This window comes from Salvelinus fontinalis, chromosome 15, assembly GCF_029448725.1.
Source record: "Salvelinus fontinalis isolate EN_2023a chromosome 15, ASM2944872v1, whole genome shotgun sequence".
Classification (NCBI taxonomy): domain Eukaryota; kingdom Metazoa; phylum Chordata; class Actinopteri; order Salmoniformes; family Salmonidae; genus Salvelinus; species Salvelinus fontinalis.
In genome coordinates, this window is record NC_074679.1 from 3,285,758 (window position 1) to 3,357,846 (window position 72,089).

General features: G+C 43.8%; 2 protein-coding genes across 6 annotated transcripts in view; both read left to right on the forward strand.

Annotated features, from left to right (window-relative positions):
• smoc1 (SPARC related modular calcium binding 1) overlaps positions 1-5,841 on the forward strand; it is a 272,407-nt gene extending 266,566 nt beyond the window's left edge. For all 5 annotated transcript variants that reach the window (XM_055862443.1, XM_055862442.1, XM_055862444.1 and 2 more), the window contains one exon: positions 1,138-5,841. In XM_055862443.1, the coding sequence (XP_055718418.1) occupies positions 1,138-1,154 (17 nt within the window). In that variant the 3' untranslated portion in view covers positions 1,155-5,841. The remainder of the gene's footprint in view (positions 1-1,137) is intronic.
• Positions 5,842-25,913: 20,072 nt separating this feature from the next.
• LOC129811218 (solute carrier family 2, facilitated glucose transporter member 1) lies at positions 25,914-59,909 on the forward strand. The gene is made up of 10 exons (XM_055862378.1): positions 25,914-25,928; positions 26,252-26,350; positions 32,701-32,861; positions 34,272-34,512; positions 39,678-39,840; positions 43,991-44,175; positions 45,951-46,055; positions 48,598-48,699; positions 49,827-50,030; positions 58,982-59,909. The coding sequence occupies exons 1-10, from the start codon at positions 25,914-25,916 to the stop codon at positions 59,159-59,161; spliced, it is 1,455 nt and encodes a 484-aa protein (XP_055718353.1). The 3' UTR covers positions 59,162-59,909.
• The last annotated feature ends 12,180 nt before the right edge of the window (positions 59,910-72,089 follow it).

The window sequence follows — 72,089 nt, forward strand, 5'->3', positions numbered from 1 at the left end:
GCGGTGTAGATTTACATATCGACCACAGAGGAAGGCGGTGTAGAGTTACATATCGACCACAGAGGAAGGCGGTGTAGAGTTACATATCGACCACAGAGGAAGGCGGTGTAGAGTTACATATCGACCACAGAGGAAGGCGGTGTAGAGTTACATATCGACCACAGAGGAAGGCGGTGTAGAGTTACATATCGACCACAGAGGAAGGCGGTGTAGAGTTACATATCGACCACAGAGGAAGGCGGTGTAGAGTTACATATCGACCACAGAGGAAGGCGGTGTAGAGTTACATATCGACCACAGAGGTTGAGTCTGTTTCCCACATGATTTTTCAGAGAACAAACCTGTCACTCAGGCACGAACACACGCACACACACACACGCACACGCGCACGCGCACACGCGCACACGCACACACACACACACACACACACACACACACACACACACACACACACACACGTTCCTGATTGAGGGCGATCCTAGTCTTATTTCCTGTCTGTGACAGTGTTATATCTTAGTTCCTGTCTGTGACAGTGTTAGATCTTAGTTCCTGTCTGTGACAGTGTTATATCTTTGTTCCTGTCTGTTACAGTGTTAGATCTTAGTTCCTGTCTGTGACAGTGTTAGATCTTAGTTCCTGTCTGTGACAGTGTTAGATCTTAGTTCCTGTCTGTTACAGTGTTAGATCTTAGTTCCTGACTGTGACAGTGTTAGATCTTAGTTCCTGTCTGTGACAGTGTTAGATCTTAGTTCCTGTCTGTGACAGTGTTAAATCTTAGTTCCTGACTGACAGGGCCAGTGTTTGTGTGTGTGTGTGTTTGTGGGTGTGTGTGCATAAAAGTGTGTGTGTAAAACGGATATGCGTGCATGCATGTGTGTGTATGAGAGCGCTCGGGCATGTACTGTAGAGGAATCCCGTGTGTTGTCTTGTCATGAGATGGGTATATAGCTGCGTGAGCACAAACGTATGTACTGTATGTATGTAATGAATGTGTGTGGAGCATCTGGGAGCTGGATCCTGAAGCTTACACCTCTTGTCTCTCTCTCTCTCTCTCTCTCTGTCTCTCTCTCTCTCTCTGTCTCTCTCTGTCTCTCTCTGTCTCTCTCTGTCTCTCTCTCTCGTCTGTTCTATTCCCAGTAGGTCGTCTGGTGTGAGGAAGGAAGGCTCCAGAAGCTGAGAGGAGAGCAGAGGGAAGGGTTAGAGCAGAGGGAAGGGTTAGAACAGAGGGAGAGGGAAGGGTTAGAACAGAGGGAAGGGTTAGAACAGAGGGAACAGAGGGAAGGGTTAGAGCAGAGGGAAGGATTAGAACAGAGGGAGAGGGAAGGGTTAGAACAGAGGGAACAGAGGGGAGGGTTAGAACAGAGGGAACAGAGGGAAGGGTTAGAACAGAGGGAAGGGTTAGAACAGAGGGCACAGAGGGAACAGAGGGAAGGGTTAGAACAGAGGGAACAGAGGGAAGGGTTAGAACAGAGGGAAGGGTAAGAACAGAGGGAAGGGTTAGAACAGAGGGAAGGGTTAGAACAGAGGGCAGAGGGAAGGGTTAGAACAGAGGGCAGAGGGAACAGAGGGAAGGGTTAGAACAGAGGGCAGAGGGAACAGAGGGAAGGGTTAGAACAGAGGGAAGGGTTAGAACAGAGGGAACAGAGGGAAGGGTTAGAACAGAGGGAAGGGTTAGAACAGAGGGCACAGAGGGAACAGAGGGAAGGGTTAGAACAGAGGGAACAGAGGGAAGGGTTAGAACAGAGGGAAGGGTAAGAACAGAGGGAAGGGTTAGAACAGAGGGAAGGGTTAGAACAGATGGCAGAGGGAAGGGTTAGAACAGAGGGCAGAGGGAACAGAGGGAAGGGTTAGAACAGAGGGCAGAGGGAACAGAGGGAAGGGTTAGAACAGAGGGAACAGAGGGAAGGGTTAGAACAGAGGGAACAGAGGGAAGGGTTAGAACAGAGGGAACAGAGGGAAGGGTTGGAACAGCGGGAACAGAGGGAAGGGTAAGAACAGAGGGCAGAGGGAACAGAGGGAAGGGTTAGAACAGAGGGCAGAGGGAACAGAGGGAAGGGTTAGAACAGAGGGAACAGAGGGAAGGGTTAGAACAGAGGGAACAGAGGGAAGGTTTAGAACAGAGGGAACAGAGGGAAGGGTTAGAACAGCGGGAACAGAGGGAAGGGTAAGAACAGAGGGCAGAGGGAACAGAGGGAAGGGTTAGAACAGAGGGAAGGGTTAGAACAGAGGGCAGAGGGAACAGAGGGAAGGGTTAGAACAGAGGGAAGGGTTAGAACAGAGGGCAGAGGGAACAGAGGGAAGGGTTAGAACAGAGGGAAGGTTTAGAACAGGGCGAACAGAGGGAAGGGTTAGAACAGAGGGCACAGAGGGAACAGAGGGAAGGGTTAGAACAGAGGGAACAGAGGGAAGGGTTAGAACAGAGGGAAGGGTAAGAACAGAGGGAAGGGTTAGAACAGAGGGAAGGGTTAGAACAGATGGCAGAGGGAAGGGTTAGAACAGAGGGCAGAGGGAACAGAGGGAAGGGTTAGAACAGAGGGCAGAGGGAACAGAGGGAAGGGTTAGAACAGAGGGAACAGAGGGAAGGGTTAGAACAGAGGGAACAGAGGGAAGGGTTAGAACAGAGGGAACAGAGGGAAGGGTTAGAACAGAGGGAACAGAGGGAAGGGTTGGAACAGCGGGAACAGAGGGAAGGGTAAGAACAGAGGGCAGAGGGAACAGAGGGAAGGGTTAGAACAGAGGGCAGAGGGAACAGAGGGAAGGGTTAGAACAGAGGGAACAGAGGGAAGGGTTAGAACAGAGGGAACAGAGGGAAGGTTTAGAACAGAGGGAACAGAGGGAAGGGTTAGAACAGCGGGAACAGAGGGAAGGGTAAGAACAGAGGGCAGAGGGAACAGAGGGAAGGGTTAGAACAGAGGGAAGGGTTAGAACAGAGGGCAGAGGGAACAGAGGGAAGGGTTAGAACAGAGGGAAGGGTTAGAACAGAGGGCAGAGGGAACAGAGGGAAGGGTTAGAACAGAGGGAAGGTTTAGAACAGGGCGAACAGAGGGAAGGGTTAGAACAGAGGGCAGAGGGAAGGGTTAGAACAGAGGGCAGAGGGAACAGAGGGAAGGGTTAGAACAGAGGGAAGGGATAGAACAGTGGGCAGAGGGAACAGAGGGAAGGGTTAGAACAGAGGGAAGGGATAGAACAGTGGGCAGAGGGAACAGAGGGAAGGGTTAGAACAGAGGGAAGGGATAGAACAGTGGGCAGAGGGAACAGAGGGAAGGGTTAGAACAGGGGGAAGGGCTAGAACAGAGGGAAGGCATCTGTACGCTTTCTGACTGACAGTAAAAGAGAAAGATGGAGCAGAAAGATGGAGCAGAAAGATGGAGCAGAAAGATGGAGCAGTTCCTGTACAAAAAGAAGAATGAAAAAAAACAAGAGAAAATAACACAAGAAGTGGCGCCAAAATATTTGCACTTTCTCCTCCCGATGTTTGACTTTCTATCTGTTTTGACATGTGTTTGATATTTTCTAGTGTGTCTTAAAAGGTCTCTGTAAGAATAATACCTCTTCTTCTCATTGTTAACCTTAATGTGTAAAAGTAGCGAGACAGTTATCCCCTGTAAGGTTCTTCACTGGGACATTATCAATGCTTCTGGTTCTTCACTGGGACATTATCCATGTTTCTGGTTCTTCACTGGGACATTATCCATGTTTCTGGTTCTTCACTGGGACATTATCCATGTTTCTGGTTCTTCACTGGGACATTATCCATGTTTCTGGTTCTTCACTGGGACATTATCCATGTTGCTGGATCTTCACTGGGACATTATCCATGTTTCTGGTTCTTCACTGGGACATTATCCATGTTTCTGGTTCTTCACTGGGACATTATCCATGTTTCTGGCTCTTCACTGGGACATTATCCATGTTTCTAGTTCTTCACCTAGACATTATCCATGTTGCTGTGTCGTTCTTGCAACACAACATCCTGTCATTTCATATAACAGCACACGAAAGTAGAAGCACAGTTAAATGTGTCTTCCAACACGGCAAACTTTTCCTATAATGTGTATCCGCCAGTCCCAATGTTACTCTGTCAGCTGTGAGGCTGTGTTCCCTCTGTTCTGTCTCCTTAGTAACACTGATGACAAGAAGAAGATTTTATTTTAAACGAGCTGCAGAACAACAGCCTCAGTTTGCCCTACAATAAACTGCTAAACTGTAGTTGTAACCAGCGGAAAAACAACGACAACCCGTTAGATCACCAGTTACCCGACGATCATGTCTTTTTTTTTTTTTGTGTGTTGTTGTGTTCACGAACCCCCCAGGGAAGACTAGCAGTTGTCATAGCGTCCTGGGAAACCGAAAGATGAAAGTTCAGAGTTCAGCTGCAGAAGTAAAGGGACTCCATCTTCCCATAATTCACCTCTTCAGAAGTCCAGTAGCTGTGTGTGAAGTGTTATTTACGTTGGTCCCTGACTGGAGAGGCTATACGTACAGGAAGTAATGCACAAATACAAGCGAATGTCTTCCGTATCTTTTGTTTTGTAAAATGTATATGAACTGCAATATTCATTATATGAAATTGATATGGGTGGAAAGGAAACTGTGAGACTGACCGAGTTAGGTTTAAAAGTATTTCTTTATGAGTCATAATATTGAGAGGTTTAAACATGAAACCCCTGACACTGTATATTAAATCAAACAGAAGGTGATTTAGGCAGAACAGACACTGAACAGGCCAACAGAGTCAGAGAGAGAGAGAGATAAGGGGGTGTATTCACTAGGAACCAAACAGAAGCAAACAGGACGAAACGGGGAGGGACCCTGCCTGAATTTGTCCAATAGAAACTCTTGTTGTTTTTTTTTTTGCTACGGTGTGCACTAATGAATACACCTCGGCTGAAATTCCATGTCAGAAACACATAGATTTTTTTTGGGGTCACGTTTTGTCTGTGGTCTGTTATGTTAACCCATTAGTCCTAATAATATGTTACGGTTAACCACAGGTCTGATATCACTTCAACAGTGGCGGAACTGACGCAAAATGTCACCGCAGTCATAATTTACAAAATAAAATAAAATACAAAATAAAAGACTGACGAAAAAAATAATGATATCCCCCCCCCCCTCATATGGAAATTGTTATCTTTCTAAATTCAGAAAGATGAGGTTTGTTTATGTGTGATTGTGATTGTTTATGTGTGTATTTGTTTGCTTATATGGACTTATCCCTGGAAGCCATACACTGTCCCCGTGGAACTAAAGTAAGAGGGAAGGCTCTCAATGTAAATATGTATCATATTCTGTTGTTGGTTTCCTTATTTCATTGTGGAGCTTTTTTGGACTAAACTTTCTAAAAGCAATACCATTTTTTATTTTATTCACATCACGACAAATTAGCGGTACTAAATGTACGTATTACACATTAATATAGGACCCAATCTGTTAAGACCATCTCTACTTTTTGGAGTGTAGACCTCTCCCACAGCGTTTGACTTCCTGTGTGTAACAGGTGTCGATGTGGTTGCTTTGGACACGGGAAGAAGAATCTCTCTAAGGGGAACAACAGCACATTTACTGACCCCTTCTGGTGAAAATATATCACTGCTTTTAGAAAGGGACCGTCTGAAACGTAAGCATCTAGTTCCATATATCTTTTAGACAGGTGTGTTACAACACGAGGACTTTACTAAGCAATATCTTTTAGACAGGTGTGTTACAACACGAGGACTTTACTAAGCAATATCTTTTAGACAGGTGTGTTACAACACAAGGACTTTAACTAAGCAATAGCTTTTTTCTTTTGACCAAGCCAATTGACTTCCATAATTTGAAATAAACGTTTTTAAAGAATCTTGGGTTTCTTTTTGATTATGTTCAATCTTCGAGATCTCAGCTGACAAGTGATCACAGTGAAAAAGTAGTGCTGAACTTGCACGTTTTAACAAAGTAATACAGTGCTACTGTGGCCACAGGAAAACAAAGATCACGTGTCCTGTGTGTTTTTCGCCACAAAAAGTAGTGTTTGACCATAGAATTAGAATGAATGACTTGAATTTCTAAGTATTCGACACTTTCCTGGTTCTTTGTGTAGCTTTACTGTTATACAGCCATACTGTTATAAAGCCATACTGTAACAGACTTAGCGGGTAGGTCGGTGGCTGACAGTAGATCACAAAGTCAGATAGGAGCTATTACAGAATGGTTCATTGGTCTGTATCAATACAACACATGGTGATATAAGTCCTTACTGTAGTCTGGATAGTAGGTGGTCTCTCATCGCCATATGTTGCTGTTTGGGATCATACATTACATGTGAGTTGTACTGATGTGTTTGGGATCATACATTACATGTGAGATGTTCTGATGTGTTTGGGATCATACATTACATGTGAGATGTTCTGATGTGTTTGGGATCATACATTACCTGTGAGATGTTCTGATGTGTTTGGGATCATACATTACATGTGAGATGTTCTGATGTGTTTGGGATCATACATTACATGTGAGATGTCCTGATCTGTTTGGGATCATACATTACATGTGAGATGTCCTGATCTGTTTGGGATCATACATTACATGTGAGATGTTCTGATGTGTTTGGGATCATACATTACATGTGAGATGTCCTGATCTGTTTGGGATCATACATTACATGTGAGATGTTTTGATGTGTTTGGGATCATACATTACATGTGAGATGTCCTGATCTGTTTGGGATCATACATTACATGTGAGATGTTTTGATGTGTTTGGGATCATACATTACATGTGAGATGTTCTGATGTGTTTGGGATCATACATTACATGTGAGATGTCCTGATCTGTTTGGGATCATACATTACATGTGAGATGTTTTGATGTGTTTGGGATCATACATTACATGTGAGATGTTCTGATGTGTTTGGGATCATACATTACATGTGAGATGTTCTGATGTGTTTGGGATCATACATTACATGTGAGATGTTCCATATCAAGCTAAAGACTGGAGCTGCCGCTTTCAAGGTGTGGGTACGCAAATCTGGACGCCTGTAAGAAATCCCGCTATGCTCTCAGACGAACCATCGAACGAACCAGCAGACAAGCAAAGCGTCAATACAGGGTTAAGATTGAATCCTACTTTCACCGGCTCTGATGCTCGTCGGATGTGGCAGGTCTTAAAAACTATTTCGGACTACAAAGGGAAACCCAGACACGAGCTGCACAGTGACACGAGCCTACCAGACCAGCTAAATGCCTTTTTTGCTCACTTCGAGGCAAGCAACACTGAAGCATGGACGAGAGCACCAGCTGTTCTGGGTGACTGTGTGATAACGCTCTCGGTAGCCGATGTGAGCAAGACCTTTAAACAGGTCAACATTCACAAAGCCGCGGGGTCAGAAGGATTACCAGGACGTGTACTCAAAGCATGCGCTGACCAACTGTCAAGTGTCTTCACTGACATGTTTAACCTCTCCCTGACCGAGTCTGTAATACCTACATGTTTCAAGCAGACCGCCATAGTCCCTGTACCCAAGGAAGCGAAGGTAACCTGCCTAAATGATTACCGCCCCGTAGCATTCACATCGGTAGCCATGAAGTGCTTTGAAAGGCTGGTCACATCAACAGCATACCTTAGACCCACTCCAATTCGCACACCGCCCCAACAGATCCACACAATCTCTATTGCACTCCACACTTCCCTTTCCCACCTGGACAAAAGGAACACCTATGTGAGAATGCTGTTCGTTGACTACAGCTCAGCTTTCAACACCATAGTGCCCTCAAAGCTCATCACTAAGCTAAGGAACCTGGGACTAAACAGCTCCCTCTGCAACTGGATCCTGGACTTCCTGATGGGCCACCTCCAGGTGATACGGTTTAGGCAACAACACGTCTGCCACGCTGATCCTCAACAGTGGGGCCCCTCAGGGGTGTGTACTCAGTCCCCTCCAGTACTCCCTGTTCACCCACGACTGGGTGACCAAACACTACTCCAACACATCATTAGGTTTGCTGACGAAGCCTCCCGAGTGGCGCAGTGTCTAAGACACTGCATCTCAGTGCTAGCTGTGCCACCAGAGATTCTGGGTTAGAGTCCAGGTCCCATGGGGCGGTGCACAATTGGCCCAGCGTTGTCCGGGTTAGGGGAGGGTTTGGCTGGCAGGGATGTCCTTGTCTCATCACACACTAGCGACTCCTGTGGCGGGCCGGGCGCATGCACGCTGACACAGTCGCCAGGTGTACGGTGTTTCCTCTGACACATTGGTGCGGCTTGGTTGGGTTGTGTTTCGGGGGACACGCGTCTCTCGACCTTTACCTCTCCCGAGTCCGTACGGGAGTAGCAGCGATGGGACAAGACTGTAACTACCAATTGGAAACCACGAAATTGGGGAGAAAAAGGGGGACATTTTTATATTTTTATTATTAATTTTAAAAAGTTTGCTGACGACACAACAGTCGTTTGATCACCGACAACAATGAGACAGCCTATAGGGAGGAGGTCAGAGAACTGGCAGTGTGGTGCCAGGACAACAACCTTTCCCTCAATGTGATCAAGACAAAGGAGCTGATCGTGGACTACAGGAAAAGGCGGGCCGAACAGACCCCCATTAATATCAACGGTGCTGTAGTGGAGCGGGTCGAGAGTTTCAAGTTCCCTGGTGTCCACATCACCAACGATCTATCATGGTCTAAACACACCAAGACAGTCGTGAAGATGGCATGACAACACTTTATCCCCCTCAGGAGACTGAAAAGATTTGGCATGGGTCCCCAGATCCTCAAAAGGTTCTACAGCTGCACCCTCGAGAGCATCCTGACCGGTTGCATCATCGCCTGGTATGGCAACTGCTCGCCATCTGACCGTAAGGCGCTACAGAGGGTAGTGCGTACGGCCCAGTAGATCACTGGGGCCAAGATTCCTGCAAACCAGGACCTATATAATAGGCGGTGTCAGAGGAAAGCCCATAAAATTGTCAGAGACTCCAGTCACCCAAGTCATAGACTGTTTTCTCTGCTACCGCACGGCAAGTTGTACCAGAGCTCCAAGTCTAGGACCAAAAAGCTCCTTAACAGCTTCTACCCCCAAGCCATTAGACTGCTGAACAATTAATAAAATGTCCACCGGACTATTTACATTGACCCCCCCCCCCCCCCCCATTTGTTTTTACACTGCTGCTACTCGCTGTTTATTATCTATGCATAGCCTCTTCTTCATGTACAAATCACCTCTAACCTGTACCCCCGCACAATGACTTGGTACCAGTACCCCCTGTATATAGCCTTGTTATTGTTATTTTATTGTGTTCTTTTTATAATTTTGTTACTTTAGTTTGTTCGGTAAATATTTTCTTAACTCTTCTTGAACTGCACTAGGTTTAAGGGCTTGTAAGTAAGCATCTCACGGTAAGGCAAGGTCTACTTGTTGTATTCGGCGCATGTGACAAATAAAGTTTGATTTGATTTGATAGGTGGTAGGGGGTAGGGTAGAGGGGTAGAGGGGTAGGATGGGGTGCAGGATAGGGGGTAGAGGGGTAGGATATAGGGGTAGGATTGAGGGGTAGAGGGGTAGGATTGAGGGGTAGAGGGGTAGGATAGGGGGTAGAGGGGTAGGATAGGGATAGGATGGGGTGCAGGATAGGGGATAGGTAGGGGGTAGGATAGGGGGTAGAAGGGTAGGATAGGGATAGGATGGGGTGCAGGATAGGGGATAGGTAGGGGGTAGAGGGGTAGGATTGAGGGGTAGAACAGATGAAACTGGAGCCAAGAGGCAGCTGCACTACATCTGTCTTGTGGAGTTCACAAGACTTTATAATGGCGCAGCTGCTTAGGGATGTGTGTGTGTGTGTGTGTGTGTGTGTGTGTGTGTGTGTGTGTGTGTGTGTGTGTGTGTGTGTGTGTGTGTGTCTGTGTGTCTGTGTGTCTGTGTGTCTGTGTGTCTGTGTGTCTGTGTGTCTGTGTGTCTGTGTCTGTGTTCTGGGTGGATAGGTGAGGGTTGGAATGTGTACATGACTTATGGGTACTGCAGGTGCTACATAAGTATTTTACTTGATATTGTTGACAGTCTTATATATTCAAATGTTCCTAAACATGTTCTTTGAGATATTTTCAACATGAACAATCGTAAAATGTTTAAATGCTCCTTCACACTCATGGCCTTTGAACAATACTCTGACTATAGCTGTCTCCAACGTGTCCAAATGGTACCGTGAACCCTATATAGGGCACTACATTGTACAAGACCCCTAATGAATAGGGTGCCATATGAGATTTAATTAATTTACATGTCTAGAAAACTGGAGAGACATTAGATCCTGTAAACGTCTCAAATTGGCACCCTATACTCGTTCTAGTGCACTAGCCTTGACCAAGGCCCGTAGTGTATAGGGAATAAAGTGTAATTTGACACAGAGATCCTGCCACCCTAATTACTCTGCAGAAGCTTATCAGAAATTGGAGATGAATTATTTTAATGAATGAATAACTTGTGTTGTTTCTTACCCAGCAAACTGTGAACATTCCCAGAACATTAGTTATAATTCCCATTAAGTTCTAGTTAGGGTTATACAGTGCTTTCGGGAAAGTATTCAGCTTCCCTTTTCCCACCAAGAACCCACTGGTCACTCTGACATCTCCTCTGAGAACCTTCCAGAAGAACAACCATCTTAGCAGTACTCCACCAATCAGGCCTTTATGGTAGAGTGGCCAGACGTAAGCCACTCTTCAGTAAAAGGCACATGACAGCCCGCTTGGAGTTTTGCCAAAAGGCACCTAAAGATTCTCAGACCATGAGAAACAAGATTCTCTGGTCTGATGAATCCAAGATTGAACTCTTTGGTCTGAATGCCAACCGTCCCATCTGGAGGAAACCTGGCACCATCCCTACGGTGATGCGTGGTGGCGGCAGCATCATGCTGTGGGAATTTTTGGAGCAAAGTACAGAGAGATCCTTGGGAGACTAGTCAGGATCGAGAGAAAGATGAACAGAAAAAAGAACAGAGAGATCCTTGATGAAAACCTTCTCCAGAGCACTCAGAACCTCAGACTGGGGGGCGAAGCTTCACCTTTCAACAGGACAACGACCCCTAAGCACACAGCCAAGACAAAGCAGGAGTGGCTTCGAGACAAGTATTTGAATGTCCTTGAGTGGTCCAGCCAGAGCCCGTACTTGAACCTGATCAAACATTTCTGGAAAGACCTGAAAATAACTTCATGATGAGATAAAACGGCATAAGGTTCTTCAACATTTAAAAAGATTGTCAGCAAATGTGGGTTTCCTGCTAGAGTTAGACTTCAATAAATGAGAAAAGATATATTTAAAGAGTTGGGTTGGAGAGGCCTATGCTGCCCTATTGTATTCACAGCAGTGGTGTGGGCATCGTGATACATAAGAATCATTTTCCCTTATATCCCAGCACACGGACCAAGAAGGATGTTTTTGTATTTGGAATTGTACCTTACATGGGTGAAAACACATTGATTGCATTGTATATCCCACTAGGGGCAAACCTGGTGTTTTTTTGTTGTTGATATAATTCTAACTATATCAGATCAAACCCAGACAGGAACTTTTTATTTTAGCAGGTGACCTAAATCAGGAACCTCCAAAGAGGACAAAGAAAAATGGCATCTACAAATACTTTACAGGACACCTGGAGATTAAAGTATGAAAAGTTATTCAAAAATGTACTCTATTTTTTTTCACCCAAAATGCACTCAACATACTAGGTTGTAAAATCAATGATCATCCAATGATATCAGATCATTCTCCTCTATTGTTGTGACAAGCTGGCCAATACCTTGCCATCTAAAAGGCTTAGAAGAGGAACTGAGAAATTAATAGTTTTAAAGGTTCTTCATTTACTTTAAAAACGGCAGACTGACAAATTAAATGACTGGTGGCTGAAACAGATGCCACTCCCACAGTCAGGAAACAGGCCCATGGGCCAAGTAGCCACTCCCACAGTCAGGAAACAGGCCCATGGGCCAAGTAGCCACTCCCACAGTCAGGAAACAGGCCCATGGGCCAAGTAGCCACTCCAACAGTCAGGAAACAGGCCCATGGGCCAAGTAGCCACTCCCACAGTCAGGAAACAGGCCCCTGTGCCAAGTAGCCACTACCACAGTCAGGAAACGGGCCCATGGGCCAAGTAGCCACTCCCACAGTCAGGAAACAGGCCCATGGGCCAAGTAGCCACTCCAACAGTCAGGAAACAGGCCCTTGTGCCAAGTAGCCACTACCACAGTCAGGAAACAGGCCCTTGTGCCAAGTAGCCACTACCACAGTCAGGAAACAGGCCCATGGGCCAAGTGGCCACTCCCACAGTCAGGAAACAGGCCCCTGTGCCAAGTAGCCACTCCCACAGTCAGGAAACAGGCCCCTGTGCCAAGTAGCAAAATAAAGAAAAATAAAAGTTACATTTGAAAGAAAAATAAATCACTATATTCGAAAAGTAAAGAAGAAAATACAATTTCTGAACTTAAACAGGAATATTATATTTTACTTTTGAAGAGAGCCAACAACTACAGGTTAAATCCAAATAAAGAACAATGGTAAAATAAACCTGGTAAACATCTCGCTGCTCTCACAAAACAAACGCCACGACATGTATCATTTTAAAAGATAAAGATACTATTGTTTTAATTAGAAACAACACCGGTATTAATAACCAGTTTTAAAAAGCTTCTCTGAAAATGTATATAAAACCGAATTAAACACGGATCCTATGACCCTCGTAGACTCAATAACCCTGAAGCAACTATCAGCAGATAACATTTATAAATAAAATAAATAATAATAAATCACCCCAAAAAATAAATATTACAAGAAAACTAAAGTAGCGCCCTATAAAGGGAGCAGGGTACCATTTTGGGACTCGTGGTGTTTAGAGTTTCTATGTGTTTCCAGGTGGGGATCTGATCTATCAGAGCCCATGGGTTGATATAGCTAATCACTGTGGTGGGAGGACAGGGGCATAGTGTGTGTGTGTGTGTGTGTGTGTGTGTGTGTGTGTGTGTGTGTGTGTGTGTGTGTGTGTGTGTGTGTGTGTGTGTGTGTGTGTGTGTGTGTGTGTGTGTGTGTGTGTGTGTGTGTGTGTGTGTGTGTGTGTGTGTGTGTGTGTGGGGGGGGGGGTTCAGGGGGGTCAGTGTTCACCATTTACGGGTCTGATGCCCTCTCCTTCTAAAACAGCACCAGCTGCCAGGAGGCCAGAGGTGCGGGGTCAGGGGTCATGTTCCAGACAGGCTGATTGACATCCCATCTGGAGGATCAGAGGTTTAGGATCTTCAGGTGGTGTGTGCCCCCCCCCGACACACACACACTTCTAATCACTGTGGTGGGAGGACAGGGGCATTGTGTGTGTGTGTGTGTGGGGGGGGAGGTGTGTGTGTGCGTGTGTGCGCATTTGTGTGCCAGTGTGTGAATGTGTTTTTGTGTATGTGTGTGTGCCTGCTTGTGCTTGTTTGCGTGCGTGTGCATGTGTGTGTGTGCGTGTGCGTGCGTGTGTGTGTGCGTGCGCGTGCGTGCCAGTGTGTGTGCGTGCCAGTGTGTGTGCGTGTGCGTGCCTGTGTGTGTGTGTGTGTGTGTGTGTGTGTGTGTGTGTGTGTGTGTGTGTGTGTGTGTGTGTGTGTGTGTGTGTGTGTGTGTGTGTGTGTGTGTGTCTGTTACACAGAGTATTTTAGTAACTTCAAAATGGAGCATAAAGGTTTCCTGGAGTGGTATTTCAGATTATAGTGGTTGGCAGTACGAAACATCTAATCATTGATATAAGTTGTCATGTCAAAGAATATCTGCAGTTTGATGCTGACTTGACCAAGAGTTACTCCAGCGTTAACCTGCGATAACCGAGAACTGCATAGCAATTTCATTGTTTTTGTTTTTAGGCGATGTCGGAAGTGTCACCGAGTTGGAGCTGTCAAATCGGTGACCAGTTGCTCTTGTCGTCATTGTCACGAAACCACCACCCACCCCTTAAATCCCGGTTTAGAAGTTCAAAACGAGAAAGTGAAAGCTAAACAGAAAATAATGACTCTGAAATTTGAAAATCATTCAACAAAATCATAAGGATATCAGCCTCGTTGAGGTGTAGATTACAACACGTTCAAGTGTTCAGCCTCGTTGAGGTGTAGATTACAACACGTTCAAGTGTTCAGCCTCGTTGAGGTGTAGATTACAACACGTTTAAGTGTTCAGCCTCGTTGAGGTGTAGATTACAACACGCGTTCAAGTGTTCAGCCTCGTTGAGGTGTAGATTACAACACGTTCAAGTGTTCAGCCTCGTTGAGGTGTAGATTACAACACGCGTTCAAGTGTTCAGCCTCGTTGAGGTGTAGATTACAACACGTTTAAGTGTTCAGCCTCGTCTATGTGTAGATTACAACACGTTCAAGTGTTCAGCCTCGTTGAGGTGTAGATTACAACACACGTTCAAGTGTTCAGCCTCGTTGAGGTGTAGATTACAACACGTTCAAGTGTTCAGCCTCGTTGAGGTGTAGATTACAACACATTCAAGTGTTCAGCCTCGTTGAGGTGTAGATTACAACACGTTCAAGTGTTCAGCCTCGTTGAGGTGTAGATTACAACACACGTTCAAGTGTTCAGCCTCGTTGAGGTGTAGATTACAACACGTTCAAGTGTTCAGCCTCGTTGAGGTGTAGATTACAACACACGTTCAAGTGTTCAGCCTCGTTGAGGTGTAGATTACAACACGTTCAAGTGTTCAGCCTCGTTGAGGTGTAGATTACAACACGTTTAAGTGTTCAGCCTCGTTGAGGTGTAGATTACAACACGTTCAAGTGTTCAGCCTCGTTGAGGTGTAGATTACAACACGTTCAAGTGTTCAGCCTCGTTGAGGTGTAGATTACAACACGTTTAAGTGTTCAGCCTCGTTGAGGTGTAGATTACAACACGTTCAAGTGTTCAGCCTCGTTGAGGTGTAGATTACAACACGTTTAAGTGTTCAGCCTCGTTGAGGTGTAGATTACAACACGTTCAAGTGTTCAGCCTCGTTGAGGTGTAGATTACAACACGTTCAAGTGTTCAGCCTCGTTGAGGTGTAGATTACAACACACGTTCAAGTGTTCAGCCTCGTTGGATTTCTACTATTGCGACTCGGTGTGCGTCCAATGGAAATGTCCACGATAGGTGTAACGCCGGGAGCTGCTTGTTGATTTGCAGGGTTGGGTAGGTTATTTTCTAAATGTAATCCATTACACAGTTAGTAGTTACCTGTCCAAAATTGTAATCAGTAAAGTACCTTTTGGATTACTCAAAAGTAATCTGATTACTTGTAGATATCTTTGCCCTTAAGAGGTGCAGGTTAGTAGTAAGTCATAAAATGGGATTTTAAAACCTAACCCTAAACTTAACCCTAACCTTAACCACAGTACTAACCCTAACCTTAACCACAGTACTAACCCTAACCTTAACCACATTACTAACCCTAATGCCTAAACAAAACCTTAAATGAAGACTCAAAAGCTCAACTCCCCCCCAAAAAATCATACATTTTTACAATGTAGCCAATTTTGACTTTGCAGCTATCCCATCTAGCAGAAATCACTCAGTTCTCCCTCATCCCAATAAACGTCAACTTGCTTATTAAGAAACATGAATATTACCGATTGAACGACATCTATTGGAGAATAAATCCATGTTAGAGTTTACATAGCTGGCTATAAATGGTTGTTTTTACTTTATGGGTTAGTTTCGGCTTCTTCTAACCCATTGCTTTCTGCTACAGATAATAATACGAACCGGCTATATCTTTACATAGTAAAACAACAAAGAGTCTGTCAAATTTCCAGTTATTCCAATTCGTTTTAATACCTCTTGATCGTCGAGAATAGGACCTGGAAATACGGAAATATAGATTAGTCAAATTCTATTACCTGAACATAACAACAAAAAACAAAAAAACTGTGACTAAAGACTAATTAGCCGAATCTGTTTTCTGTTGTTGTTGTTGTTGTTGTCATGGACGACCGATCGGGCTCATTGCTTCGAGTTGAAAAGTAAACGCAGTTCTCAGAATGGCGTGCTTTGAAGCACTATCAAAGTGCTATTAGCGTGTGAACAAAACGAGAAGGTAATTTTCCATGAAGTAAAATAAAAAGCCTGACTCGTGACCTTCTTAAATGAAACGAGTTGTTGACAGTATGGAGCACAATGCCACATGGGAGTTCAGAAGGGAGGAACTTCAAGTGTTATTCAATAGGTTGGGATCCCGCGCTATGCAGCTGTTGCAAGAATGCATTTTTCACCGGCTGTCGACTGTGGCATGTTCATTACTCCGATTCTGTTGCAAAACATTTCTGAGACAGAAGCAAACCGAACAAATTTGGATGGAGAGAGAGAGAGAGAGAGAGAGAGAGAGAGAGAGAGAGAGAGAGAGAGAGAGAGAGAGAGGTTTCCCTGTAAAGATGGCAGGTTGCTCCCAGAGGGCATTGGGGCATCAGGAGAGGGAGGAGGTAGGGAGAGAGTTTGTCCGACCCCCACCTGGAATCAGCCTAAAACACAGGTCACTATGCTACATCATCTGATGCTTCCCCCACCACCACCACCACCAACATCATCACCACCACCCTCATCACCATCACCACCACCACCTTTCACTAAGAGAGTCTTCCTCAGTCTACCTTTCTCTAAGAGAGTCTTCCTTGGTCTACCTTTCTCTAAGAGAGTCTTCCTCATTCTACCTTTCACTAAGAGACTCTTCCTCAGTCTACCTTTCTCTAGGAGAGTCTTCCTCAGTCTACCTTTCACTAAGAGAGTCTTCCTTAGTATATCTTTCACTAAGAGTCTTCCTTAGTCTACCTTTCTTTAAGTCTTCCTCAGTCTACCTTTCTCTAGAGAGTCTTCCTCAGTCTACCTTTCTCTAAGAGAGTCTTCGTCAGTCTACTTTTCTCTAAGAGAGTCTTCCTCAGTCTACCTTTCTCTAAGAGAGTCTTCCTCAGTCTACCTTTCTCTAAGAGAGTCTTCCTCAGTCTACCTTTCTCTAAGAGAGTCTTCCTCAGTCTACCTTTCTCTAAAAAAGTCTATCTTAGTCTACCTTTCTCTAAGAGAGTCTTAGTCTACCTTACTCCAAGAAAGGCCAGGTTGATCCCCATCTATGAGTAGAGTTTAAATCTTATACGAGATTCAAATGTTCAATGCTTTATGGTAAAGAACAACGCAGGCCCCCTGACTCATGATATTCGTCCCCGGTTGATGGACATGGTGATTGGGTAGATGGACAGAGGCAGAACGTTATCATCATCATCTGGTCTTGGGACTACCAGAGCTGCCTCTCTGTCCTTCACCTTCACAGCAACCTCCTCCTCCAGTCCGGTGTCACATTTCATATGGTCCAGGTAAGTAATCACTGGCCTGCCGCTTCGCTGGTACCATGCTGTGGTATAAAATGAAGAGGAAAAGCCACACACTCTAGTGCAGGGCTCCAACCCTGTTCCAGGAGAGCTATCGTCCTGTAGGTTTACACCAGGGTTCTAAACATGTTCCTGGAGCTCTACCCTCCTGTAGGTTTACACCAGAGCTACCCAACCCTGTTCCTGGAGAGCCACCCTCCTGTAGGTTTACACCATGGCTGCCCTTCTCTGTTCCTGGAGAGGAACCCTCCTGTAGGTTTACACCATGGCTGCCCAACCCTGTTCCTGGAGAGGAACCCTCCTGTAGGTTTACACCATGGCTGCCCAACCCTGTTCCTGGAGAGGAACCCTCCTGTAGGTTTACACCATGGCTGCCCTTCTCTGTTCCTGGAGAGGAACCCTCCTGTAGGTTTACACCATGGCTGCCCAACCCTGTTCCTGGAGAGGAACCCTCCTGTAGGTTTACATCAGGGCTCCAACCCTGTTCCTGGAGAGATACCTACTGTAGGTTTACATCTATCTAGTCCAGGGCTCTCCAACCCTGTTCCTGGAGAGGAACCCTCCTGTAGGTTTACACCATGGCTGCCAACCCTGTTCCTGGAGAGGAACCCTCCTGTAGGTTTACACCATGGCTGCCCTTCTCTATTCCTGGAGAGGGACCATCCTGTAGGTTTACACCAGGGCTGCCCTTCTCTGTTCCTGGAGAGGAACCCTCCTATAGGTTTACATCAGGGCTCCAACCCTATTTCTGGAGAGCTACCTTCCTGCAGGTTTACTCGAGAGCTGCCCAACCCTGTTCCTGGAGAGGAACCCTCCTGTACGTTTACATCAGGGCTCCAACCCTGTTCCTGGAGAGATACCTACTGTAGGTTTACATCTATCTAGTCCAGGGCTCTCCAACCCTGTTCCTGGAGAGATACCTACTGTAGGTTTACATCTATCTAGTCCAGGGCTCTCCAACCCTGTTCCTGGAGAGATACCTACTGTAGGTTTACATCTATATAGTCCAGGGCTCTCCAACCCTGTTCCTGGAGAGATACCTACTGTAGGTTTACATCTATCTAGTCCAGGGCTCTCCAACCCTGTTCCTGGAGAGATACCTACTGTAGGTTTACATCTATCTAGTCCAGGGCTCTCCAACCCTGCTCCTGGAGAGATACCTACTGTAGGTTTACATCTATCTAGTCCAGGGCTCTCCAACCCTGTTCCTGGAGAGGAACCCTCCTGTAGGTTTACATCAGGGATCCAACCCTGTTCCTGGAGAGCTGTCCTGTAACAAGATCCCCGTGTGGAGTTAGGTCACATGCAGGAAAAAAATGCTGATATGGAGGATGTAATTCTGGGAGAAGTGGAGAAAAGTCCCCCCTAATTAGCTATCCAGGCCTAAATCATTGATGAATGGTGGAACATGATTGATTGAAAAAGTCTATATTTGATTAGCTTATATTATCTGGTTCAGAGAAGGACATCTGTGTATGTGAGCATAACCTATTTTTCTAACATGACTTTTCAAGAGAATGAGTAATGTGCAGATAATTGAATTTTAATGCCAACTCTTGATACATGTCTCAAAGAAAACAAACGAATTTCCTCTTAACCCAGGTATTAGAAAACATTGTACCGTGAAACTGTTTCAAACCGTTAATGAGGCTAAAATGTTCTGGGACCATCGTTCCAAGCCTAAAATATTCGGAGGTTATCCGAGGTCATTCGTAGCATTCTTTGTAAGAGGGAGTAATCTTTGATTTTTTTCCCCTGTTTCTCTGAGACATGGCTGAAGAAATCTTCTTCTTTTTCTGCCTTTAATGTCCCTGGATATTCTATATCCAGGAGGAACAGGGGAGAGGGCAGATGGGGTGGATTGCTTATGTACATGAAAGATAACTTTAAATGCAATCGTATCATATGGAAACATGCCAATGACCTTGAATTTATGGGGCTGAATGTCTTCCTCTCCCCTCAGATGTCTCTCACTATTATTGGATTATATCGACCACCAACATCTGATATCTCGTTTTATGACAATCTAAATGCCATGCTGAAAGAATGTGATCATAAGAAGGAGATTATCTTCATGGGTGATTTCAATATAAACTGGGAAAACAAAAATCACAGATTATTTCAACCTGACTCGAATAATACAAGGGTCCAGTCAGAGTAACACAGTCATCCCCAGACTCAAATTGATCTGGTGTTTACTAACAGACCTGATCGAATAAATAAGTCCACTAACTTACTAACTGGCATACCTGACCACAATGTTACATTGGTGGTTAGAAAGCTCACTAAAAATACATTTAAGAACCATATTAATGTGCAACAGTACAATTTTTAAAAATCCATATAAGTGAGCAGCTATTAAGTCAAATTGACTGGTCTGATTTGTTAATCAATGAAGATCCATAGTCTGTATACAGAACATTTCTGTCAGCTATTGACAAAGTGGATACCTTTTTTTACTAGGAAATGTCAACGATAAGCCAAGACGGAAAACCTCTCTACTACGGCTCAACAACGACCTCTGGAGGCAGATGAGAGAACGGGATCTTTCCTTGAAAAAAGCACTGAAGTCTGGTCAGAATGATGACAGATGTATATTTGCCATCACTGAGCAAGAAGGTGGTTTAGGAATATTTAAAAAAGCAAAATCAGAGTTTTTTTCTTAGAGTGATCAATGAAGGAAAAGGAAATGGCAAAGTGATCTGGGAAAATCTCAACAAACTAACAAGGAGAGGAGCTGAAAAGTAAAAAAAAAAAAACTGAATTAAAGGTTAAATGGGATTCTAATTGAAGACTCTGATTTCATATAACATATAACATATAACCTTTAACCATTTTTGTTGTTGACTCTGTCAAGGAACTGGTTCAAAGATTTTCAACCAAGACCACAGTTCTCACTCCCATAGATAATAATAAACCAATATTCAGAATTCCTGAAATCTCAGCGTCAGCAGTGGAGAGCATAATTAGCTTCTTCAGGAGCTCTAGTGCAACATGTGAATTTGGTCTAGACACTGTATTCCTGAAGAGACACAAATATTCTCTGATTGCCCCTATTGTACATCTAGTTCATCTGTCCATCAAATATGGGCTCTTCCCCAATGCTTGGAAGTCTGTTGCAGTGATATCTGTTTTAAAATCTGGTGACCCGACACTGGTGGAAAATGACCGACCAATGAGCATTCTTCCGCTGCTATGAAAAGTATCTGAAAGAAGGGTGGCTGATCATCTGATTGATCACCTCATTCAGGGCAACTACGTACACTACCGGTCAAACGTTTTAGAACACCAACTCATTCAAGGGTTTTTCTTTATTTTTTACTATTGTCTACATCACAGGTGTCAAACTCATTCCACGGAGGGCCGAGTGTCTGCGGGTTTTCGCTCCTCCCTTGTACTTGATTGATGAATTAACATCACTAATTAGTTAGGAACTCCCCACACCTGGTTGTCTAGGGCTTTATTGAAAGGAAAAACCAAAAACCTGCAGACACTAGGCCCTCCGTGGAATGAGTTTGACACCCCTGGTCTACATTGTCGAAAAAATTGTGAAGACATCACAACTATGAAATAACACGTATGGTATTATGTAGAAACCAAAAAAAGTGTTAAACAAATCAAAATGTATTATATATTTGAGATTCTTCAAATAGTCACCATTTGCTTTGATGACAGCTTTGCACACTCTTGGCATTATCTCAACCAGCTTCACCTGGAATGCTTTTCCAACAGTCTTGAAGGAGTTCCCACATATGCTGAGCACTTTTTGCCTGCTTTACAGGAACTGGTTTGGGCAGCTCTGGTGTAAACCTCCAGGACGGTAGCTCTCCAGGAACTGGTTTGGGCAGCTCTGGTGTAAACCTACAGGACGGTAGCTCTCCAGGAACTGGTTTGGGCAGCTCTGGTGTAAACCTACAGGACGGTAGCTCTCCAGGAACTGGTTTGGGCAGCTCCGGTGTAAACCTACAGGACGGTAGCTCTCCAGGAACTGGTTTGGGCAGCTCCGGTGTAAACCTACAGGACGGTAACTCTCCAGGAACTGGTTTGGGCAGCTCTGGTGTAAACCTACAGAACGGTAGCTCTCCAGGAGCTGGTCTGGGCAGCTCTGGTGTAAACCTACAGGACGGTAGCTCTCCAGGAACTGGTTTGGGCAGCTCTGGTGTAAACCTATAGGACGGTAGCTCTCCAGGAACTGGTTTGGGCAGCTCTGGTGTAAACCTACAGGACGGTAGCTCTCCAGGAACTGGTTTTGGCAGCTCAGGTGTAAACCTATAGGACGGTAGCTCTCCAGGAACTGGTTTGGGCAGCTCTGGTGTAAACCTACAGGACGGTAGCTCTCCAGGAACTGGTTTGGGCAGCTCTGGTGTAAACCTATAGGACGGTAGCTCTCCAGGAACTTGTTTGGGCAGCTCTGGTGTAAACCTACGGGGCGGGTTCTCTCCAGGAATGGTTTGGGCAGCTCTGGTTTTAACCTACAGGACGGTAGCTCTCCAGGAACTGGTTTGGGCAGCTCTGGTGTAAACCTATAGGACGGTAGCTCTCCAGGAACTTGTTTGGGCAGCTCTGGTGTAAACCTATGGGGCGGGTTCTCTCCAGGAAATGGTTTGGGCAGCTCTGGTGTTAACCTACAGGAGAGTAGCGCTCCAGGAACAGGGTTGGAGAGTGTTTTGAGAGCTAGGTTGTCTTCTTGAGGGTCACCATGCATTGGTTACCAAAGGATCAGTTCACCGGCAGGGGAGTCATTCTGTCTGTAAACATGACCAGCAAACCACAGTACACTCTTCTCTCCCTGATATGGCTCTGGACAGGTGTATGTAGCTAAATCACTCCCTGATATGGCTCTGGACAGGTGTGTACAGGTAAATCACTCCCTGATATGGCTCTGGACAGGTGTGTACAGGTAAATCACTCCCTGATATGGCTCTGGACAGGTGTGTGTAGGTAAATCACTCCCTGATATGACTCTGGACAGGTGTATGTAGCTAAATCACTTCCTGATATGACTCTGGACAGGTGTGTGTAGCTAAATCACTTCCTGATATGGCTCTGGACAGGAGTGTGTAGTTAAATCACTCCCTGATATGACTCTGGACAGGTGTATGTAGCTAAATCACTTCCTGATATGACTCTGGACAGGTGTGTGTAGCTAAATCACTTCCTGATATGGCTCTGGACAGGAGTGTGTAGTTAAATCACTCCCTGATATGACTCTGGACAGGTGTATGTAGCTAAATCACTTCCTGATATGACTCTGGACAGGTGTATGTAGGTAAATCACTCCCTGATATGGCTCTGGACAGGTGTATGTAGGTAAATCACTTCCTGATATGACTCTGGACAGGTGTATGTAGGTAAATCACTCCCTGATATGGCTCTGGACAGGTGTATGTAGGTAAATCACTCCCTGATATGGCTCTGGACAGGTGTGTGTAGGTAAATCACTCCCTGATATGACTCTGGACAGGTGTATGTAGCTAAATCACTTCCTGATATGACTCTGGACAGGTGTATGTAGGTAAATCACTCCCTGATATGGCTCTGGACAGGAGTGTGTAGGTAAATCACTCCCTGATATGACTCTGGACAGGTGTGTGTAGGTAAATCACTCCCTGATATGACTCTGGACAGGTGTATGTAGGTAAATCACTCCCTGATATGACTCTGGACAGGTGTATGTAGGTAAATCACTCCCTGATATGGCTCTGGACAGGTGTGTGTAGGTAAATCACTCCCTGATATGACTCTGGACAGGTGTGTACAGGTAAATCACTTTCTGATATGGCTCTGGACAGGTGTATGTAGCTAAATCACTCCCTGATATGGCTCTGGACAGGTGTGTGTAGCTAAATCACTCCCTGATATGGCTCTGGACAGGTGTGTACAGGTAAATCACTTTCTGATATGGCTCTGGACAGGTGTGTACAGGTAAATCACTCCCTGATATCGCTCTGGACAGGTGTATGTAGCTAAATCCCATTCTGATAATCCTTAAAGGATGTTCCCGCCATTCCAGCTCATGGTAGTCAATTAAAACCTCGTGCCTGGAAATAGTTCCACTTATGTGTGATGGCTGGGTGGGGCTCTTAGTCCTCCGGGATGAAGCTGATCAGTGCATTGAACACCAATCATTTAATTTTAAACCTTCTGTGTGTCATCTTACTTTATTAAGCTACGTGTCGTGGCACTCGATATTACAACAATTTATTATTTCTCCTAACCGTGTCTGATTTCCTTTTTTTTGTAGATACTTTGATTGTTGTGTTGTTCGTTGTAGCAGTGGACAGATCAGCCAGGGTGAAACAAGTACAATGTGGTACATTGGGTACTCTACATACTCTACAGGGTGGGTGGGTGGGTGGGTGGGGGGGGGGGGGGTCTCTGCTTGTTCCCTCTGACCACTGAAGGCCCAGCTCTACCATTGTACCATTCTCTCAGGCTTGCCCCAAATTCACCAGCTGGATGTGACTTCATCACTGTTCCCATGGGCTAAACTTTTCCCTTAAGTACAGATCTAGGATCAGCTTCCATTCGATCAATCCTAACTTTAACCATTAGTGGTGAGTATGCAAAACCGACCCAAGATCGTTGTTCAGAGACAACTTTATCCTACACCGGTGGTGTGGCAGCAGGAGGGTTGTGGGTAGTGGGAGGGAGGGGGGGGGGGAGGGGGGGGACATGGGAGACCTTCTCCTGCTGCAGTAAGAGGAGAGGGATGAAGAGCGGACAAACACAGGACGTTCACAGGAGAAGTGAGAACAGCAAGGACTAATAACTGAATATTACTGATCATATCATCAATTATAGGCTTCTAGGAAGGGAAAGAAGCCCAGGTCACCCCACGGCTCAGGTAAGACTCTTTTTGGGAGGTTACGGGATGTTAGTTAAGGTTTTGTGTCAAAAAGATCCAGCTGGACAGCTTGACAGTATTTATACCATGTAGACTGCAGTCTTCACTCACTTCGTGAAGCCTGTGACAGAAGGCAATATAGATTGTAGCCTTTGCAATACTTAAATATCTGATTGTAGAAACACCAGAAGAAAAAACAAATCTGATTTTTGTGATCATGAAATTACTTTGGCACCAAGAATAGAAGAAATATAGTATAATCAGTTAGTATAGAATAATCAGTTTTGGATATTATGTGTGTTGTGTTTTATTGTAGGCTGTCTGGCTATAGTACCGGATGTCAAATCTACCAGTCAATTTACACTGATCCGGTAGTGTACATGATGCTATCTATCAATGTGATTTGTTTTATTCGTATTACCACCTGATGAACGGCCAGCCCGTCATAATAAAGGCTTCCTCTGCCAGACCAGCCAGTGTTAATAAACATCCCTCTGCCAACCCGTGACTTAACACATGGTTGTCCGGTGGGATTTCCTCGTTGGAACGTCTTATAACATACACTGACCGGACAAAATATTAAGAACACCTGCTCTTTCCATGACATAGACTGACCAGGTGAATCCGGGTGAAAGCTATGATTCCTTACTGATGTCCCTTGTTTAAATGCACTTTCATCAGTGGGAAGACAATTGAGACATGGATTGTGTGTGTGCCATTTAGAGGGTGAATGGGCAAGATAAAAGATTTGTGACTTTGAACGGGGTTTGGTAGTAGGTGCCAGACGCACCGGTTTGTGCCAAGAACTGCAACGCTGCTGAGTTTTTCACGCTCAACAGTTTCCCGTGTGTATCAAGAATGGTCCACCAGCCAAAGGACATCCAGACAACTTGACACAACTGTGGGAAGCATTGTAGTCAACATGGGCCAGCAACCAGGTGGAAAACTTTCGACGCCTTGTAGAGTTCACGCCCCGACGAATTGAGGCTGTTCTGGGGATGCAACTCAGTATGAGGAAGGTGTTCTTAATGTTTTGTACACTCAGTGTACATGGAAATTCGTGCTACAGGGTTAAGTTTCCTCTCCTCCAATTCTAACCTTAACCATTAATGAAGTTCTAAGTACGGACTTCTAAGTGCCAACTCAGTGTTGACTTCTAAATGCCAACTCAGTGTTGACTTCCAAGTGCCAACTCAGTGTTGACTTCTAAGTGCCAACTCAGTGTTGACCACTAAGTGCCAACTCAGTGTTGACCACTAAGTGCCAACTCAGTGTTGACTTCTAGGTGTCAACTCAGTGTTGACTTCTAAGGGGCCAACTCAGTGTTGACTTCTAGGTGTCAACTCAGTGTTGACTTCTAAGGACCAACTCAGTGTTGACTTCTAAGTGCCAACTCAGTGTTGACTTCTAAGTGCCAACTCAGTGTTGACTTCTAAGTGCCAACTCAGTGTTGACTTCTAAGTGCCAACTCAGTGTTGACTTCTAAGTGCCAACTCAGTGTTGACTTCTAAGGACTAACTCAGTGTTGACCACTAAGTGCCAACTCAGTGTTGACCACTAAGTGCCAACTCAGTGTTGACCACTAAGTGCCAACTCAGTGTTGACTTCTAAGTGCCAACTCAGTGTTGACCACTAAGTGCCAACTCAGTGTTGACTCACAGATAAGAAACAAAGGCTACACTGTACACCTTCTTTCCTCAGGGAGTGACATCACATCTCACTCAACCTAATGGCGTCCAAGGAGGTTAGTTTACTACTTTTGAAAATCATGTGATTGAAAACAGGATTAGTGTGTTTGGTTATTTAGGTATAGAATACAGTATATTGTAGTATATATGTGAGAGACAGTACAGTTAATGATAATTATTTTGGACTAGAGGTCATGTGATTGGTCAGTGTGTGGGACTAGAGGTCATGTGCCATGGCTAGGCCCAAGGTGATTGGTCAGTGTGTGGGACTAGAGGCCATGTGCAATGGCTAGGCCCAAGGTGATTGGTCAATGTGTGAACTGACCCCTGACCTTTAACCCCTGTGTGTTCTCTCCCTGACTGACCGGGTCCTGACCAGAGCCAGATGACCGCCACGCTCCTGACCTCCATCCTGGCAGCTGTGTTCGGATCCCTCCAGATCGGCTACCACACAGGCAATGTCAACGCCCCAGCCAGGGTGAGAGACAGGCGGGGCGGGTGGGGAGGGTGGGGAGGGCAGAGCCAGGGTGAGAGCCAGGGGGGGAGGGTAGGGAGGGCAGAGCCAGGGTGAGAGCCAGGAGGGGAGTGTGGGGAGGGCAGAGCCATGGTGAGAGCCAGGAGGGGAGTGTGGGGAGGGCAGAGCCATGGTGAGCTCCGAGTGGGTAGCAGGATGAGGGTAGGTAGAGCACTGGGAAGCCAGGTAGTACCTCCATCCCATCCAGCCACATGCAAACATCTCACAGCTTCTATAAAACACTGAATAAACTTAACAATCTCATGTAACTTTCCTATTCAGGCCCAGACAGTCTTACTCCTAGGCAAGCAGGGTTTTGGATGGTTTACTGTTTGCACACAGGTACTTATTAAGAAATCCATCTGACTTATAGGAGGACGGTGTGATTGTGCTGATGCAATTCAGACAGCTCTCTCTCTCTCTCTCTCTCTCTCTCTCTCTCTCTCTCTCTCTCTCTTTCCCTGTCTCTCTCTCCCTCTCTGTCTCTTTCTCTCTCTCTCTCTCTCTCTCTCTCTCTCTCTCTCTGTCTCTCTGTCTCTCTCTCTTTCTCTCTCTCTCTCTCTGCGTGTAATGATTAAAGTGTTCAGGGACATCTGCAAGTCATTTCAATCAGTCTGCACTAGAGTTGTTAGGTAGTGAACAGGTACAACACTATCTGTGGCGTGGCGTAGCGTTGAGCAGAATGTTAAACGTCTTTCTCTGTATAAACAGCCTATAGTTCTATAGTTGCCATGGCGCCTACATTTTTATGTCATAATTTTTTTATATAAACTTTTAAATGTTCAAATAGCTAAATGAGTGCAGATAATGATTTGATATCATTCATTGGATTTTCTGCCCGTAACTTGATGAAAACCTAGCGCTGTCAACAAACTAGCTAATGGTAGCTAGCAGGTGCGTTTTCATTTGAACAACACCTATAGACAGTTTTTCACCCACGGTGACCCAAGAGGAGGCGATGCATTCAGAGTTTTTCACCCACGGTGACCCAAGAGGAGGCGATGCATTCAGAGTTTTTCACCCACGGTGACCCAAGAGGAGGCGATGCATTCAGAGTTTTTCACCCACGGTGACCCAAGAGGAGGCGATGCATTCAGAGTTTTTCACCCACGGTGACCCAAGAGGAGGTGATGCATTCAGAGTTTTTCACCCACGGTGACCCAAGAGGAGGCGATGCATTCAGAGTTTTTCACCCACGGTGACCCAAGAGGAGGCGATGCATTCAGAGTTTTTCACCCACGGTGACCCAAGAGGAGGCGATGCATTCAGAGTTTTTCACCCACGGTGACCCAAGAGGAGGCGATGCATTCAGAGTTTTTCACCCACGGTGACCCAAGAGGAGGCGATGCATTCAGAGTTTTTCACCCACGGTGACCCAAGAGGAGGCGATGCATTCAGAGTTTTTCACCCACGGTGACCCAAGAGGAGGCGATGCATTCAGAGTTTTTCACCCACGGTGACCCAAGAGGAGGCGATGCATTCAGAGTTTTTCACCCATGGTGACCCAAGAGGAGGCGATGCATTCAGAGTTTTTCATTGCTCAGGAGGATACTTCCTAAGTAAGGAATGGGCTGTACTCTGTGGGGAGCTCAAACTTCATAACAAGACTCCCAATACAGGCAGAGCTGCAGACGGGGGAGACGACCTGAAGCTGCCTACCTGCCTGCCTGCCTGCCTGCCTGCCTGCCTGCCTGCCTGCCTGCCTGCCTGCCTGCCAGCCCGCCCGCCCGCCCGCCCGCCCGCCCCGCCCGCCTGCCTGCCTGCCTTTGGACATGCAGAGCTGGCCACCACTTCACACCTCCACTGACAAATCTATGGTGCCTTCAGAAAATATTCACACCCCCTTGACTTTTTACACATTTTGTGTCTTACAGCCTGAATTTAAAATGGATTAAATTTAGATTTTGTGCCATTGTCCTACACACAATACCCCATAATGTCAAAGTGGAATTATGTTTTAATTTTGATTTTCTTAATTAATAAGAACAGAAAAGGTGAAGTGTATTCAGTCAATATGTTTTCAACCTCTTTGTAAGATCAGGAATAACATTTTGCTTAACAAGTCACATAATAATTTGCATGGACTCACTCTGTTTGCAGTGACAGTGTTTAACATGATTTTTGAATGACTACCTCGTCTCTGTACCCCACTAATCTCAGTCGAGTAGTGAATTTCAAACACAGATTCCAACCACAAAGACCAGGGAGGTTTTCCAATGCCTCGCAAAGAAGGGAACATATTGGTAGATGGGTAAAAAAAAGAAGCAGACATTGAATATCCCTTTGAGCATGGTGAAGTTATTAATTACACTGTTGATGCTGTATCAATACACCCAGTCACTACAAAGATACAGGCGAACGAGGAACAGCTGATTGTCTGCTTTTCACCAGACACTGGGAGATAAATTCACTTTTCAGCAAGACAATAACCTAAAACACAAGGGTTGTTACCAAGAAGACAGTGAATGTTCCTGAGTGGCCTAGTTAAAGTTTTGACTTTATTAATTATACTTGAAAAATCTATGGCAAGACCTGAAAATGGTTGTCTAGCAATGATCAACAACCAATTTGACACAGCTTGAAGAATTATACAAATAATAAAGGGCAAATATTGTACACTCCAGATGTAGAAAGCTCTTAGAGGTTTACCCAGAAACACTCTGAGCTGTAATCACTCTTTGAGATTTACCCAGAAACACTCACAGCTGTAATCACTCTTAGAGATTTACCCAGAAAGACTCAGCTGTAATCACTCTTAGAGATGTACCCAGAAACACTCACAGCTGTAATCACTCTTAGAGACTTACCCAGAAACACTCACAGCTGTAATCACTCTTAGAGACTTACCCAGAAACACTCACAGCTGTAATCACTCTTAGAGATGTACCCAGAAACACTCACAGCTGTAATCACTCTTAGAGACTGACCCAGAAACACTCACAGCTGTAATCACTCTTAGAGACTTACCCAGAAACACTCACAGCTGTAATCACTCTTAGAGACTGACCCAGCAACACTCACAGCTGTAATCACTCTTAGAGACTGACCCAGAAACACTCACAGCTGTAATCGCTGCCAACGATGCTTCTATAAGGTATTGACACAGAGGTGTGAATACTTAAATGAGATATTTCTGCATTTCATTTTTAATACATTTGCAAACATTTCTAAAAACATGTTTTCACTTTGCCATTATGGGGTATTGTGTGTCTAGATGGGGTGAGAGAAACATATATTTAATAAATGTTGAATTCAGGTTGTAACACAACAAAATGTGGAATAAGTCAAAGGGGGTTTGAGTACCTTCTGAAGGCACCCGTAGCTTCCCGATCCTCTCATTACCACACGGCTGTCCATCTGACGGACGCTTCAAGAAAACACTCAAACAGACTTGATCGAGCCCACTGTTGTAGCCTATATTTCTTCACTTCAATGAATTCTTGTTATTTATTTTGCTTTACAAGCACTTTGAGAATATGTCTGTAAAGTTTAATATAGAAGTTTAATACATTATTATTATTATTATTATTATTATTATTATAAGGGACACCTGGAGAGCTGCTAACACCTCATCTATAATGCTTTAATGGTTATAATGCTTCATAACTTGTTATAAGCATGTATGAGCCTTTATATTGTCTTATAATAAGGTTAATAATATGTTATTTTCTCTGACTAGTGTCCTGTCCACTTCAAATAATTACATATTAGAACTTTAGTTTAATAGGATCTCTATGGTGTACTTATACATCAAGATGCCTCACTCTACAGAATCAGGAGAGGCTCCTGCCCTATGGGCCGTTCTGGCTGCCTCACACTACAGAATCAGGAGAGGCTCCTGCCCTATGGGCTGTTCTGGCTGCCTCACACTACATAATCAGGAGAGGCTCCTGCCCTATGGGCCGTTCTGGCTGCCTCACACTACAGAATCAGGAGAGGCTCCTGCCCTATGGGCTGTTCTGGCTGCCTCACACTACAGAATCAGGAGAGGCTCCTGCCCTATGGGCCGTTCTAACTGCCTCACTCTACAGAATCAGGAGAGGCTCCTGCCCTATGGGCCGTTCTGGCTGCCTCACACTACAGAATCAGGAGAGGCTCCTGCCCTATGGGCTGTTCTGGCTGCCTCACACTACATAATCAGGAGAGGCTCCTGCCCTATGGGCCGTTCTGGCTGCCTCACACTACAGAATCAGGAGAGGCTCCTGCCCTATGGGCTGTTCTGGCTGCCTCACACTACAGAATCAGGAGAGGCTCCTGCCCTATGGGCCGTTCTAACTGCCTCACACTACAGAATCAGGAGAGGCTCCTGCCCTATGGGCCGTTCTAACTGCCTCACACTACAGAATCAGGAGAGGCTCCTGCCCTATGGGCCGTTCTGGCTGCCTCACACTACAGAATCAGGAGAGGCTCCTGCCCTATGGGCTGTTCTGGCTGCCTCACACTACATAATCAGGAGAGGCTCCTGCCCTATGGGCCGTTCTGGCTGCCTCACACTACAGAATCAGGAGAGGCTCCTGCCCTATGGGCTGTTCTGGCTGCCTCACACTACAGAATCAGGAGAGGCTCCTGCCCTATGGGCCGTTCTGGCTGCCTCACACTACATAATCAGGAGAGGCTCCTGCCCTATGGGCCGTTCTGGCTGCCTCACACTACAGAATCAGGAGAGGCTCCTGCCCTATGGGCCGTTCTGGCTCAGACAAGGTTTACTTAATTGTTTACGGTTTGCGTGGCCACGCACGACTCCAACACCATCATTAAGTTAGCTGACGACACGTTGGTGGTAGGCCTGATCACCGATGGCGATGAGACAGCCTATAGGGAGGAGGTCAGAGACCTGGCAGTGTTGGTGCCAGGACAACAACCTCTTCCTCAACGGTCAGCAAGACAAAGAAGATGATTGTAAGACCACAGGAAACGGAGGGCCGAGAGCGCCCCGATCCACATTGATGGGGGCTTTAGTGGAGCGGGTCAAGAGCTTCAAGTTCCTCGGTGTCCACATCACTAAGGAATTAACATGGTCCAAACACACCAAGAAAGTTGTGAAGAAGGCAAGACAACAGCACTTCCTCTTCCGGAGGCTGAAAAGCGGGTCAAGAACTTGGCTTGGGGCCCTCAGAAACGCAAAAAGTTCTACAGCTGCACCATTGAGCGCATAATGACTGGCTGCATCACTGCTTGGTATGGTAACTGCTTGGCATCTGACAGAAAGGCACTACAGAGGGTAGTGCGTACAGCCCAGTATATCACTGCTGAGCTGCCATCCAGGACTTCTATACCAAGCGGTGTCATGAGGAAGGCCGTAAAAATTGTCCAAGGCTCCAGCCACCCAAGTCATGGACTGTTCTCTCTGCTACCGCACGACAAGCGGTACTGATACACCAAATCTAGAACCAGTAGGACCCTGACAACTTCCACCACCAAGCTATAAGACTGCTAAAGAGTTAACCAATAGCTACCTGGACTATCTGCATTGACCCTTTTGACTCGTCACATACGCTGCTGCTACTGGTTACCATCTATCCTGTTGCCTAGTCACTACCTATATGTCCGCATCTACCTCAATTATCTCGTACCCCTGGACATCGACCCGGTACTGGTACCCCGTGTATATAGCATTGGTGGCTCCTCAGAGGAGGAAGGGAAACACAATGACTCAGTACTGGGACCCTGTGTATATAGCCAAGTTATTACCTAGTACCCCTGGACATTGACTCAGTACTGGTACCCCGGGTATATAGCATTGGTGGCTCCTCAGAGGAGGAAGGGAAACACTTAAAAAGTTATCTTTTTTTTTTAGATAAAACTAGACTAAATATTTTCACTGATTAAAACACACTGTTTTGCAATGAAGGTCTACAGTAGCCTCAACAGCACTCTGTAGGGTAGCACCATGGTGTAGCCGGAGGACAGCTATTTTCCGTCCTCCTCTGGGTTCATTGACTTTCAATACAAAACCTAGGAGGCTCATGGTTCTCACCCCCTTCCATATACTTACTGTACACAGAGAGACAGAGAGACATTTCGTAATTTTTTTTCTCAAACAGAGGGATACTATGTTAGCTAGCTGGCTATGGTAAGCTTTGGTTTCACCATTTTTTTAACTAATTTATTGCCAACGAGACCCGCCGTTGTCACCTCAAATGTTTCTTTCGACCTGTGTGCACCTACGTTGTAAATGTTAATTATATTTTTCTCTCTGCATGGTTGGGAAGGGCCCGGAGTTAAGAATTTCACTATTAGTCTACATCGGTTGTTTACAAAGCATGTGACAAATAAATTTGTTTCCGTTTTTACTTATGACCTCTCTTGCTCAGATCATCGAGGAGTTCTTCAACCACACCTGGAGGTCCAGACATAATCAGTCGATGCCAGATCACAGCCTGACCTTCCTGTGGTCCCTCTCCGTCAGCATCAAGGACTTTGGAGCCCTGCTGGGGTCACTAGGGGTCAAGTGTCTGGCTGACACCTTCGGCAGGTAGGGTTCTACCTGGTGTTGCTTCGGCAGGTGGGTTCTACCTGGTGTTTCTTCGGCAGGTAGGGTTCTACCTGGTGTTGCTTCGGCAGGTGGGTTCTACCTGGTGTTTCTTCGGCAGGTAGGGTTCTACCTGGTGTTGCTTAGGCAGGTGGATTCTACTTAGTGTTGCTTCGGAGGGTGGGTTCTACCTAATGTTGCTTCGGCAGGTGGGTTCTACCTGGTGTTTCTTCGGCAGGTAGGGTTCTACCTGGTGTTGCTTAGGCAGGTGGATTCTACTTAGTGTTGCTTCGGAGGGTGGGTTCTACCTAGTGTTGCTTCGGCGGGTGAGTTCTACTTAGTGTTGCTTCGGCAGGTGGGTTCTACCTGGTGTTGCTTCGGCAGGTGGGTTCTACCTAGTGTTGCTCAGGCAGGTGGGTTCTACCTAGTGTTGCTTTGGCAGGTGGGTTCTACGTAGTGTTGCTTCGGCAGGTGGGTTCTACCTAGTGTTGCTTCGGCAGGTGGGTTCTACCTAATGTTGCTTCGGCAGGTGGGTTCTACCTGGTGTTTCTTCGGCAGGTAGGGTTCTACCTGGTGTTGCTTAGGCAGGTGGATTCTACTTAGTGTTGCTTCGGAGGGTGGGTTCTACCTAGTGTTGCTTCGGCGGGTGAGTTCTACTTAGTGTTGCTTCGGCAGGTGGGTTCTACCTGGTGTTGCTTCGGCAGGTGGGTTCTACCTAGTGTTGCTCAGGCAGGTGGGTTCTACCTAGTGTTGCTTTGGCAGGTGGGTTCTACGTAGTGTTGCTTCGGCAGGTGGGTTCTACCTAGTGTTGCTTCGGCGGGTGGGTTCTACCTGGTGTTGCTTCGGCAGGTGGGTTCTACCTAGTGTTGCTTCGGCAGGTGGGTTCTACCTAGTGTTGCTTCGGCAGGTGGGTTCTACCTAGTGTTGCTTCGGCAGGTGGGTTCTACCTAGTGTTGCTTCGGCAGGTGGGTTCTACCTAGTGTTGCTTCGGCAGGTGGGTTCTACCTAGTGTTGCTTCGGCAGGTGGGTTCTACCTAGTGTTGCTTCGGCAGGTGGGTTCTACCTGGTGTTGCTTCGGCAGGTGGGTTCTACCTAGTGTTGCAATATTCTAGTAACTTCCCCAAAATTCCCAGGTGATCCAGAAATCCACGGATTCCTGCATTTCCGGCTAATTCCCTAATTTATTCCAGGAATCTTCCAACTGGGATTTCTGGGAAAACATGTGAATTTGGGGAAAGCTAGAGAAGATACGTATCTCGATTGATTGATCGATAGACTGATTGATTGGTTGATTGAATCCCTTTTCCCTCGCCTCAGGTGTAACTCCATCCTGATAGTGACTGATTGGTTGATTGATTGACTGATTGGTTGATTGATTGGTTGATTGATTGATTCCCTCTTCCCTCTTTCCAGGCGTAACTCCATCCTGATAGTGAATGCCCTGTCGGTGGTGGGAGCCTGTCTGATGTTTGCCTCTAAGGCCAATGAGTCATTTGAGATGCTGATTGTTGGCCGGCTGGTGTTCGGTCTGTTCTGTGGCCTTGTGATGAGTCTCAACCCTCTCTACATCCAGGAAGTCTCCCCCACCAACCTCAGAGGGGCCTTCGCTACCCTCAACCAGGTCTCTTTCGCTACGGGCATACTCTTGGGCATGGTGAGAATAGACGTTGTCTGCCTGAGTCTCCAATGCAACCTATTTCATAATAGATTAATCATTTATGTCCATATATATACATATTTTTCATATCAATATGAATTTAATCCAAGTTTTTTTCTCATAATAGTAAAACAGGGATCATTAATCACCAACGGTCTGGCTCATAATAATGGACTATTCCACCCTGTCTGGTTCATAATAATGGACTATTCCACCCTGTCTGGTTCATAATAATGGACTATTCCACCTTGACTTGTTCATAATAATGGACTTTTCCACCCTGTATGGTTCATAATAATGGACTATTCCACCCTGTCTGGTTCATAATAATGGACTATTCCACCCTGAGAGAGATCCTCTGCATTGTTTCACACGATATGACTACCAACATTGAAATGAAGCTGCAGCAATGGTGAGCTTTCAGAAGGGGACAGGTGTAACAATGAGGAGCTCTCAGAGTGGCAAAGAAAAGAAAAAGAAAGAAAGCAGATTTAATTTGTAGCAGAAATATTACTGAAACATTACTGAAACATTACTGTGACATTACTGGGACATTACTGAATTATTACTAAAACATTACTGGAACATTACTGAATTATTACTGAAACATTGCTGGAACATTACTGAATTATTACTGAAACATTGCTGGAACATTACTGAATTATTACTGAATTATTACTGAAACATTACTGAATTATTACTGAAACATTACTGAATTATTACTGAAACATTACTGGAACATTACTGAATTATTACTGAATTATTACTGGGACATTACTGAATTATTACTGAATTATTACTGGGACATTACTGAATTATTACTGGGACATTACTGGGACATTACTGAAACATTACTGAATTATTACTGAAACATTACTGGAACATTACTGAATTATTACTGGAACATTACTGAATTATTACTGAAACATTACTGAATTATTACTGAAACATTACTGAATTATTACTGAAACATTACTGAATTATTACTGAAACATTACTGGAACATTACAGAAACATTACTGAATTTTTACTGAAACATTACTGAAACATTACTGAATTATTACTGAATTATTACTGAATTATTACTGAATTATTACTGAAACATTACTGAAACATTACTGAATTATTACTGAATTATTACTGAATTATTACTGAAACATTACTGGAACATTACTGAATTATTACTGAATTATTACTGAAACATTACTGAAACATTACTGAATTATTACTGAAACATTACTGGATCATTACTGAATTATTACTGAATTATTACTGAAACATTACTGAATTATTACTGAATTATTACTGAATTATTACTGAAACATTACTGAAACAGTACTGAATTATTACTGAATTATTACTGAAACATTACTGAAACAGTACTGAATTATTACTGAATTATTACTGAAACATTACTGAAACATTACTGGATCATTACTGAATTATTACTGAATTATTACTGAATTATTACTGAAACATTACTGGATCATTACTGAATTATTACTGAAGTATTACTGAAACATTACTGAATTATTACTGAATTATTACTGAATTATTACTGAAACATTACTGAAACAGTACTGAATTATTACTGAATTATGACTGAAACATTACTGAAACATTACTGAATTATTACTGAAACATTACTGGATCATTACTGAATTATTACTGAATTATTACTGAAACATTACTGGATCATTACTAAATTATTACTGAATTATTACTGAAACATTACTGGACCATTACTGAATTTTTACAGAAAAATTACTTGAACATTACTGAATTATTACTGAAACATTACTGGAACATTACTGAATTATTACTGAAACATTACTGAATTATTACTGAATTAATACTGAAACATTACTGGAACATTACTGAATTATTACTGAAACATTACTGAATTATTACTGAATTATTACTGAAACATTACTGGATTATTACTGAATTATTGCTGAATTATTACTAGAACATTACTGGGACATTACTGAATAAATACTGAAACAATACTGAATTATTACTGAAACATTACTGGAACATTACTGAATTATTACTGAATTATTACTGAAACATTACTGAGTTATTACTGAAACATTACTGGAACATTACTGAATTATTACTGAATTATTACTGAAACATTACTGAATTATTACTGAAACATTACTGGAACATTACTGAATTATTACTGAATTATTACTGAAACATTACTGAATTATTACTGAAACATTACTGGAACATTACTGAATTATTACTGAATTATTACTGAATTATTACTGAAACATTACTGAATTATTAATGAAACATTACTGGAACATTACTGAATTATTACTGAATTATTACTGAAACATTACTGAATTATTACTGAAACATTACTGGAACATTACTGAATTATTACTGAATTATTACTGAAACATTACTGAATTATTACTGAAACATTACTGGAACATTACTGAATTATTACTGAATTATTACTGAAACATTACTGAATTATTACTAAATTATTACTGAAACATTACTGAATTATTACTGAAACATTACTGGGACATTACTGGATTATTACTGGGACATTACTGAATTATTACTGAATTATTACTGAATTATTACTGAATTATTACTGAATTATTACTGGATTATTACTGAAACATTACTGAATTATTACTGAATTATTACTGAAACATTACTGAATTATTACTGGATTATTACTGAAACATTACTGAAACATTACTGAATTATTACTGAATTATTACTGAATTATTACTGAAACATTACTGAAACATTACTGAATTATTACTGAATTATTACTGAATTATTACTGAAACATTACTGAAACATTACTGAATTATTACTGGAAAATTACTGAAAAATTACTGAAACATTACTGGGACATTACTGAATTATTACTAAAACATTACTGAATTATTACTGGAACATTACTGAATTATTACTGACACATTACTGAAACATTACTGGATCATTACTGAATTATTACTGAATTATTACTGAAACATTACTGGACAATTACTGAATTTTTACTGAAACATTACTGAATTATTACTGAATTATTACTGAAACATTACTGAAACATTACTGGGACATTACTGAATTATTACTAAAACATTACTGAATTATTACTGAATTATTACTGAAACATTACTGGAACATTACTGGATTATTACTGAATTATTACTGAAACATTACTGAATTATTACTGAATTTTTACTGAAACATTACTGAAACATTACTGGTACATTACTGAATTATTACTGAATTATTACTGAATTATTACTGAAACATTACTGAATTTTTACTGAAACATTACTGGAACATTACTGAATTATTACTGAATTATTACTGAAACATTACTGAATTATTACTGAAACATTACTGGAACATTACTGGATCATTACTGAATTATTACTGAAACATTACTGAATTATTACTGAAACATTACTGAAACATTACTGGGACATTACTGAATTATTACTAAAACATTACTGAATTATTACTGAATTATTACTGAAACATTACTGGAACATTACTAAAACATTACTGGATTATTACTGAAACATTACTGGTACATTACTGAATTATTACTGGATTATTACTGAAACATTACTGGTACATTACTGAATTATTACTGAATTATTACTGAATTATTACTGAAACATTACTGAATTTTTACTGAATTATTACTGAATTATTACTGAAACATTACTGTTATTGTTGTTAAACAGCAGGGTTAACAGTAGTGTTGTTAGACAGCAGGGTTAACAGTAGTGTTGTTAGACAGCAGGGTTAACAGTAGTGTTGTTAGACAGCAGGGTTAACAGTAGTGTTGTTAGACAGCAGGGTTAACAGTAGTGTTGTTAGACAGCAGGGTTAACAGTAGTGTTGTTAGACAGCAGGGTTAACAGTAGTGTTGTTAGACAGCAGGGTTAACAGTAGTGTTGTTAGACAGCAGGGTTAACAGTAGTGTTGTTAGACAGCAGGGTTAACAGTAGTGTTGTTAGACAGCAGGTGGCAGGGTTAACAGTAGTGTTGTCAGACAGCAGGGTTAACAGTAGTGTTGTAGACAGCAGGGTTAACAGTAGTGTTGTTAGACAACAGGGTTAACAGTAGTGTTGTTAGACTGTAGGTGGCAGGTTTAACAGTAGTGTTGTTAGACAGCAGGGTTAACAGTAGTGTTGTAGACAGCAGGGTTAACAGTAGTGTTGTTAGACTGTAGATTGCAGGTTTAACAGTAGTGTTGTTAGACTGTAGGTGGCAGGTTTAACAGTAGTGTTGTTAGACAGCAGGGTTAACAGTAGTGTTGTTAGACAGCAGGGTTAACAGTAGTGTTGTTAGACAGCAGGGTTAACAGTAGTGTTGTCAGACTGTAGGCAGCAGGGTTAACAGTAGTGTTGTTAGACAGCAGGGTTAACAGTAGTGTTGTTAGACTGCAGGTGGCAGGGTTAACAGTAGTGTTGTTAGACTGCAGGTGGCAGGGTTAACAGTGAGTGTTGTTAGACTGCAGGTGGCAGGGTTAACAGTAGTGTTGTTAGACTGTAGCTGGCAGGGTTAACAGTAGTGTTGTTAGACAGCAGGGTTAACAGTAGTGTTGTTAGACAGCAGGGTTAACAGTAGTGTTGTTAGACAGCAGGGTTAACAGTAGTGTTGTTAGACAGCAGGGTTAACAGTAGTGTTGTTAGACAGCAGGGTTAACAGTAGTGTTGTTAGACAACAGGGTTAACAGTAGTGTTGTTAGAAAGCAGGGTTAACAGTGAGTGTTGTTAGACTGCAGGTGGCAGGGTTAACAGTAGTATTGTTAGACAGCAGGGTTAACAGTAGTGTTGTTAGACAACAGGGTTAACAGTAGTGTTGTTAGACAACAGGGTTAACAGTAGTGTTGTTAGAAAGCAGGGTTAACAGTGAGTGTTGTTAGACTGCAGGTGGCAGGGTTAACAGTAGTGTTGTTAGACAGCAGGGTTAACAGTAGTGTTGTTAGACAGCAGGGTTAACAGTAGTGTTGTTAGACAACAGGGTTAACAGTAGTGTTGTTAGATAGCAGGGTTAACAGTGAGTGTTGTTAGACTGCAGGTGGCAGGGTTAACAGTGAGTGTTGTTGTTGTTGACTGTAGATGGCTTTGAGATGACGTTGTTTCTCTGTGTGTTGTTATTTCTAGGTAGCTGGTCTTGAAACAGTGCTGGGAACAAAAGAGCTGTGGGCTATGATGTTTTCCCTGTCTCTGATACCTGCCCTGCTACAGTACCTGGCCCTCCCCTTCTGCCCTGAGAGCCCTAGATACCTGCTCATCAACCGGGGCCAGGAGAGCCAGGCAGAGACTGGTGGGTAGCGCTGTCACACAGCACACGCTATTGTAGTGTAGTAATATTTTATATGTGTATATGCAGTTAATTATATATACATCACATGCGACTCGTAATGAGACTACGCAATTAGCCCATTTAATGAGTTATCTGATTATATAAAGATTATTTAGCAATATTTAAGAACACCATAGAGTTACAATACTAGTCAGGGAAGAAATGTCTGAGAATCTAATTCTAAATACAAGTTTATTTCATTACGAGACAGACAAGTGACCTTTGAGATGATTTGTGCTCTGTTCTAGCGAATCTCTGCACGTCACGTAGAAATGACCTGGTCAAATCATGTAGAAATTACCTGGTCAAATCATGTAGCGATAGCCTGGTCAAATCATGTAGAAATGACCTGGTCAAATCATGTGGAAATGACCTGGTCAAATCATCTAGAAATGACCTGGTCAAATCGTATGGAAATGACCTGGTCAAATCGTATGGAAATGACTTGGTCAAATCATGTAGAAATGACCTGGTCAAATCATGTGGAAATGACCTGGTCAAGTCATGTAGAAATGACCTGGTCAAATCATGTAGAAATGACCTGGTCAAATCATGTGGAAATGACCTGGTCAAGTCATGTAGAAATGACCTGGTCAAATCATGTAGAAATGACCTGGTCAAATCATGTAGAAATGACCTGGTCAAATCATGTAGAAATATCCTGGTCAAATCATGTGGAAATGACCTGGTCAAGTCATGTAGATATGACCTGGTCAAATCATGTAGAAATATCCTGGTCAAATCATATAGAAATATCCTGGTCAAATCATGTAGAAATGACTTGGTCAAATTATGTAGAAATGACATGGTAAAATCATGTAGAAATGACATGGTCAAATCATGTAGAGATGTCCTGGTCGAATCATGTGGAAATTACCTGGTCAAATCATGTAGAAATATCCTGGTCACATCATGTAGAGATCGCCTGGTCAAATCATGTAGAGATCGCCTGGTCGAATCATGTAGAGATAGCCTGGTTAAATCATGATGAAATGACCTGGTCAAATCATGTAGAAATGACCTGGTCAAATCATGTAGAAATGACCTGGTCAAATCATGTAGAAATGACCTGGTTAAATCATGTAGAAATGACCTGGTTAAATCACGTAGAGATAGCCTGGTTAAATCATGTAGAGATAGCCTGGTTAAATCATGTAGAGATAGCCTGGTTAAATCACGTAGAGATAGCCTGGTTAAATCATGTAGAGATAGCCTGGTTAAATCATGTAGAGATAGCCTGGTTAAATCATGTAGAGATAGCCTGGTTAAATCATGTAGAGATAGCCTGGTCAAATCATGTAGAGATAGCCTGGTCAAATCATGTAGAGATAGCCTGGTCAAATCATGTAGAGATAGCCTGGTTAAATCATGTAGAGATAGCCTGGTTAAATCATGTAGAGATAGCCTGGTCAAATCATGTAGAGATAGCCTGGTTAAATCATGTAGAGATAGCCTGGTTAAATCATGTAGAGATAGCCTGGTTAAATCACGTAGAGATAGCCTGGTTAAATCATGTAGAGATAGCCTGGTTAAATCATGTAGAGATAGCCTGGTTAAATCATGTAGAGATAGCCTGGTTAAATCATGTAGAGATAGCCTGGTTAAATCATGTAGAGATAGCCTGGTTAAATCATGTAGAGATAGCCTGGTTAAATCATGTAGAGATAGCCTGGTTAAATCATGTAGAGATAGCCTGGTTAAATCATGTAGAGATAGCCTGGTTAAATCATGTAGAGATAGCCTGGTTAAATCATGTAGAGATAGCCTGGTCAAATCACGTCCTTTTTCACATGCTTGAAGTTCTGATTTGAACTGCTCTATTTTACACTGATGTCTTCTGGGACTTCACAGTCGTTTCAAGCATGTTCGACCCTAGTTTGCTGTGTCGCATTTCATTCTTCCCAAGGAAAAACACAACAAGCTCTAGAATTAACATGTTCTTAGATTTTTTTATATTTTGCCTGACAATATACAGCCAGTCATGAAGACTTTAATCCCTAGTCGATTCAAATGTAAGACCTTTCGTATCCTTTTTGATCAAATCATTCAGAAGAGTCAATTCCCATAAATCCAAAATATAAATTGCTTGCATATTCGCCATCATGTGATCGTTATACATACAGTAACCAAAAAATTAAACAAATCAAAATATATTTTAGATTTTAGATTCTTCAAAGTATCCAACTTTTGCCTTGATGACAGCTTTGCACACTCTTGGCATTCTCTCAACCAGTTTCAGCTGGATTTGTTTTTTCCAACAGTCTTAAGTAAAGAAGTTCCCACATATGCTGAGCACTTATTGGCTGCTTTTCCTTCACTCTGCGGTTCGTGTCTCTGCAGAGTGGCGATACTGATAAGCAGTCGTTGGAGACACTGCGAGACACTGCGGGAGGTCCAGTCCATCATTTAGGACGATGTTTTACCTTTGTCTGACACTTCAGCAACTGGTTACAGTGTGTTAGTACAAGGCATGGAAATGGGTTGCATGGAAGTTCCTTTGTATAATGTGGATCTTGAGTCTGATCTTATTTCTGGTTCTGTTGTTGTTGGAGTGAGGCCTAGCCTACCGGTGAAGGGTGATCTCATTCATATTGGGAAACGATTTGGCTGAAGGGAAGGTCGTAACAAATCCTGTCGTTCGTAAGGAACCCAGAGGAGTGGAACCCGATGGGTTATCTAAAGTGTTCCCAGCGTGTTTCGTTACACGTATCAATGAAAGAAAGTTTAGTGTTGAGGAGGATGTCCTTCGATCCCACCGTGGTCAATCTGTCCGAGACGTTTATGGGTGATCTTGATTTCACTAAACCTCCTCAGATGACTTCTCCTTTGAAAACCTCAGTGTATTTAATTACTTTGTAAAATAAACAGATTGCCATACAGGGCATAAAGCTTCAGTTACAAGAATTTCGAGGCATTATTCCAAACATGGTCAAAGAGAGAGAGAGAGACAAAGGAAAGCATGGCCCATAGCCATGGCTCATAGCCAGAGGGAGAGAGAGTGAGGAGGTTTCTCACCACAACAACTCAGGAACATAAGAGAACGAAGAATGAATCTAAGACCCTTTTATAAACATCTGAGTTGTAGACCAATAGTATTAGTGTAATGTTAACCTCCAATGAGATATCAGGTCTACAGGAAGTAACCTCTGCTTCTCAGAGGGGAGACAATGGGGGTTGGAGAGATCAACACAGAGAATGCTGAATTCCTAAAACAACACAGAGAATGATGACATCCTAAAACAACACAGAGAATGATGAATTCCTGAAACAACACAGAGAATGATGAATTCCTGAAACAACACAGAGAATGCTCGATTCCTAAAACAACACAGAGAATGCTGAATTCCTAAAACAACACAGAGAATGATGAATTCCTAAAACAACACAGAGAATGCTGAATTCCTAAAACAACACAGAGAATGATGAATTCCTAAAACAACACAGAGAATGATGAATTCCTAAAACAACACAGAGAATGCTGAATTCCTAAAACAACACAGAGAATGATGACATCCTAAAACAACACAGAGAATGATGAATTCCTAAAACAACACAGAGAATGATGACATCCTAAAACAACACAGAGAATGATGAATTCCTAAAACAACACAGAGAATGATGAATTCCTAAGACTACAGTTGATAAGTCATTTCGGGGGCTAAGTCGACCTACACATTCACACATTACACACTATCACATTACACACTATCACATTACACACTATCACATTACACACAATCACACACATTACACACAATCACACTATCACATATTACACAATACACATTAAAATTGTATCAAATCAACACCCAATGCTTTTACAAGCACTAGAAATATCCACTGTCCCAGACAATGTCATGTCTAGTTTAATGTATCAATGTCTGTGACTTGTTAAGTTGTCTATTGTCAATGTCTATTGTCTATTGTACAAACAAATATAATCTTTAGAAAATATATTATAAAAAAAAAATAACAAGGTCCAGGAGACCCAGACAGAGGCGGATAGGTAGTGCTGTCACATAGTAATCTTAGGCCGGGATTCAATCCGGTCAGCAGTAGATCCAGGATGTTGACGGTGATATTCGTGTTGTTTTGTTGTTGTTGACCCCAGCCCTGTGGCGTCTGAGAGGCCTGTCAGACGAGGTGTTCACGGAGCTGGAGGAGATGAAGCAAGAGGCGGCTCACACCCAATCAGCCCTCACCGTCAAGGAGTTCTTCACGAAACGCTCCTACCGACAGCCAATCATCATCGTCCTCATCGTTAACCTGGGCTCCCAGCTCTCAGGCTTCAACGCGGTATGTTGTTTTAGATAAATGACTGAGTCGTTTTATTGAAAATGCATTTTTCCAGGTCTGTCTCATTGAGAAAAGAAACTCTTTTGCAAAAGAGACCTGAACATTATGTAGTGAGTAATGAGTTTTCTATGGGGTATTTATTGAGACCTGAACATTATGTAGTGAGTAATGAGTTTTCTATGGGGTATTTATTGAGACCTGAACATTATGTAGTGAGTAATGAGTTTTCTATGGGATATTTATTGAGACCTGAACATTATGTAGTGAGTAATGAGTTTTCTATGGGGTATTTATTGAGACCTGAACATTATGTAGTGAGTAATGAGTTTTCTATGGGGTATTTATTGAGACCTGAACATTTTGTCGTGAGTAATGTGTTCTCTATGGTCTAACAGACTAGCAGACAAGCAGACTACTAGACTAGCAGGCTACTAGACTACCAGATTAGCAGACTACCAGACTAGCAGACTAGCAGCAGACTACCAGACTAGCAGCAGACTACCAGACTAGCAGACTAGCAGCAGACTACCAGACTAGCAGACTAGCAGCAGACTACCAGACTAGCAGACTAGCAGCAGACTACCAGACTAGCAGACTAGCAGCAGACTACCAGACTAGCAGACTAGCAGCAGACTACCAGACTAGCAGCAGACTAGCAGCAGACTACCAGACTAGCAGACTAGCAGCATACTACCAGACTAGCAGACTAGCAGCAGACTACCAGACTAGCAGACCAGCAGCAGACTACCAGACTAGCAGACTAGCAGCAGACTACCAGAATAGCAGACTAGCAGCAGACTACCAGACTAGCAGACTAGCAGCAGACTACCAGACTAGCAGACTAGCAGCAGACTACCAGACTAGCAGACTAGCAGCAGACTACCAGACTAGCAGACTAGCAGCAGACTACCAGACTAGCAGACTAGCAGCAGACTACCAGACTAGCAGACTAGCAGCAGACTACCAGACTACCAGACTAGCAGACTAGCAGCAGACTACCAGACTAGCAGACTACCAGACTAGCAGACTAGCAGACTAGCAGCAGACTAGCAGACTACCAGACTACCAGACTAGCAGACTAGCAGACTAGCAGACTAGCAGCAGACTACCAGACTAGCAGACTAGCAGCAGACTACCAGACTAGCAGACTAGCAGCAGACTACCAGACTAGCAGACTACCAGACTAGCAGACTAGCAGCAGACTACCAGACTAGCAGACTACCAGACTAGCAGACTAGCAGACTAGCAGCAGACTAGCAGACTACCAGACTACCATACTAGCAGACTAGCAGACTAGCAGACTAGCAGCAGACTACCAGACTAGCAGACTAGCAGCAGACTACCAGACTAGCAGACTAGCAGCAGACTACCAGACTAGCAGACTAGCAGCAGACTACCAGACTAGCAGACTACCAGACTGCCAGACTAGCAGACTACCAGACTACCAGACTAGCAGACTACCAGACTAGCAGACTACCAGACTAGCAGACTACCAGACTAGCAGACTACCAGACTAGCAGACTAGCAGACTACCAGACTAGCAGCAGACTAGCAGACTAGCAGACTAGCAGCAGACTACCAGACTAGCAGACTAGCAGCAGACTACCAGACTAGCAGTTATTTTCTAAACCCTCTCCTCTTTCCAGAGTTGATTCTGCGGCGTTGTGTCAGTATGGTTCTTCAGGCTATCCTGCAGCTCAGTAGGGAACCTGAGGCTAAAGGAAAGACAGGCAACACACTGAGGTTAAACATATACCCCACTTCTCATTTTCCAGATCATCAATTATTCCACCAAGATGTTTGACAAGGCTAACTTTGACGAAGCCAAGTATCTGACGCTGGGGGTGGGGGCCGTGAACGTGGCCTTCACTCTGGTGGCGGTGAGTAGAGTACACTAGGGTAATCTCACCTATAATCTCACCTGTTATGAAGTATATAGACTCACCTGTAATCTCACCTGGTACGAGGTATGGAGACTCACCTGTAATCTCACCTGTTATGAGGTATGGAGACTCACCTGTAATCTCACCTGTTATGAGGTATGGAGACTCACCTGTAATATCACCTGTTATGAGGTATGGAGACTCACGCGTAATCTCACCTGGTATGAGGTATGGAGACTCACCTGTAATCTCACCTGTTATGAAGTATATAGACTCACTTGTAATATCACCTGTTATGAGGTATGGAGACTCACTTGTAATATCACCTGTTATGAGGTATGGAGACTCACCTGTAATCTCACCTGGTATGAGGTATGGAGACTCACCTGTAATCTCACCTGGTATGAGGTATGGAGACTCACCTGTAATCTCACCTGGTATGAGGTATGGAGACTCACCTGTAATCTCACCTGTTATGAGGTATGGAGACTCACCTGTAATATAATCTGTTATGAGGTATGGAGACTCACCTGTAATCTCACCTGTTATGAGGTATGGAGACTCACCTGTAATCTCACCTGGTACGAGGTATGGAGACTCACCTGTAATCTCACCTGGTATGAGGTATGGAGACTCAACTGTAATCTGAACTGGTATGAGGTATGGAGACTCACCTGTAATCTCACCTGGTATGAGGTATGGAGACTCAACTGTAATCTCACCTGTTATGAAGTATATAGACTCACTTGTAATATCACCTGTTATGAGGTATGGAGACTCACCTGTAATCTCACCTGTTATGAAGTATATAGACTCACTTGTAATCTCACCTGTTATGAGGCATGGAGACTCACCTGTAATCTCACCTGGTATGAGGTATGGAGACTCACCTGTAATATAATCTGTTATGAAGTATGGAGACTCACCTGTAATCTCACCTGGTATGAGGCATGGAGACTCACCTGTAATCTCACCTGTTATGAGGTATGGAGACTCACCTGTAATCTCACCTGTTATGAGGCATGGAGACTCACCTGTAATCTCACCTGTTATGAGGTATGGAGTCTCACCTGTAATCTCACCTGGTATGAGGTATGGAGACTCACCTGTAATATCACCTGTTATGAAGTATGGAGACTCACCTGTAATCTCACCTGTTATGAGGTATGGAGACTCACCTGTAATCTCACCTGGTATGAGGTATGGAGACTCACCTGTAATATCACCTGTTATGAGATATGGAGACTCACCTGTAATCTCACCTGGTATGAGGTATGGAGACTCACCTGTAATCTCACCTGGTATGAGGTATGGAGACTCACCTGTAATCTCACCTGTTATGAGGTATGGAGACTCACCTGTAATCTCACCTGGTATGAGGTATGGACTCACCTGTAATATAATCTGTTATGAAGCATGGAGACTCAACTGTAATCTCACCTGTTATGAGGTATGGAGACTCACCTGTAATCTCACCTGGTATGAGGTATGGAGACTCACCTGTAATATAATCTGTTATGAAGTATGGAGACTCAACTGTAATCTCACCTGGTATGAGGTATGGAGACTCACCTGTAATCTCACCTGTTATGAGGTATGGAGACTCACCTGTAATCTCACCTGGTATGAGGTATGGAGACTCACCTGTAATATAATCTGTTATGAAGCATGGAGACTCAACTGTAATCTCACCTGGTATGAGGTATGGAGACTCACGTGTAATCTCACCTGGTATGAGGTATGGAGACTCACCTGTAATCTCACATGTTATGAGGTATGGAGACTCACCTGTAATATAATCTGTTATGAAGTATGGAGACTCAACTGTAATCTCACCTGGTATGAGGTATGGAGACTCACCTGTAATCTCACATGTTATGAGGTATGGAGACTCACCTGTAATCTCACCTGTTATGAGGTATGGAGACTCACCTGTAATATAATCTGTTATGAAGTATGGAGACTCACCTGTAATCTCACCTGGTATGAGGTATGGAGACTCACCTGTAATATCACCTGTTATGAGGTATGGAGACTCACCTGTAATATCACCTGTTATGAGGTATGGAGACTCACCTGTAATATCACCTGTTATGAGGTATGGAGACTCACATGTAATCTCGCCTGTTATGAGGTATGGAGACTCACCTGTAATCTCACCTATTATGAAGTATGGAGACTCACCTGTAATCTCACCTGTTATGAGGTATGGAGACTCACCTGTAATCTCACCTGGAATGAGGTATGGAGACTCACCTGTAATATAATCTGTTATGAGGTATGGAGACTCACCTGTAATCTCACCTGTTATGAGGTATGGAGACTCACCTGTAATATAATCTGTTATGAGGTATGGAGACTCACCTGTAATCTCACCTATTATGAAGTATGGAGACTCACCTGTAATATCACCTGTTATGAGGTATGGAGACTCACCTGGAATCTCACCTGGAATGAGGTATGGAGACTCACCTGTAATCTCACCTATTATGAAGTATGGAGACTCACCTGTGATTTTGTGTCTGTTTTTCCTCCGCAGTTCTTCCTGATGGAGAGGGCGGGGCGTAGGAAACTACTGTTGACTGGCTTCCTGTGTCTAGCTGTGTGCAACCTCTCCATGACCGTCATAGACTCAGTCCTGGTAACTCTAACCACACCTATACTAAACCTAAATTATCAATCTATTATATTATACAATTGTCCATCTGAGTGTTGTCCATCTGAGTATTGTCCATCTGAGTATTGTCTATCTCAGCGTACCTTGTTGGTGACTGTCTCTCTCTACCTGCAGGTGTAGTACATTATGATGCTGTTCTTCAACATGGTCTAAGGACAATTTATATTATTCTGTATGTAAATCTATGACATTCCATTTAGTATGATATGTTACGTTAAGTTACATTATGAATGGAACAGCTGTCACACAATAACATCTGACTTAGAGGAGGTATGGTGTCATACTGTACGTCTTACCTGGTTGTACAATAGCATACGAATTGGATGATTTAATCTACCATAAATCTTGGAGGATGTAATTTATCATACGAATTGGATTACGTAATTTACCATACGTCTTGGAGGAAGTAATTTATCATACGATTTGGATGACGTAATTTACCATACGTCTTGGATGATGTAATTTATCATACGTCTTGGATGATGTAATCTATCATACGTCTTGGATGATGTAATTTACCATACGTCTTGGATGATGTCATTTATCATACGAATTGGATGAAGTAATTTACCATACGTCTTGCATGATGTAATTTATCATACGTCTTGGATGATGTCATTTATCATAAGTCTTGGATGATGTAATTTACCATACGTCTTGCATGATGTAATTTATCATACGTCTTGGATGATGTCATTTATCATACGAATTGGATGAAGTAATTTACCATACGTCTTGCATGATGTAATTTATCATACGTCTTGGATGATGTCATTTATCATAAGTCTTGGATGATGTAATCTATCATACGTCTTGGATGATGTCATTTATCATACGTCTTGGATGATGTCATTTATCATAAGTCTTGGATGATGTCATTTATCATAAGTCTTGGATGATGTCATTTATCATACGTCTTGGAGGATGTAATTTATCATACGTCTTGGATGATGTCATTTATCATACGGTCACCCATCGGTCACCCATCCTCGGTCACCCATCCATACGGTCACCCATCCTCGGTCACCCATACGGTCACCCATCCTCCCTGACCAATATAAGACTGATTGACTGATTGATCTGCCCTGTAGTTCCTTGTCCCAGAGCTGCGTAACCTGCAGGTGTTGGTCGTGTTCTTCCTGATCTCAGCCTATGAGGTGGGACCTGGCCCTATTTCCTGGTTCATCGCTGCAGAGCTGTTTGACCAGCCAGCCAGACCAATCGCCATGGCCTTCACCAGCATGCTCAACTGGGGAGGGAAGTTCATGCTGGCCCTGCTATTCCCTCCACTACTGGTATGTACTAGTCCTGCTCTTCTCTCCACTACTGGTATGTACTAGTCCTGCTCTTCTCTCCACTACTGGTATGTACTAGTCCTGCTCTTCTCTCCACTACTGGTATGTACTAGTCCTGCTCTTCTCTCCACTACTGGTACGTACTAGTCCTGCTATTCTCTCCACTACTGGTATGTACTAGTCCTGCTCTTCTCTCCACTACTGGTATGTACTAGTCCTGCTCTTCTCTCCACTACTGGTATGTACTAGTCCTGCTCTTCTCTCCACTACTGGTATGTACTAGTCCTGCTCTTCTCTCCACTACTGGTATGTACTAGTCCTGCTCTTCTCTCCACTACTGGTACGTACTAGTCCTGCTCTTCTCTCCACTACTGGTATGTACTAGTCCTGCTCTTCTCTCCACTACTGGTATGTACTAGTCCTGCTCTTCTCTCCACTACTGGTATGTACTAGTCCTGCTCTTCCCTCCACTACTGGTATGTACTAGTCCTGCTCTTCTCTCCACTACTGGTATGTACTAGTCCTGCTCTTCTCTCCACTACTGGTATGTACTAGTCCTGCTCTTCTCTCCACTACTGGTATGTACTAGTCCTGCTCTTCTCTCCACTACTGGTATGTACTAGTCCTGGTGTTTCCTCCACTACTGGTATGTACTAGTCCTGCTCTTCTCTCCACTACTGGTATGTACTAGTCCTGCTCTTCTCTCCACTACTGGTATGTACTAGTCCTGCTGTTTCCTCCACTACTGGTATGTACTAGTCCTGCTCTTCTCTCCACTACTGGTATGTACTAGTCCTGCTCTTCTCTCCACTACTGGTATGTACTAGTCCTGCTGTTTCCTCCACTACTGGTATGTACTAGTCCTGCTCTTCTCTCCACTACTGGTACGTACTAGTCCTGCTCTTCTCTCCACTACTGGTATGTACTAGTCCTGCTCCTCCCTCCACTACTGGTATGTACTAGTCCTGCTCTTCTCTCCACTACTGGTATGTACTAGTCCTGGTGTTTCCTCCACTACTGGTATGTACTAGTCCTGCTGTTTCCTCCACTACTGGTATGTACTAGTCCTGCTCTTCTCTCCACTACTGGTATGTACTAGTCCTGCTCCTCTCTCCACTACTGGTATGTACTAGTCCTGCTCTTCTCTCCACTACTGGTATGTACTAGTCCTGCTCCTCTCTCCACTACTGGTATGTACTAGTCCTGCTATTCTCTCCACTACTGGTATGTACTAGTCCTGCTCTTCTCTCCACTACTGGTATGTACTAGTCCTGCTCTTCTCTCCACTACTGGTATGTACTAGTCCTGCTCTTCTCTCCACTACTGGTATGTACTAGTCCTGCTCTTCTCTCCACTACTGGTATGTACTAGTCCTGCTGTTTCCTTCACTACTGGTATGTACTAGTCCTGCTCTTCTCTCCACTACTGGTATGTACTAGTCCTGGTGTTTCCTCCACTACTGGTATGTACTAGTCCTGCTGTTCCCTCCACTACTGGTATGTACTAGTCCTGCTCTTCTCTCCACTACTGGTATGTACTAGTCCTGCTGTTTCCTCCACTACTGGTATGTACTAGTCCTGCTCTTCTCTCCACTACTGGTATGTACTAGTCCTGCTCTTCTCTCCACTACTGGTACGTACTAGTCCTGCTCTTCTCTCCACTACTGGTATGTACTAGTCCTGCTCTTCTCTCCACTACTGGTATGTACTAGTCCTGCTGTTTCCTCCACTACTGGTATGTACTAGTCCTGCTCTTCCCTCCACTACTGGTATGTACTAGTCCTGCTCTTCTCTCCACTACTGGTATGTACTAGTCCTGCTCTTCTCTCCACTACTGGTATGTACTAGTCCTGCTCTTCTCTCCACTACTGGTATGTACTAGTCCTGCTGTTTCCTCCACTACTGGTATGTACTAGTCCTGCTGTTTCCTCCACTACTGGTACGTACTAGTCCTGCTCTTCTCTCCACTACTGGTATGTACTAGTCCTGCTCTTCTCTCCACTACTGGTATGTACTAGTCCTGCTCTTCTCTCCACTACTGGTATGTACTAGTCCTGCTCTTCTCTCCACTACTGGTATGTACTAGTCCTGCTCTTCTCTCCACTACTGGTATGTACTAGTCCTGCTGTTTCCTCCACTACTGGTATGTACTAGTCCTGCTGTTTCCTCCACTACTGGTATGTACTAGTCCTGCTCTTCTCTCCACTACTGGTATGTACTAGTCCTGCTCTTTCCTCCACTACTGGTATGTACTAGTCCTGCTATTCTCTCCACTACTGGTATGTACTAGTCCTGCTCTTCTCTCCACTACTGGTATGTACTAGTCCTGCTCCTCCCTCCACTACTGGTATGTACTAGTCCTGCTCTTCTCTCCACTACTGGTATGTACTAGTCCTGCTCTTCCCTCCACTACTGGTATGTACTAGTCCTGCTGTTCCCTCCACTACTGGTATGTACTAGTCCTGCTGTTTCCTCCACTACTGGTATGTACTAGTCCTGCTCTTCTCTCCACTACTGGTACGTACTAGTCCTGCTATTCTCTCCACTACTGGTATGTACTAGTCCTGCTCTTCTCTCCACTACTGGTATGTACTAGTCCTGCTGTTTCCTCCACTACTGGTATGTACTAGTCCTGCTCTTCTCTCCACTACTGGTATGTACTAGTCCTGCTCCTCCCTCCACTACTGGTATGTACTAGTCCTGCTCTTCTCTCCACTACTGGTATGTACTAGTCCTGCTATTCTCTCCACTACTGGTATGTACTAGCCCTGCTCTTCTCTCCACTACTGGTATGTACTAGTCCTGCTCTTCTCTCCACTACTGGTATGTACTAGTCCTGCTCTTCTCTCCACTACTGGTACGTACTAGTCCTGCTCTTCTCTCCACTACTGGTATGTACTAGTCCTGCTCTTCTCTCCACTACTGGTATGTACTAGTCCTGCTCTTCTCTCCACTACTGGTATGTACTAGTCCTGCTCTTCTCTCCACTACTGGTACGTACTAGTCCTGCTATTCTCTCCACTACTGGTATGTACTAGTCCTGCTCTTCTCTCCACTACTGGTATGTACTAGTCCTGCTCTTCTCTCCACTACTGGTATGTACTAGTCCTGCTCTTCTCTCCACTACTGGTATGTACTAGTCCTGCTCTTCTCTCCACTACTGGTATGTACTAGTCCTGCTCTTCTCTCCACTACTGGTACGTACTAGTCCTGCTCTTCTCTCCACTACTGGTATGTACTAGTCCTGCTCTTCTCTCCACTACTGGTATGTACTAGTCCTGCTCTTCTCTCCACTACTGGTATGTACTAGTCCTGCTCTTCCCTCCACTACTGGTATGTACTAGTCCTGCTCTTCTCTCCACTACTGGTATGTACTAGTCCTGCTCTTCTCTCCACTACTGGTATGTACTAGTCCTGCTCTTCTCTCCACTACTGGTATGTACTAGTCCTGCTCTTCTCTCCACTACTGGTATGTACTAGTCCTGGTGTTTCCTCCACTACTGGTATGTACTAGTCCTGCTCTTCTCTCCACTACTGGTATGTACTAGTCCTGCTCTTCTCTCCACTACTGGTATGTACTAGTCCTGCTGTTTCCTCCACTACTGGTATGTACTAGTCCTGCTCTTCTCTCCACTACTGGTATGTACTAGTCCTGCTCTTCTCTCCACTACTGGTATGTACTAGTCCTGCTGTTTCCTCCACTACTGGTATGTACTAGTCCTGCTCTTCTCTCCACTACTGGTACGTACTAGTCCTGCTCTTCTCTCCACTACTGGTATGTACTAGTCCTGCTCCTCCCTCCACTACTGGTATGTACTAGTCCTGCTCTTCTCTCCACTACTGGTATGTACTAGTCCTGGTGTTTCCTCCACTACTGGTATGTACTAGTCCTGCTGTTTCCTCCACTACTGGTATGTACTAGTCCTGCTCTTCTCTCCACTACTGGTATGTACTAGTCCTGCTCCTCTCTCCACTACTGGTATGTACTAGTCCTGCTCTTCTCTCCACTACTGGTATGTACTAGTCCTGCTCCTCTCTCCACTACTGGTATGTACTAGTCCTGCTATTCTCTCCACTACTGGTATGTACTAGTCCTGCTCTTCTCTCCACTACTGGTATGTACTAGTCCTGCTCTTCTCTCCACTACTGGTATGTACTAGTCCTGCTCTTCTCTCCACTACTGGTATGTACTAGTCCTGCTCTTCTCTCCACTACTGGTATGTACTAGTCCTGCTGTTTCCTTCACTACTGGTATGTACTAGTCCTGCTCTTCTCTCCACTACTGGTATGTACTAGTCCTGGTGTTTCCTCCACTACTGGTATGTACTAGTCCTGCTGTTCCCTCCACTACTGGTATGTACTAGTCCTGCTCTTCTCTCCACTACTGGTATGTACTAGTCCTGCTGTTTCCTCCACTACTGGTATGTACTAGTCCTGCTCTTCTCTCCACTACTGGTATGTACTAGTCCTGCTCTTCTCTCCACTACTGGTACGTACTAGTCCTGCTCTTCTCTCCACTACTGGTATGTACTAGTCCTGCTCTTCTCTCCACTACTGGTATGTACTAGTCCTGCTGTTTCCTCCACTACTGGTATGTACTAGTCCTGCTCTTCCCTCCACTACTGGTATGTACTAGTCCTGCTCTTCTCTCCACTACTGGTATGTACTAGTCCTGCTCTTCTCTCCACTACTGGTATGTACTAGTCCTGCTCTTCTCTCCACTACTGGTATGTACTAGTCCTGCTGTTTCCTCCACTACTGGTATGTACTAGTCCTGCTGTTTCCTCCACTACTGGTACGTACTAGTCCTGCTCTTCTCTCCACTACTGGTATGTACTAGTCCTGCTCTTCTCTCCACTACTGGTATGTACTAGTCCTGCTCTTCTCTCCACTACTGGTATGTACTAGTCCTGCTCTTCTCTCCACTACTGGTATGTACTAGTCCTGCTCTTCTCTCCACTACTGGTATGTACTAGTCCTGCTGTTTCCTCCACTACTGGTATGTACTAGTCCTGCTGTTTCCTCCACTACTGGTATGTACTAGTCCTGCTCTTCTCTCCACTACTGGTATGTACTAGTCCTGCTCTTTCCTCCACTACTGGTATGTACTAGTCCTGCTATTCTCTCCACTACTGGTATGTACTAGTCCTGCTCTTCTCTCCACTACTGGTATGTACTAGTCCTGCTCCTCCCTCCACTACTGGTATGTACTAGTCCTGCTCTTCTCTCCACTACTGGTATGTACTAGTCCTGCTCTTCCCTCCACTACTGGTATGTACTAGTCCTGCTGTTCCCTCCACTACTGGTATGTACTAGTCCTGCTGTTTCCTCCACTACTGGTATGTACTAGTCCTGCTCTTCTCTCCACTACTGGTACGTACTAGTCCTGCTATTCTCTCCACTACTGGTATGTACTAGTCCTGCTCTTCTCTCCACTACTGGTATGTACTAGTCCTGCTGTTTCCTCCACTACTGGTATGTACTAGTCCTGCTCTTCTCTCCACTACTGGTATGTACTAGTCCTGCTCCTCCCTCCACTACTGGTATGTACTAGTCCTGCTCTTCTCTCCACTACTGGTATGTACTAGTCCTGCTATTCTCTCCACTACTGGTATGTACTAGCCCTGCTCTTCTCTCCACTACTGGTATGTACTAGTCCTGCTCTTCTCTCCACTACTGGTATGTACTAGTCCTGCTCTTCTCTCCACTACTGGTACGTACTAGTCCTGCTCTTCTCTCCACTACTGGTATGTACTAGTCCTGCTCTTCTCTCCACTACTGGTATGTACTAGTCCTGCTGTTTCCTCCACTACTGGTACGTACTAGTCCTGCTGTTTCCTCCACTACTGGTATGTACTAGTCCTGCTCTTCTCTCCACTACTGGTATGTACTAGTCCTGCTCTTCTCTCCACTACTGGTATGTACTAGTCCTGCTGTTTCCTCCACTACTGGTATGTACTAGTCCTGCTGTTTCCTCCACTACTGGTATGTACTAGTCCTGCTATTCCCTCCACTACTGGTATGTACTAGTCCTGCTGTTTCCTCCACTACTGGTATGTACTAGTCCTGCTCTTCTCTCCACTACTGGTATGTACTAGTCCTGCTGTTTCCTCCACTACTGGTATGTACTAGTCCTGCTCTTCTCTCCACTACTGGTATGTACTAGTCCTGCTCTTCTCTCCACTACTGGTATGTACTAGTCCTGCTCTTCTCTCCACTACTGGTATGTACTAGTCCTGCTGTTTCCTCCACTACTGGTATGTACTAGTCCTGCTGTTTCCTCCACTACTGGTATGTACTAGTCCTGCTGTTCCCTCCACTACTGGTATGTACTAGTCCTGCTATTCCCTCCACTACTGGTATGTACTAGTCCTGCTCTTCTCTCCACTACTGGTATGTACTAGTCCTGCTCTTCTCTCCACTACTGGTATGTACTAGTCCTGCTGTTTCCTCCACTACTGGTATGTACTAGTCCTGCTCTTCTCTCCACTACTGGTATGTACTAGTCCTGCTCTTCTCTCCACTACTGGTATGTACTAGTCCTGCTCTTCTCTCCACTACTGGTATGTACTAGTCCTGCTCTTCTCTCCACTACTGGTATGTACTAGTCCTGCTCTTCCCTCCACTACTGGTATGTACTAGTCCTGCTATTCCCTCCACTACTGGTATGTACTAGTCCTGCTCTTCTCTCCACTACTGGTATGTACTAGTCCTGCTATTCCCTCCACTACTGGTATGTACTAGTCCTGCTGTTTCCTCCACTACTGGTATGTACTAGTCCTGCTCTTCTCTCCACTACTGGTATGTACTAGTCCTGCTGTTCCCTCCACTACTGGTATGTACTAGTCCTGCTGTTCCCTCCACTACTGGTATGTACTAGTCCTGCTCTTCTCTCCACTACTGGTATGTACTAGTCCTGCTCTTCTCTCCACTACTGGTATGTACTAGTCCTGCTCTTCTCTCCACTACTGGTATGTACTAGTCCTGCTCTTCTCTCCACTACTGGTATGTACTAGTCCTGCTCTTCTCTCCACTACTGGTATGTACTAGTCCTGCTGTTTCCTCCACTACTGGTATGTACTAGTCCTGCTATTCTCTCCACTACTGGTATGTACTAGTCCTGCTCTTCTCTCCACTACTGGTATGTACTAGTCCTGCTGTTTCCTCCACTACTGCTACATTTAACATAGCCTGTGTCATAGGATAGCTGTAATACAGCACCAATGGTACATGACAGTATGGCACCAATGGTACTCGACATAATGGCACCAATGGTACATGACAATATGGCACCAATGGTACATGACAATATGGCACCAATGGTACATGACAATATGGCACCAATGGTACATGACATAATGGCACCAATGGTACATGACAATATGGCACCAATGGTACATGACATAATGGCACCAATGGTACATGACCTAATGGCACCAATGGTACATGACAATATGGCACCAATGGTACATGACAATATGGCACCAATGGTACATGACAATATGGCACCAATGGTCCATGACAATATGGCACCAATCGTACATGACATAATGGCACCAATGGTACATGACAATATGGCACCAATGGTACATGACATAATGGCACCAATGGTAAATGACAATATGGCACCAATGGTACATGACATAATGGCACCAATGGTACATGACAATATGGCACCAATGGTACATGACATAATGGCACCAATGGTACATGACAAAATGGCACCAATGGTACATGACATAATGGCACCAATGGTACATGACCTAATGGCACCAATGGTACATGACAATATGGCACCAATGGTACATGACAGTATGGCACCAATGGTACATGACATAATGGCACCAATGGTACATGACCTAATGGCACCAATGGTACATGACAATATGGCACCAATGGTACATGACATAATGGCACCAATGGTACATGACAATATGGCACCAATGGTACATGACAATATGGCACCAATGGTACATGACAGTATGGCACCAATGGTACATGACAATATGGCACCAATGGTACATGACAGTATAGCACCGATGGTACATGACAATACGGCACCAATGGTACATGACAATATGGCACCAATGGTACATGACATAGTGGAATCAATGGCACATGACAATATGGCACCAATGGTACATGACAATATGGCACCGATGGTACATGACAATACGGCACCAATGGTACATGACAATATGGCACCAATGGTACATGACATAGTGCACCAATGGTACATGACAATATGGCACCAATGGTACATGACATAGTGGCACCAATGGTACATGACAATATGGCACCAATGGTAAATGACAATACAGCACCAATGGTACATGACATAATGGCACCAATGGTACATGACAGTATGGCACCAATGGTACATGACCTAATGGCACCAATGGTACTCGACATAATGGCACCAATGGTACATGACTTAATGGCACCAATGGTACATGACAATACAGCACCAATGGTACATGACATAATGGCACCAATGGTACATGACTTAATGGCACCAATGGTAACAATGGTACATGACAGTATGGCACCAATGGTACATGACATAGTGGCACCAATGGTAACAATGGTACATGACAGAATGGCACCAATGGTACATGACATAGTGGCACCAATGGTACATGACATAGTGGCACCAGTGGTACATGACAATATGGCACCAATGGTACATGACATAGTGGCACCAATGGTACATGACAAAATGGCACCAATGGTACATGACAAAATGGCACCAATGGTACATGACAATATGGCTGGTTTGATATCATAGATAGGACTATCTTCTAAAATGAAATGTACTGCAATTTCCAGTTGTGTTAACTCTCTGCTCCTGTGTGTGTGTGTGTGTGTGTGTGTGTGTGTGTGTGTGTGTGTGTGTGTGTGTGTGTGTGTGTGTGTGTGTGTGTGTGTGTGTGTGTGCCTCTCTCTCTGTAGAAACTGTGTGGTGCTTACGTGTACCTCCTCTTCACGACCATGGCTCTGACAGCCTTCAGCTTCACTTGGAGACGCCTACCTGAGACCAAGGGACGCACCTTCGATGACATCGCCGCCGAGTTCCGAGAGTCCGAGGGCATCCCCCTGCAAAATAAGACTGGTTTCAACACCTTCCCCTGACCTGAACGTCCTGGCCCCTCTCACCTTACCCCTGACCTGAACGTCCTGGCCCCTCTCACATTACCCCTGACCTGAACGTCCTGGCCCCTCTCACCTTACCCCTGACCTGAACGTCCTGGCCCCTCTCACCTTACCCCTGACCTGAACGTCCTGGCCCCTCTCACCTTACCCCTGACCTGAACGTCCTGGTCCCTCTCACCTTCCCCTGACCTGAACGTCCTGGCCCCTCTCACCTTACCCTGACCTGAACGTCCTGGTCCCTCTCACCTTCCCCTGACCTGAACGTCCTGGCCCCTCTCACCTTCCCCTGACCTGAACGTCCTGGCCCCTCTCACCTTCCCCTGACCTGAACGTCCTGGCCCCTCTCACCTTACCCTGACCTGAACGTCCTGGCCCCTCTCACCTTCCCCTGACCTGAACGTCCTGGCCCCTCTCACCTTACCCCTGACCTGAACGTCCTGACCCCTCTCATCTTCCCCTGACCTGAACGTCCTGGCCCCTCTCACCTTACCCCTGACCTGAACGTCCTGGCCCCTCTCACCTTACCCCTGACCTGAACGTCCTGACCCCTCTCATCTTCCCCTGACCTGAACGTCCTGGCCCCTCTCACCTTCCTCTGACCTGAACGTCCTGGTCCCTCTCACCTTCCCCCTGACCTGAACGTCCTGGCCCCTCTCACCTTCCCCCTGACCTGAACGTCCTGGTCCCTCTCACCTTCCCCCTGACCTGAACGTCCTGGCCCCTCTCACCTTACGCCCCCCCCCCCCCCCCCCCCCCCGGAAGTCGGAAGTTGTACTGGGGGTCACGGAGGTCTTATTGTGTTCAACCTTCGCATGGGGACAAATGTTTTAATTTTATTTAACCTTTTGTTTAACCAGGTAGTCAGAAGACGACCTCTAACACAAGGGAAACACATGATGGGACTGATACAGGACTTCAGGTGGTGGCCTCCCTCAGTGATGTCCGTTCTCTGATGACATGTACATTTATAAACATCAACAATACGATTGCCTCTGTTCCTGTAGTAGTCACGCAAATGTATCATAAAATGGATAAATATTATTATCTGTATTGTTGGATTGAGGCATTACGATAACTTGTTTTCGGATCCATGTCATTGAATATTAAGAGTGAAGTGCCTATATATAAGAGTTTATAAGAATCTGAAGCTCCCGTCTATAAGAGTTTATAAGAGTCTGAAGCTCCCGTATATAAGAGTCTGAAGCTCCCGTATATAAGAGTTTATAAGAGTCTGAAGCTCCCGTATATAAGAGTTTATAAGAGCCTGAAGCTCCCGTATATAAGAGTCTGAAGCTCCCGTATATAAGAGTTTATAAGAGTCTGAAGCTCCCGTACATAAGAGTTTATAAGAGTCTGAAGCTCCCGTACATAAGAGTTTATAAGAGTCTGAAGCTCCCGTATATAAGAGTTTATAAGAGCCTGAAGCTCCCGTATATAAGAGTATATAAGAGTCTGAAGCTCCCGTATATAAGAGTTTATAAGAGCCTGAAGCTCTTGTACCTGATGAAACATTGAACTTCTTGTGGCGTGGATCTCCTCCATTGGACAGAAGCATCACTCACAACACTCTGCCTCTGAGCAGCTTCACCTAAGCAGTAAGGTTAACACTTTACAGTAAGGTACCATTTGTAAAGGGTCTATAAAGGTTTTATAATGACTCTATTAGTGATTATTTAAGCATTTGTAAATGCATTATAAACAATTATTAAGTAAGGGGTAATCAACGAGGAGCTATGCGTTATTTCGGAAAATAATGAACGACATGGAACTAAACTTCCAAGGAGTTTGATTATTTTCCAGAGAACACATAGAGCCCCGAGTCCCTTATTTACCAAGGCTATAGAAAGGTTCATTGTTTAGCAACAAAACAGAAACGTGCACAACTACAGAGCAAAACAGACGTGGTTGGCTTAGAATGTTTTACAACATGTAAACTATATTTTGTCTCTAATGTTTATTGAAAACATAAATACATTTGCACAAATGAGCACTTGTTGTCTCTCAAATACATCTTTACAGTTGTTCGGTTAGCTAGCTAGCGAATGTTTAGCCATGTTAGCATTGACATGAAATCAGTCACAACACCTCAAAACAAGACATGGTATCAAGAACAAGATGAAACTAGCTGAAATAAGCCACTTATGATTCCTCACATGACAGTTTATTGTGACTGTTGCTGGCTGGTGGGGGAGGGTCTGGGTGGTGAGGGAGGTTCTGGGTGGTGGGGGAGGGTCTGGGTGGTGGGGGAGGGTCTGGGTGGTGGGGGAGGGTCTGGGTGGTGGGGGAGGGTCTGGGTGGTGGGGGAGGGTCTGGGTGGTGGGGGAGGGTTGACAAACATTTTCTTTTAAGCTTCCAGGAGGGTTATGTGTTTTTTTTATTGGAATCTACAGTTGAAGTGGGAAGTTTACATACACTTAGGTTGAAGTCATTAAAACTTGTTTTTCAACCACTCCACAAATTTCTTGTTAACAAACTATATTTTTTGCAAGTCGGTTAGGACATCTACTTTGTGCATGACACAAGTAACTATTCCAACAATTGTTTACAGACAGATTTCACTTATTTTCACTGTATGACAATTCCAGTGGGTCAGAAGTTTACATACACTAAGTTGACTGTGCCTTTAAACAGCTTGGAAAATTCCAGAAAATTATGACATGGCTTTAGAAGCTTCTGATAGGCTAATTGACATCATTTGAGTCAATTGGAGGTGTACCTGTGGATGTATTTCAAGGCCTACCTTCGAACTCAGTGCTTCTTTGCTTGACGTCATGGGAAAATCAAAAGAAATCAGCCAATACCTCCGAAAGAAAATTGTAGACCTCCACAAGTCCGGTTCATCCTTGAGAGCAATTTCCAAATGCCTGAAGGTACCATGTTCATCTGTACAAACAATAGTACACAAGTATAAACACAATGGGACCACGCAGTCATACTGTCCAGCAAGGAGACGCGTTCTGTCTCCTAGAGATGAACGTACTTTGGTGCGAAAAGTGGACATCAATCCCAGAACAACAGCAAAGGACCTTGTGAAGATGCTGGAGGAAACAGGTACAAAAATATCTATATCCACAGTAAAACGAGTCCTATATCGACATAACTTGAAAGGCCGCTTGTTACGCACGCCTCTGAGAAGAGGGAACGCAACTCCCTGCTACAACTCAACTCTCTGAAGTGCAAGAGGTATGGACTGTAGGTGCGAGTAAGGATGACACAAAAGCAGAATTTACCGTTTACTAGAATTTATTTTCTTACACGGTAATATGGGGAAAAGGGGCTGGACGGAACCAAAGCAAAGAAAGTAAATATCAAAGTTCCCCCCTCTCCTATCTAACCTGCCTACCCACTTAACTTACCTAACTTAGCACCACCTGGTGCCCTAACCAAAATACAGGGGGTGGTCCGCCCAGGTCTTACCTAGTGTGCCTAGACAGTAAATATACTACGGGTATATGTATGCCCTCGGGCCTCTTGCCTAAGCACCCCCAAAGTGCCTTCTCCTTCCCCCCTGGGAACAAACAAAACAGAGTAATTTTTAACGATTTCACAAACACTCACAAACACAGGACATAGAAAAACTGCTACCAACAACAACAGTACATACCACACTTTCTGATACACAACCAACACTATATCACAATCTAATTTCTCTCTCTCTCAATCTCCAAATCTCTACTCCTTATCTCATCTCTCTCCTCATCTCTCTCTCCTGGGCAGAACACTGGCTTTTATCTTCAGGTGGCAATGGTGATTAGAGTCAGCTGCTTCTTGACGAGGGGGCGGGGTCAGCTCCAATCACCAATTAGCCTGGGGTTGACCTATCAGCTGGTTGGGGAGTATTTCAGGAAGCCATCTCCTGAAACACACACACTCAAATACAAAACAGAACACAGAAACTGGGGAACGTAACACCGCTCAGCAAGGAAGAAGCCACTGCTCCAAAACTGCCATAAAAAAGCCGCCAGACTACGGTTTGCAATTGCACATGGGGACAAAGATCGTACTTTTTGGAGAAATGTCCTCTGGTCTGATGAAACAAAAAATAGAACTGTTTGGCCATTACGACCATTGTTATGTTTGGAAGGAAAAGTGGGAGGCTTGCAAGCCGAAGAACACCACCCCAACCATGAAGCACGGGGGTGGCAGCATCATGTTGTGGGGGTGCTTTGCTGCAGGAGGGACTGGTGCACTTTACAAAATAGATGGCATCATGAGGAGAGAAAATCATGTGGATATATTGAGAAACAGACTCAAGGCATCAGTCAGGAAGTTAACCTGTCTAGGACTGGGGTTCTGCTAGCGGACAGCCAATGAAATTGCAGGGCGCCAAATTCAACCAACAGAAATCTCCTAATTCAATTTTCTCAAACATACAAGTATTAGACACCATTTTAAAGATACAATTCTCATTAATCCAACCACAGTGTCTGATTTCTAAAAAGCTTTTCGGCAAAAGCAGAACATACCATTATGTTAGGTCAGCAACTAGTCACAGAAAGCATACAGAGATTTTCGAACCAAAGAGAGGAGTCACAAAAAGCAGAAATAGAGATAAAATGAATCACTAACCTTTGATATTCTTCATCATATGACACTCCCAGGACAACATGTTACACAATACATGTATGTTTTGTTCGATCAAGTTCATATTTATATCCAAAAACCTCAGTTTACATTTGGCTTTGCCTCCAAAACATCCTGTGAATTTGCACAGAGCCACATCAATTTACAGAAATACTCATAATAAACATTGATAAAAGATCCAAGTGTTATTCACAGATTTAAAGATATACTTCTCCTTAATGCAACCGCTGTGTCAGATTTCAAAAAAACTTTACGGTAAAAGCAAACCATTCAATAATCTGAGTACGACGCTCAGACGACAAATCAACCCAAAGAGATATCCGGCATGTTGGAGTCAACATGTCAGAAATAGCATTATAAATATTCACTTACCTTTGATGATCTTCATCAGAATGCACTCCCAGGAATCCCAGTTCCACAATAAATGTTTGTTTTGTTTGATAAAGTCCATCATTTATGTCCAAATTACTCCTTTTGGTTTGCGCGTTCAGTACACAATCTAAACTCACGACGCGCGGGCAGGTCCAGGAAAAAGTTCAGCCGACATTTTACAGTCCGTAGAAACATGTCAAACGAAGTATAGAATCAATCTTTAGGATGTTTTTAACATAAATCTTCAATAATGTTCCAACTAGAGAAAAGCAGAAAAGCATTCTGCCAGAGCCCTGACTCATTCCCCTCTCATTCGGCCCCACTTCACAGTAGAAGCATCAAACAAGTTTCTAAAGACTGTTGACATCAAGTGGAAGCCTTAGGAAGTGCAAAAGGACCCCACAGACACTGTGTATTCGATAGGCCAAGAGTTGAAAACCTACAAACCTCAGATTTCCCACTTCCTGGTTGGATTTTTCACAGGTTTTCACCTGCCATATGAGTTCTGTTATACTCACAGACATCATTCAAACAGTTTTAGAAACTTCTGAGTGTTTTCTATCCAAGTATACTATTACTATGCATATATTAGCAACTGGGACTGAGTAGCAGGCAGTTTACTCTGGGCACGCTTTTCATCCAAACGTGAAAATGCTGCCCCCTATCCATAACAATTTTTAAAGCTTAGTTGCAAATGGGTCTTCCAAATGGACGATGACCCCAAGCATACTTCCAAAGTTGTGGCAAAATGGCTTGAGGACAACAAAGGCAAGGTATTGGAGTGGCCATCACAAAGCCCTGACCTCAATGCTATAGAAAATGTGTGAGCAAGGAGGCCTACAAACCTGAATCAGTTACACCAGCTCTGTCTGGAGGAATGGGCCAAAATTCACCCAACTTATTTTGGGAAGCTTGTGGAAAGCTACCCAAAACGTTTGACCCAAGTTAAACAATTAAAATTTAAAGGCAATGCTACCAAATACTAATTGAGTGTATTTAAACTTCTGACTCACTGGGAATGTGAATAAATAAATAAAATAAATAATTCTCTCTACTACTATTCTGTGTGTGTGTGTGTGTGTGTGTGTGTGTGTGTGTGTGTGTGTGTGTGTGTGTGTGTGTGTGTGTGTGTGTGTGTGTGTGTGTGTGTGTGTGTGTGTGTGTGTTTATAAAAATTATAATATCACACTGTGGACATCTAAGTCTATAGACCTATGCCCTGATACGTTTAATGCTAAAATCTATGACAGCTGGACCGTGAGATGGACAATTATTGTTTTAGGAATAGAACCAATAGAAAAATAGGCTATAAAAGTTTAGCATGTGCTACACATTGAAACACAAGGAACAGTGTTTTTAAGGACATGTCACGATCGTCTTCTGGTGAAAGAGTGGACCAAGTCGCAGCGTGATATGAATACATCTTCCCTTTTATTTATAACGAAGATGAACACGTAACGAAAAACTTTTACAAACTATACAAAACAACAAACGACCGTGAAGCTACAAAACGAAAGTGCACACACAAGCTACTAACGTTTAGACATAGACAATTACCCACAATCACCTAAAGCCTATGGCTGCCTTAAATATGGCTCCCAATCAGAGACAACAATAAACAGCTGTCTCTGATTGAGAACCAAACCAGGCAACCACAGACTTTCCTAAACACCTACACTGAACACAACCCCATACATACTACAAAACCCCCTAAACAATACACACACCCTAAACTAGACAAAACACACAAACATCCCCCATGTCACACCCTGACCTAACTAAACTAATAAAGAAAATCAATATAACAGAGGCCAGGGTGTGACAGGACATGTAAATGTGTTTCATTTGGCCATTATCCCTCATTTATTGATGCCGCGCCAGGTTGGATATGAATGCATATGGGTGTACGGTAAATATCTGAAATGCCCGGTAATTTTAAATCTTCCCTGTCATGTTGTCCGGCGCCAAATGTTCCTAAAGGAAACGGAAATCTCATATTGTTCTTATGAAGATGTTTGAATATTTGCATGAAAATCTGTCGGCAATTAGCTGGCTAGTCCAGTGTTCCTTTGATTATGCCAGGACATCATGGTTCACCAGCCGTTATAAACATCTAAAGAAAAGAAAAGTTACCAGCCAAACAAGCTTGTAGGAATTCTCATACTTTTTTCGTTTCTAATGTAAAAAATAGGGGACCGCAATGAAAAGAAGTCCCTAACGTTATTGTCCCGGTCACTTAAAAACATATTTTTAATATATAAATATATTATTTTAATTAACTGACAAATAAAATTAATCAATCAATCCAAACTGTGCAGTGGCCATTTGACGAATGGAAAAGAATCATCTCTTACAAAACACCAAACAGTTTAATAACATTCGGAGATTGTCAAGCCTTCAATACTGGGTAGACGTACAACATAGGGAGGGATGTATTTTCTGTTTGTTGAGATTGACATAGTCTATTTATTCTGGTGTTGAAAATGCAAACCATGATATTGAAGTTCCCGAAGTCGGTACGATTTGTTTATTGATTGTGTGGTGCACTGGCACAGAAACATGTTGGTGGGAAATGACTTGCACATATTTTATATCATTATAAAAATGGCATACAAATCTGATTTCTCTGGTCATAGTTGGCAGCTGATCGTATGAGACAGGAGAGCTCCTCTGTGGTGGCGAAACCCCAAACTTCTGGCATCCATTGTGCCACAAAAGAATGCTGTGGCAAAGCCGATATCCACGTTTGTAAACACAGGGTTGCTTGTTGTCGTAAACATTACTTTGAGAAAAAATTCATACCCATCAAAATTAAGTTATCTTTCTTCTCTTTCTTGTGATGTACAGTGCCTTGCGAAATTATTCACCCCCCTTGGCATTTTTCCTATTTTGTTGAATTACAACCTGTGATTTAAATTTATTTTTATTTGGATTTCAAGTAATGGACATACATAAAATATTCCAAAAATTGTTGAAGTGAAATGAAAAAAATTATTGTATTATTTAAAACTGAAAAGTGGTGCGTGAATCTGTATTCACCCCCTTTGCTATGAAGCCCCTAAATAAGATCTGTTGCAACCAATTACCTTCAGAAGTCACATAATTAGTCAAATAAATTCCAGCTGTGTGCAATCTAAGTGTCACATGATCTGTCATATGATCTCAGTATATATACACCTGTTCTGAAAGGCCCCTGAGTCTGCAACATCACTAAGCAAGGGGCACCACCAAGCAAGCGGCACCATGAAGACCAAGGAGCTCTCCAAACAGATCAGGGACAAAGTTGTGGAGAAGTACAGATCACGGTTTGGTTACAAAAAAATATCGGAAACTTTGAACATCCCATGGAGCCATTAAATCCATTGTAAAAAAAAATGGAAAGAATATGGCACCACAACAAACCCACCAAGAGAGGGCCGCCCACCAAAACTCACGGACCAGGCAAGTAGGGCATTAATCAGAGAGGCAACAATGAGACCAAAGATAACCCTGAAGGAGCTGCAAAGCTCCACAGCGGAGATTGGAGTATCTGTCCAGAGGACCACTTTAATAAGCTGTACACTCCACAGAGCTGGGCTTTATGGAAGAGTGGCCAGAAAAAAGCCATTAAAGAAAAAATAATCAAACATGTTTGGTGTTCGCCAAAAAGCATGTGGGAGACTCCCCAAACATATGGAAGAAGGTACTCTGGTCAGATGAGACTAAAATGGAGCTTTTTGGCCATCAAGGAAAACGCTGTCTGGCGCAAACTCAACACCTCTCATCACCCTGAGAATACCATCCCCACAGTGAAGCATGGTGGTGGCAGCATCATGCTGTGGGGATGTTTTTCATTAGCAGGGACTGGGAAACTGATCAGAATTGAACCAATGATGGATGGTGCTATATACAGGGAAATTCTTGAGGGAAACCTCTTTCAGTCTTCCAGAGATTTGAGACTGGGACAGAGGTTCACCTTCCAGCAGGACAATGACCCTAAGCATACTGCTAAAGCAACACTCAAGTGGTTTAACCTCTACAGAGTACCTAACCCGGATCCGGGAGCACCCCCCACACCCCCCACACTGATTAGCATCGCTAGCATAGCGTCACAATTAAATAGTAGCATCTAAATATCATTAAATCACAAGTCCAAGACACCCAATGAAAGACACAGATCTTGTGAATAAAACCACCATTTCAGATTTTTTAAATGTTTTACAGGGAAGACACAATATGTAAATCTATTAGCTAAACACGTTAGCAAAATGACACCATTTTCTTACTCCAACAGTTTCTTACTCCATCAGGTGCTATCACCAATTCGGCTAAACTAAGATATTGATAGCCACTAACCAACAAAAAAATTCTTAAGATGACAGTCTGATAACATATTTATGGTATAGCATAGTTTTTTTTTTTAAATGTGCATTTTTCAGGTATAAATCACAGTTCTACATTGCAGCTGCAATCTGATATAGTGCTGATGCAGCTAGAACAATTACAGAGACCAACGTTATATAACTAATTACTTGTCTTAAAACATTTCAGAAAAAATACACAGCGTACAGACATTGAAAGCCCAACATCTGGTGAATCCAAACAATATTTCAGATTTTAAATGTTTTATAGCGAAATTAGCATAACTAGCTAATTAGCATAACCAGGCCAGCCAAAACCAGCTGGACGCGCCCGACCAGTTCACATGCACGACAGATATATGAAATAACATCGTAAATTGGGTCTTACTATTGCTGGTCTTTCATCAGAATGTTGATCAAGGTGTCCTTAGTCCTGATGAGTCGTTCAATCCATTCACAATGGCAACTTCCCCTCTTCATTTAGCCTGGGTACTGGTCGACTGGCACGGTCCATGTCCAAAGTTAAAAAACTCAAAGAACGGAACACGGCAAAACTCCCGAAAAAATTCTAATAATCTGATTAAACTATATTGAAAAAACATACATTACGGTGATATGGTCACATGTATCAAACAAACCTCGACACGGAGATAGTTTTCATCCGTAACGTCAGCATAACAAAAGACAATGCCACCTCTGAAAACGCGCATTTCAGAAACCGGAAGTTGTCGGTCACGCTAAAGAAATAGGTCTTATTTCACGTCAGTACAAGATAAACAAAAAAATTCTCCTCTGACGTCTTCCAGACACCCAGAGGAAGAAGAAGGAAGTGTCATTCGGGTCATAGGTCGCGTGACCATATATAGGCAGAGCTTTGAAGCGAGCATACACATCTTGCAATCTTTTTCTGGCTCAGGGAAAGTGCTGTGAAATGACCTGTGTTTGACTCAGAGACTCAATTGGAACGGTTTTAGAAACCATAGCTTGTTTTCTATCCAATGCTATATGGTTATATGCATATAGTAACAGCAATAATTGAATAAGAGGCAGTTTAGTCTGTAGAGGCAATTATGCTAATGCGAAACAGCACCCCCTGTATTCTCAAGAAGTTAAGAGGAAACATTTAACTGTCTTGGAATGGCCCAGTCAAAGCCCAGAACTCAATCCAATTGAGAATCTGTGGTATGACTTAAAGATTGCTGTACACCAGTAGAACCCAACCAACTTGAAGGAGCTGGAGCAGATTTGCCTTGAAGAATGGGCAAATATCCCAGTGGCTAGATGTGCCAAGCTTATAGAGACATACCCCCAAGAGACTTGCAGCTGTAATTGCAGCAAAAGGTGGGTCTTCAAAGATTTGACTTTGGGCGGGTGAATAGTTATGCACGCTCAAGTTTTCAAATTTTTTGTCTTATTTCTTGTTAATTTCACCCCAGATTTTTTTTTTGCATCTTCAAAGTGGTGGGCATGTTGTGTAAATCAAAGGATACAAACCCCCAAAATATCAATTTTTTGTTCCAGGTTATAAGGCAACAAAATTGGTAAAAATGCCAAGGGGGGTGAATACTTTCGCAAGCCACTGTATCACGTTGTTTGTGCAGGCTGAAATATAGTGTGTTGTGATATATGGAAAATACATCAGAAACTGGCCCATTTGTAACAAGCACGGTAACAAGAATTAGTTGTTTTTACCTCTGTAATGACATACTGCAATTACCACCAGTTACATGTTAATATTACAGTGTAACTATGAATTATTACAATTAACTACAATACTTGATACAGTGTATTTACATATGTAATTACACTGTAATAAGGACTTCTTATACTGAAGCGTTAACATAAGGGGTAATATGATAGGAATTATATCATTGAATATGGGTTGTAAATCTGGCCAAGGCATCAGGATTTCAAACATGGGGCAAGACACATCACGGGAGTTGACCATTGGTCTGAAAATCTGAAAAACCCCTCTCTGTTCACGGGCCAGAGGACCGTTGGTCTGAAAAACCCCTCTCTGTTCACGGGCCAGAGGACCATTGGTCTGTAAAACCCCTCTCTGTTTACGGGCCAGAGGACCATTGGTCTGTAAAACCCCTCTCTGTTTACGGGCCAGAGGACCGTTGGTCTGAAAAACCCCTCTCTGTTCACGGGCCAGAGGACCGTTGGTCTGAAAAACCCCTCTCTGTTTACGGACCAGAGGACCATTGGTCTGAAAAGCCCCTCTCTGTTCACAGGCCAGAGGACCATTGGTCTGAAAAACCCCTCTCTGTTTACGGGCCAGAGGACCATTGGTCTGAAAAACCCCTCTCTGTTTACGGACCAGAGGACCACTGGTCTGAAAAACCCCTCTCTGTTCACGGGCCAGAGGACCATTGGTCTGAAAAACCCCTCTCTGTTTACGGGCCAGAGGACCATTGGTCTGAAAAACCCCTCTCTGTTTACGGACCAGAGGACCACTGGTCTGAAAAACCCCTCTCTGTTCACGGGCCAGAGGACCATTGGTCTGAAAAACCCCTCTCTGTTTACGGGCCAGAGGACCGTTGGTCTGAAAAACCCCTCTCTGTTTACGGGCCAGAGGACCATTGGTCTGAAAAACCCCTCTCTGTTTACGGGCCAGAGGACCATTGGTCTGAAAAACCCCTCTCAGTTCAAGGGCCAGAGGACCATTGGTCTGAAAAACCCCTCTCTGTTTACGGGCCAGAGGACCATTGGTCTGAAAAACCCCTCTCAGTTCACGGGCCAGAGGACCATTGGTCTGAAAAACCCCTCTCTGTTTACGGGCCAGAGGACCATTGGTCTGAAAAACCCCTCTCTGTTCACGGGCCAGAGGACCAATGCATGACACCCAAAAGTGAGAAAATAATTCCTGTCAATCGATTGAAAATAAGGACGCGTGATGGTGCATACGTGCTCATCTGTTCAGCATTTGTAAGTGCATTCATAAATGGTTAATAACGAGGTAAATACTGGCTCACTATTTGGCAAGCACTGACCAGCTTTCGCATTTTTTTGACCAATGTGTTATAACAGTTCATAAATGGTTTATAATGGATTTGCAAATGCTTAAAGAAACAATGAATAACATCATTACAAGCTCTTTATAGACTATTTACAAAGGGTACCTTATTATAAAGTTAGATGGAACAGCCTCACAGGAACAGCCTCACAGCAACAGCCTCACAGGAACAGCCTCACAGGAACAGCCTCACAGGGACGTCCTCACAGGAACAGCCTCACAGGAACAGCCTCACAGGAACAACCTCACAGGAACAGCCTCACAGGAACAGCCTCACAGGAACAGCCTCACAGGGACGTCCTCACAGGAACAGCCTCACAGGAACAGCCTCACAGGAACAGCCTCACAGGAACAGCCTCACAGGAACAGCCTCACAGCAACAGTCTCACAGGAACAGCCTCACAGGAACAGCCTCACAGGAACAGCCTCACAGGAACAGCCTCACAGGGACATCCTCACAGGAACAGCCTCACAGGAACAGCCTCACAGGAACAGCCTCACAGGAACAGCCTCACAGGAACAGCCTCACAGGGACGTCCTCACAGGAACAGCCTCACAGGAACAGCCTCACAGGAACAGCCTCACAGGAACA

Bases quoted from the DNA above. Each gene is read 5' to 3' on its own strand.
- LOC129811218 (XM_055862378.1), top strand. The intron at 26,351-32,700 runs GTGAGAGACAGG...TCTCTTGCTCAG, and splicing joins ATGTCAACGCCCCAGCCAGG to ATCATCGAGGAGTTCTTCAA. The intron at 50,031-58,981 runs GTATGTACTAGT...CTCTCTCTGTAG, and splicing joins TGCTATTCCCTCCACTACTG to AAACTGTGTGGTGCTTACGT.